General features: G+C 35.6%; 1 protein-coding gene and 1 long non-coding RNA gene across 2 annotated transcripts; both read right to left on the bottom strand.

Moving 5' to 3' along the window:
- Positions 1 to 23967: 23967 nt before the first annotated feature.
- Positions 23968 to 27353, bottom strand: LOC150103124 (uncharacterized). The gene is made up of 2 exons (XR_016548832.1): positions 27233 to 27353; positions 23968 to 24142 (listed from the first exon to the last, which is right to left on the bottom strand). It is a non-coding gene; the product is annotated as an uncharacterized LOC150103124 (long non-coding RNA).
- LOC150103123 (uncharacterized) lies at positions 27346 to 43271 on the bottom strand. Its single transcript, XM_090398099.1, has 6 exons — positions 43195 to 43271; positions 34542 to 34658; positions 31835 to 32050; positions 31228 to 31259; positions 27500 to 27604; positions 27346 to 27408 (listed from the first exon to the last, which is right to left on the bottom strand). Exons 1-6 carry the CDS (start codon positions 43247 to 43249, stop codon positions 27346 to 27348), a joined length of 588 nt encoding a protein of 195 aa, XP_090254225.1. The 5' UTR covers positions 43250 to 43271.
- Between the last annotated feature and the right edge of the window lie 28818 nt (positions 43272 to 72089).

Below are 72089 nucleotides of genomic sequence, written 5' to 3'. Positions count from 1 at the left end.
GTCGCCTTCGAAGTAACCCTTTGTGTCTTTAGACACTGGTTTAGACGGTGTTCCCAATTTTGGAAACTGGCCTGGAACTCTTTTTCAGAATACTCTTGAGCTCCTTTATCACATTATGCTGGATACAGCAATGTCAGAAAAACTTCGTCATTTTAGAGCAGTCTTTAATTTTGGAAACAGCCAGAAATCACAGGTAGATAAGTCAGGTGAATAAGCAGGATGACCTATATCGGTAACCGATTTTTTGGCCAGAAACACGATGAGCGCAGCATTATCATGATGGATGGTCCACTTGTAAGGCCACAATTCAGGTCTTTTTCTCCGAACAGAATCTCGTAATCCTTTCAGCACCTCTAAATAGCATTGTCGTTTGTCCCTGTTCAATGAATTCATAGTGAACTATCCCCTTGTGATCAAGAAACACACCAGCATGGTCTTGAACTGCGAATGTGACTTACTCAAGGTTTTCAACTTCACACTTTAGCGTTTTGTTTCAGGATCGTACTGGAAGAACCATGCTTGGTCACCCGTAATTACTCTCGGAAACGTGGGCTTCTTTGCAGAAAGATCAGTCAACTTCCAGCCGCCGGTGGTTCTGTTCGTCCGTCAAGATCCGAGGCACAAACGTCGCAGAAATCGTTCGAATACCCAAGTCTTCAGTTAAAATTACCCTGACAGTTTCTCGATTCATTTGCAATTCATCAGCCATTAATCGCACACTTAATCGTCTGTAAGACTGTACCAAAATCTCACACTCTGTTCACATTTGCCTCCGTCATTTTTGTTTTGGGCTGCCCACTTCTGAGGTCTTCGTTCCCATCTTCTCTCCCACCTTTGAATCTCTTATGCCACTCAAAGACATCTGACTTTATCAGAACATCCACGCCATATGCTACTTTCAACAGCTGCAACGTTTCAATAGCAGTTTTGCAGATTTTCACACAAAATTTGATGTTAACACGCTGCTCCAAATTTCGATCACGCATTTTTACGCCAAAGTTTACACGCAGATCTCTATTGTTTTTGCAATAGCCAACTAGCAAATGGCTATATCGGCTTGAGGTTTACACATACATTAGTGAAAATATATAAAAAGGAGATCACTCAAGTGACTCCAACCAAATCACCACGTGTGCGACAATGGGGGTTCTACGGTCGATTTTCTTGAGTTTATGGGAGGAAAAATCCGAGTTTCCGGGAGAAAAAACCTGCTTGCCCGTACCGAGAACGAGTCCATGCCTAAGCGTTACTCCAGTCGGCGACTAGACTCGAGCATAACCCTATCACAGTATTCTGTAAACCGTCTTTTAAGCCTTAAGTGTTGGAATAAACTAAGAAATGATTAAAATAATGTTGAATTCTTCGAATATTTCTTCTGTCAATGAGACATCATCAGAGTATAATATGGGGCTTGTAATACACATGCATAAACACACAAATGCAACACGAAATTACCCTGAAACACGCGGATGAAAAGGTCCTTACTTGTGGGGTGCCCTCTATGAGTATCAGTTGACAGCCTAGGATGTAAACTAGAATCTTAAAGTATTAGTGTTTTCCATATTTTGGAAAGTTTAATGCGAACATATTAATTCATATTAGGCTGATTTTTTAACGCAGCAGCAAGTTCTAAAAACAATCTTTCACTTCTAAATGTACTGCAATGGAGCATGGCAGTCTTTTTCCAATTGGTTACATGAGCCATATCCAAAGCATGATCCGCAAGGCCCAATTAAACAAAGCAATGCAAAGGATGTATTTCTTTAAGATTCTGCGATTTCTTTCTGACGTGCTTCGGTCATACGGGATGATGAAATCATTACTGAAATCTTTCTGAAAAGAAAGTAGTGGATTGGGGGGAAGAATTGATTATTTTTAATTTAATTTAATTTAATTTATTTATTTTTATACTGGATGAACTGTAGTCATTATGTCGAAAGGTATGGTGTAAATGATTGAGTTATTCTGCAATAGAAGTCTCATTGGAACAAAGGATCTATCATTTTTTAGTTTATGTTTTGGTTCACAGAATAATACTGAATACAGCCTGCGTCTGATATACATCTAATTGACTGGCCTTTGGCTGCGTTTGAGTTTGAGACCCCTGCTGTAAGCCTTTTTGTAGTTATATATGAGGAATTTGATGACATTAATTAAGTTAAAGTTTAGAAATTTAAGTTTAAGAATATTACTAGTCTCTTTCTCGCAAATTCATAAGAATATCAAAATGTGTAAAAAATTTAAGCCGAAATGAGCTGATTTTATTTCATGTATTTCTATAAAGGTTCAAGCATATAAATTTTAGACAAGAATTAAAATCCACAGGTCATAAAGCATGTCCGACCGTAAACTTTAGCTTTTACTGAAGTTACTAACAGTTTCTGAAGGTTTACTACCATCAAAGTAGTAGATACATACATATACTAGTCTATGACCATCAATCTGCTACCAACAAAGTATTACATGAGGATATTAGATATACCACCATCAATATTTGCGAAAACTGCATTAGGTGGAAAGGTGTGTATAGGCTATATCCAAAACTACCGAGGAGGTTATTGTTTTGTGATTTATGTATTTTTGGTAGATATTTCGAGAGGTATTGAACTTATCACAACCAATTATTTTGAACAGAATCTACATCTCACTTTGAGAAGGCTCTATTTGTACAGAAATATTTGATGTTAAAGATCCACCGTTATTTTAAAGCATAACATATGTAGCAATTTAAGAGGGTTTGAAATTTTGACCAGAGAGCTTATGAGAATGCAATCCTCTGTATCAGAGTTGCCTAAACTTGCATTACTTAAAAGACACGAGCGCTACCCAAGCTTCCGTATAGATTTAATCGGGAAACGAAAAACTGGCACTGTCTGCTTTTTTTTTTTTTTTTTTAAAAACTTTTTATTTTTTATGTCTATAGAACTGTTGGGGAAGATTCATCGGTTTGAATAGAATTTTGCATAATTATTTCAGCAATGGCAATACTAGAGTACGTTTAAATCCAAAATTTTGATCACCACGGCGCACTTACATTCTTTTTATTATGCAGTTTTCGGCTTTAAATATGAAAACCTATTTTATCATCATTAATTTGGGCGTTTCTCCGTTCGAATATGGGAAAAAAAAATCATGTGCTAAGCTTGCATCCAAACATTTGACTTGGTGTTCTTTAATCTATGTGAAAAACTTTCCTAGATCAATGTTCTTTCATGTAATGAAAACAGGGTGTAGCGCGATAAATCGTCTATGATGAATCGTTCATGAATGAATTTCCATTCATTCAGGATTCATAATTGTAGTGGTGCTTAAACAATCATCGCTGGTACGAACTCTTCTATCACGTTCGAAGTCGTAAGTTTTGTCCTACATGTCATACTAATTCAAACTGAAAATACTGCTTACTGAGGTTTCTCCTTGCACCCGTATCTTCCTGGACTGCAATTCACAAATTTGAGTAACTTTTATGTTCTTTCTAGTGTAGTGTTCCACGACTTTTGACAAAACTGTATATGGCGTTATCTGTTTCCTGCAGAGTTATAGAAAGTTTAATAATAAAAAAAAAAAAAAAAAAAACATACTAAGAGGCCTAGTAACATTAGAGTTAGTTTTGATTATCGACTACGGAAATTATTTGTATGTTTTTATTTTCCGAGTTATAAAAAATGAACTATAAAACTCGCATTATTATCCAGGATAAAGAACACGACAGTTTTCTGCCATACCGTTTCGCTTACATAGAATGCACGGTCGCTAATCTCTTGATGATGACGAGTGAGGAGACATCTCCCAAAGGTTTTTCCAAAAACATTATTATTGGAGATTTCTGCCTAACTCCCTTTAGGAAAGAGAAATGTGTAGAAGGTTCATTTAAAAAAGCACTAAATATTTTTATATAAATATTCAGACAAGAATATTTTTATAAAAATATTTACATATGTTTTTATATGAATATCTGTACTCGGCTGTTGTGAAAAGTCTTAGCAGAATATCTGAAATTCGAGAAATGAAATAAGCAAAACAATTTTTCTTGAACCATATAATTTGACAACTAAGCATTTGTTTTAAAAAAATAGGAATAATAAAATAAAGATTTGCGCAGCTCTGCACAGTTATAGAGATTGTTTTTTAAAAAAATAGTTTTAAAAAAATAGGAAATGTTTGTTTAAAAAAAAATAGGATAATATAGTAAAGATTTGGCAGCTCTGAATAATCTGCTAGATATGGCATTAATTGAAAGAATCAGCTATTTCCGCTGTGATTGTTAAAAGATTATTATGCAAATTGTTACACATTTCAATTGTTGCATGCTACTGAAGCTCAAATTACCAATTTCCATCTGGTCGGTAACATTATAATTAAATAAATCAATATGTAGGTTAGCTATGTAAGTGATTTTGCAGATTATAGGAAGCTTGAAGCTAAACAAGTAATGTTTAAGGTAAGTATGTACTGGAGCCTATTTTGGTGATCAAAAAAAAAAAAAAAAAAAAAAAAAAAAAAAAAACAGATGAACATTTAATATATTCCGTAATCACATTAAAATAACCATTAACCTGAACACAAAAGCAATAAGCAAAGTCTTCGAGACCATCTCTATTTTTCTTTCAAATATATAATTTTAAACAGGTTATTATTCCATCAATGTGAATATTGATTTGACTTATTTTGGATATTCGAATCCGTTATTTTGCAATACATTTTTTATATATTTTAATATAAGTCATTTGTAACAATAAACTCAACGATTTATACTTTCATTATTAAGAACAACTCTCCTTCTGATTTTCATGGAATCAAGACAGCAATAATATCAAAACTAATCTTGTTCTCTCTCTACACACCGCCCACTGTTCAAAAGAATCCTACCCACGAAAAGTGGCAGACCTGTAGTACTTTTAGCATAGTGGGGGGTGTGCCTATCTACGGATTAAAAGCACCTGTCCCAAGCAATTTCGTACTTAATTTTTTAATTAATTTAAATGGGCAGTATCGTTTAACTCCATGGCTCCCGATAGTGATTAGTAACACACCTTAAGGAACCCTAAGGCTCAGTGAGATGTCTGAGTTGTGACTTGATTGTAAAAAGAAAAATAATCTTGTATAGTTCTGCGCTGAGCCAATTCGTGAAGGAGAACAGAGATGGAAATAGAGGAAGCAGTGTGGTGACTCGACCGAAATGACATGAGACAAATATGCGCATGTGCTCAATAATATTGGTCATATTGTATGCTCTGTGCATTATGTGCGTTTAGTTCTGTGGTGCAGTCTACCTATTTTGTGGTCGTCAGTTTTATGTCTTGTGAATTCTATCTTAGACGTGGGAGGGGTGCCCTAACAGTGCAAAGAAAGCTGTGAAAGCTACGAACCTGTCCGGATGTGGTTTTCCAATTCAACCTAAACACTTAAGCATTCCTCATTAATGTTTAGGTGTTCCACATCAGAAACACTGGTTTAATAATTTACCTGTTAATCATTATTAATCCCCTGCATGAGAAGTTGCATATCAGGGCGCGCGCGCACGCATAGAAGAAATTAAAAAACAAATGGAGGAAGACAAGTTAGTTTGATAGGTTTGAAGCAGGAGGGAATAAATATTCATGACGAGCAGCTAAACGTAAACGTTTTCATTTGCTTAGAGAAAAGTGGAGGAAACGCTTCGAGCCTCGGGACAACAACGCTTATGAGAATGCCTATGGAAGAGATACATTATCTGAACCGAAAAATCCGGACCCTTGGATGACTAAGGGTCCGGCTTTCATATTGAGAGATGAAATCTCGAAATAAGAAAGCCGTTAATATGGTGTTGGTCCGCCCTTTGCTGTTATAAGAGGCTTCAATCTAATGGACAGTCTTCCTGACTGTCCCTAGATTTCAGTAACCTTACTGCTGTAATTCCCTTCCATTCTTCTAAAAGAGTATTAGTGAGGTCGGTCACTGATGTCCGGCGATTCGGCCTGGCTAGCAGTCGGAGTTCCAAAGTATCCCCCCACAGGTGTTCGATGGTAAACCCAGAATCAGCAATCGGGCTGCCAAATGGTGAAACGTGATTCATCACTCTAGAGAATACGTTTCCACTGCTTCAGGGTCCAATGGCAGCGAGCTTTATATAGTTCGCCCACCGATTTGAGGTCCCTTGAAACTACTGCGCATGTCAGAAAAAGGAGAATCCATTCCGATAATAGGGTAATCAGTCTGTCTTCTGGGAGGTAATAATAAACAAACTGAGTTTGTTTATTATTACAGGTCGGAAAATTTAGCTTTTCTTTTACGAACATTGTTGTTTTTAAAGTGTAACTATTTTGCTTGTATAACAGTTGGAAAAATGTACGTAGAGTGTTAATACGTGCAAATACTACGTTCTACATAAAACAATGTCACTTCGCTCCATGATAAGTTTCCTTTTATTCTGGGACTTTTTAAAACAAAATCCGATTTCATTAAGTATTTTCCTTAAAGTTTCTCTTTTCCAAGGAAAATTAATTTTTTCTTTAAGCACAGGAATCAATTTCGGAACAGTTGGCACTCTTTTCTCGACCACGTAAAATTCGTGAATAGCTCTTCTTATAACGTCTACATCAAAATCATTCAAAGCTACGGTTTCGATGGTTTTACTCTGGCGCTTTTTTTTTTTTTTTTTTTTAGGAGATTTAAATTTTGGCTTACCTTCACCTTTTGATTCCCTACGAATTCTTTTAACAGTAGACCCCGATACGCCCGCAATTGCACTTGCACGTTTTATGACTTGAGAAAGGGGAACAAGAAGACGGCCTTATGACGATTCTTTTTCGCAGAATGTCAGCACATTATTCAATATTCTTTTGCAAGAGCTACTGAAACGTGTAACAATAGAACTTGTTGACTGTACTGGATCCATCATACAAATTAATAATAAAAAAATAATGCAAAAAGAGAACAACAAAAATCAAGCTAGTACTAGTACAGCGACAGACAAGAAAGCACGTGATTTCGCATGTTGGCGACCAATTCGTACATCCTTCATTTCTTTCACCCCTTCAGCATGAATCGACTATTCTTGGCACAAATCCAACAAGGGATCTAGAAATGGTGGGCGAACTATACCACTCCTTCGAAGTTACTGATGATAGGCTGGTGTGGAACTGCGTGGCCATGGAAATGCATGTTGTTCAGCTCCCTATGCAAAGTTATGGTACTGGTTGCTTGCAAGAGCATTTCGTAACTCAGTATTGCGTGTTTCGCCCGAAGATAAATTATTTTTTCGCGTAACGAGCTTCAGCTCAGTGGTCGCGCTCTATAATTTTAAACGGCCTACACAGCTCGAGGGTTCTCTTAGACGTCTTCACTTCACAATAACATCATCCTTAGTTGATCAGGGAAGCTGCAGCAGGGTAAAAATTTCCCGAACTGAGTTATTGCAAAGGTGGCTGTTAATATATAGAATATCTCTTACAGAGCTACTGTAATAAGTGTTTGAGACACAGAGAGGGAGATTGGAGATTGTCTATAACCTGGTTGCCCACTTCTGAATAGCAGGAAACATTTGCTGAATGAGAATAATATTCCATTTGGATCGATCATCAAGTTAATTTTCAAGCATACGTAAGCTGAAAGAGTTGGGATGACTTACATAAAATATTTTGCTATGATTATTATTTCAAATCTTGCAGTTCAGTAATATTAACAAATGTACAACTCAGCCAAACGAATCTTGCACAAGCACGTACACATGACTGCTAATTAATTTTCGAAACACTGCCTTTGATTTATCATGCAGAAGAAATATTAGGTTGCCATGATGGTGAAAGGTGGAGGCTGGCACCTGCTGCTTTTACTGATGTTCAAAATAAAAAGTTAGGGCTAAAAGTGCTTTACCTTATTTCTTTTGGAGAATGAACGGGCGATGAAAAGGGGTTAATTCATTTATTTAAATTATAACTCTGTATTAGTTTCTTTCATTCAGCAATGAAAATCTAAGCTAAAAATTTCTAAATTCAATATACAGTGTATAAATACTGAATCTTTATTACTCACAGTCTCCCTGCAACCCATTGTTCAAAATAATGTTTAGCAACCAGTATCTTAACTACAAAGGACGTAGTTGCAAAGGAAGTATTAGACTGTATGTGCTAAAATGGTTGAACGAGAGGGAGAGGGGGGGGTTACTTCGGTTGTCCTACTGTACTCTGTGATCTACTTCAAAATCTGAGTCGCCGATGAATTTTCGATATCTCAAAATTTCAATGCAATGATGTGTGTGGTCCTATAGAAATGAAATTTACATCCATAACGCTGAATCACCAGAAGAAAGACGTCAAATTCGAGCAAACAAATGAGTAGCATTGTATTACGACTGTGCTATAAAGAACTCCTTCCACAACTGACAACACAAGATCGAAATTCCCAATAATCTTTCTTTGAAGTGAGATCTATCACTTCTAAAAGAATTCTTCCCCTTTTGTTGTTTCTAGCCATTTTATGAATTTATAAACGTTTTGTTGGGACTCTAACAAAAATATTAGTGAATTATTAGTAGTAAAATAAAATCACTAGGAATGAATGTTATTATATAGGTTGTATTTACGTGTTCCAGAACAAGTGCAACGTTCATGTTAATTTACCCAAGAGTTTCTTTTAAATAAAATAATATTTTCTAATACCAAAGGGAGTGGGTGGAATTTTTTTCGTACTAATTTTTTGAAGATTGGATTGTCCTCCTGGTCATTAATTTCATGGGTATCAGCGATTCATAGACTTATGGGGTGACGAGAATGCAGCAGCCATCCACTGGTATCTCGTGTTCCTAACACTAACCATTGTTATTATTATTATTATTATTATTATTATTAGAATAGGACGCGTTCCATGGTCGATTTTTCACAGTTATAGGATTAAAAGTCCAAATTTCCTCAGGATAAAACTGAACTTGGCCTCAATAGCACTGGTCGCAAGGCAAATACCATTTTAAATTTTGGAACACAGACAAAGTCTGAGATACAGTAACTTATTAGATCTATTAACATTTATTATATTTTATAGCAGTCAAGTTATTGTTAAGAATAAAAAAATAAACGATTTTTTAAATAAATTATCTAACAAATGGTTGGAACTGTTAAAGAGTTAATAAGAATAACTTCATCGAATATTTACAGAGTGAGAGTAATGGTGTTTCTTTTATTTTATTTAAGGCCTTTCAATGCTTCTTATTTTATATGTTGATCTTCGTTGTAACTACTTCTACATTAAAACCAAGACAAAACAGCTTTTTTGAAAGACAGAAGCATTCAGTATCGGACGTCGACATTGCAAAAAATTGGATATCCCTCCTTGTTGATCGTGTTATGAAAACAATCAAGCAGAATCCGTTATCATTGATGCGTAAATTCGAAAAAAAATCCACCGAATTCCACGAGATCGTTGAAAAGAGCAATGAGAAAGGATTAGGTTTGGGAAAAGTATCATCGTCATCTTTGAAGAATGGCAATGTCGAATCGAAACCGAAGGAATTTTATGAGATCATCGAACAAAACAGCGAGAATGGAAAACCTTCATCAGTTCTGAAGAATGGTAAAAATCACACAATTCCCACTGCTAATAAAAGCGATACTTTGCCAGTCCGAAGTACTTCCCATCCCTTGTCGATAATTCCTTCCGAAGAGATAAAAACCAAAACATCGGAACAAAAAATGCAAAAAGATGATGGCAGTGAAGAAAAGAAATCTGTTAAGGGAGTTATTTCCCTCCAATCTTCTGCGAATGTCAAAAGGAAAACTTGGTGAGCTATTTATTTTATTTTATTTATTTATTTGAAAACTGGATTGCAAAGAAAAATCGAAAGAAATATAGTTTAATAATTTATCAAAATTGTTTATAAAAATTTTATCAGTATTGTAATTTTAGTTGAAAAACAAATCGCTTTTTAATTAAAATAAGAAATTTGCATTTTATAATAATAACAATAAAAAAAAACTAAAAGAGCGTATGAAAAAGAAACGAATTCTAAAGAAAGAAAGCAAACTAAAATAAAAGTTATCAGAAAAAATTCTATACAACCGAAACTCTTCACTGTTGGTTGCTTTCATTTATTTATTTATTGATGTGTCCAAGCAAATATTTCATTTTCATTCAAAAAGATTTTCTCGGAAAATGCAACATTATGTAAGGCTTAATCTCATACAGAAACAAAATGTTTTAGATATTCTTTTGCCAAATGATTTATTTTCCGTGAATTTTTGATTAGATGGATTTACTGAATCTGTTGCCAGATTTATGAGATGAAAAGATTATACTTTGTGAATAAAGTGGCACATTTAAGAGATATAGGTTGCTATGAAAGCATGAAGTGTTTTCAATTGTACTTTGTATTCTGATACAATTCAGTCTTTCTAACCGGACGTTCATCTCTTACTTGAAGAGTTCTTATTTGGAATTCCGTTTAAGAAACAAAGAAATGCTTATAGTTTTGCAACCAAGACCAAGTTGGTTGAAAGCGTTTGATGCAAAATGCACTGCCACGGCGAAGATGAAGGAGGCAAAATGTTTTCTTCAGAAAGCTCCCCCCTCCCTTACTATCCGTTCGGGTAAGCAAATTAGTCAAAGAGATGCCACACACACACACACACACAACGGAGAAAACCAACTAACACTCACCTGCTTACAATTTTTTTAAAAATATTATTGCGTTAAAATTAATGGAATGGACCATATCCGAAAAAAGATTCATATAAATATATGAATATAATAAACGTTGATAAGTTGTAGGTAGTCAATTCAAAGACAGTAGATATCAGTAATGCCCTTCAATCGAAAAGACTTGGATTCGAATCTTATCTAGGATGTGATGAACTTTATCAGGGCTTGTCTACTGAAGGTGAGTTAGCCGGTCTCATAACAGAGAGACAGGGTTTTTCCATCCAGGAAACTCGGGTTCTTCATCCCACGAAAGAGACAAACCGGGCACAAGAATACACTCAAATTAACAGATATAGCAGATAGGAATAATAATCGCCATATTATTGGTAGTTATCATGTATAATATAAGAAACCAAGTTACTTGGCCATAACAGACCAAATCTTGAGCCTAGCACAAAAGGGAAGATGGGAGATGAGGGGACGGGAAATAAGTTGTAGTAAAGTAAAACAGACAGAAAAGAGTCCTAGAATTGGTTCATTATATCGAATCTAAAGTGTCGAGAAAATACTGGAATGATAAATTTGTATTGATTAATGATAATAGCCAAGCAAGTTATTTTAAGTATTCATTTTCATTCTTATAGTGAATGTCATACAATCAAGAGACGACAAAGAAGTATAACGGATTCTGATGTAACAACTGAAGTCAGTGCAATACAAGGAGGAGGAGGAGGAGGAGAAGAAGAAGAAGAAGAAGAAGGGAAAAAAATAAATGACGATGATCTGCTGAACAAATTGGTGCCAAAACTAGTCACTGCTATTGTGAAAGAGTTGGAAGTGAATCGCACCAAAAAAAATACCGAAGAAGCGTCAGCTTTAAAAGAAAAGCCGATGAAAAAAGGAAATCAAAATGAGACCACTTTCCGTAAGATAATCAGTATTGAAAACGAGGAAGAAACGTCATTAGCCATCAAAGGCAGCTCCAGTCCGCCAAAGACAGCCCATACTCAGAATATAATGGATAGCGAACCAGAGATAGAATCTGCAACAACAACACAATTTAGCTCTTCGAACATCCAGGAAGAAGTGTAAGCTGGCTTTACCTTTAGTATATTTCAAATTATTAGCTAAAATGAAAACTAGAAGTCTTAAGTACTGTACGTTGGTTTTAATACAGAAATATTTGATTATTGTTATTTTTTTTTTATAGTATCACTCCTTTAGTCACTCCAGGAAACGAGTGTGATTTTTACGAAAAATCAACCCACACATGCTTCTTCGATAGGGAGGTTGGAGACTCCCTTACACTCACTCTAAAAGTAAATGGCCAAAATGAACTGAATAATCATCAGATTGTTGTATGGGAGAGACGCTTCCAAGTTTGGGGACAAAAGGAGCCAATTATAAGTGAAATTCGCAAGGGTAAGAGTCTATTTCCAACTCGAAACAGTAGTGATAGTAACCTGTTAAAGTTCAAAATGTAAAGAATGTCAAGCAGTGAAACAAAAACGTCGTTTTATTTCGAAAATGGTTAATATTATTTAACACCTCCAAAGACTAATAGTGGGAGGACGTACTATCCACTACACAATTACCGTCTTACCTACTTAATTCTCCAACTACAATCAACACAACGCCATTTGCCGTCCAACCATGGGTGCGCCGACAATTTGTGTAATGCGTGCAACGCACACAGGCGCCAGGATAGGAAAGGAGCCAAAGATTTCAGGCGAGGAAGAAATACTTAAAAAAATATTATTCATTAATTATATCAAAATAAATTACATTTTTGTTTAAATTTTAATTATATTTTATAGATTTGTCTTAAACAAATTATTCATAATCACTTATTTGTTATTATTCCTTAAGATCTTATTTTATTCTGATCCTAGTTCTAACAAGTAGTTTAACGTAAACAAGTAAAAACTTGAACCAGCGTGAGTTTACTGTTTACAGGATGACGCGCATTTGAATTTGTTTAATCTTGTTCTAACTCACATTTGCTCTAAACATATATAAGAAAATCTGCTGCAGTTTTTAACTTTATTCTATATTCTGCTGTTATCAGCAGAATATAGGCAACATCTTGCAATGTACCTGAATCGTCATGAGAAAAATTTAAATCATTTGAACAATTACAAAAAATGGACAGAATTAATTACATCCTTAAAAAATAAAACTTGTATTGATCATTTGCAACAAACAGTTTTAGATAATGAAAGGAAACGTTGGTATGAAGTTATAAAAAGAATAATTTTTGTGGTACGGTTTTTAGGCAAACATAATCTAGCTCTTCGTGGTAAAAGTAATAAACTTTACGATCGCAACAATGGCAATTTTTTAAAATGCATTGAGATGTTAGTAAAGTTTGATTCTTTTATATCGGAACATACGCGACGTGTAGCTAATGATCCTGACTTTAAAAATATGCCCTCCTATTTAGGAGATAAAATTCAAAATGAAATACTCACTTTGGTATCAAATATTAAAAATAACGTTTTTATAAAGTGTTGTTTTATTGGGGAGAGAGGTATAGGTGCGCCAACTAAAGTTTTGCACACAGGCGCCGGACACTACTTTTGTTGAAGTTCATAAATTCCCTTCCAGAAATAACAAATTCATTAACTGCAAGATCTGAATATTAGAATTAAATTAGTACTAAGACATTGCTTTCAGAAAAAAAATCTAAAATGAGTTTATACATAATATATGAGTAAAAAATCTAGAATTTTACATAGATCGAGAACCTGCACATTTATGTCTATAAGATAACTAGTATCACTGAACTTGAATCTTTGCCATTTAATTTATTTTAATTTTTTTTTTTTTGACTGAACTTTACTGCAAAGTTAACGTTTTAGCTGTTGTCATATCCCATAATTAACAACATCTTCTTTGTAGACAGACAACCTTGGAATGTCGTTTTGGGAAGTAAAGGAATGGAGCTTAGATTGAGCCCATTGAGTCACACTGACATGGAATATAACTGTTTTAAAGCATCCGTCTTAGAACAAAACAAGTCAAAGGAAACTCTTGGTGAACTTGTCTTTAAAATTCGTGCTATTCCTATAGGTAAGTGAAAGTTAGAAAAAATATCCTGTGTTAAAATGATAAAGAAAATATTATTACGAATAAAATTCAATATTATGATTGAGAAAGCTGATACGAAAATAGTCTACGAGTTGGAACATTTCATTTAAAAAATTTGTTTTAGAAATGAACAAAATTCGAACTCCTAGCTTCAGTTGATTCGATCCTAATTCTACCTAGTTTTCTTCACCAGACTTAGGCCGCCTTTATCCAGGAGAAGAGATAACCCTCAACATAGAGAATTACATCATGCTTCCCGTCCGGTCAGTTATATTTGATTGGAAAATCGAAAAAAAGCATGTCGAATTCGATCTACCAAGCAACATGAAAATAAGCTCTTCTGGACGAACAGTAAAAATAAAAGAATTACGTAAAGACCAAAGTGGAATCTTGTCGTGCTCAATGTACACCAAGAAGAACATATTTATTGCTAGGAGAATGTTTACTCTTCGCGAACTAGGCAAGTAGAGTTTGGTAATAGAGCAAACTCGGATTATTATGTTTTATTATTAGTAGTAAAAGCAGGTATTGGTGTAAGTAGTTAGTTGCATATTTGTATTTGAACAGTGCTGCTCAACAGCTTAAGTAATAACGTTAGTCACTGGACCACAAGATTCAGACATTGTGGGCTTTCATTTGAAACCAATGATTAGATTGTGTGATGTGTGTGTGTGTGTGTGTGTGTGTGTGTGTGTGTGTGTGTGTGTGTGTGTGTGTGTGTGTGTGTGTGTGTGTGTGTGTGTGTGTGTGTGTGTGTGTGTGTGTGTGTGTGTGTGAGTGAGGAGAGAGAGAGAGAGAGAGAGAGAGAGAGAGGGGGGGGGGGCTCTTGCGATTGCTGCCCAATCTGGAACTCGCTATGTCTATGGGAACGATGGCCCGTTACTCCAATAGCGTCCTCACTTCCTGAAAGCGTCTCCTGCGTATTTCTAAAAGCTCAAACTACAAACTTGGAGATCTCTTTACTCTTGTGTTACAACAAGAATCTTCATAATGTATTACTTTGGCTCAGTTTACTGCAAATTATATTCAGCCAAGAGATTGCTTTATCTACTCCGAAAATATACATAAACAAAAATGCATATTCAAGTGTTTTGTAATACGTATTTCGTAATTTCTAAATTCTGGAATACATTCAAGTTTTTAAAATGATTGAGTTCAAATATTCTACAATTCGTTCATATTTAGGCATAAGATGAGCTCTATTTCGAGAGAAACAATCCCGTTTTCAAAGTATTTTCCTGTTGTTGCGACTTATTTGTAATTTAATTCTGGAAAACAGGACCAAATCACAAGTAACGAAATATCTAGTAAAAGGTGTCAATCACTTGGATTGACAGGTACATTTCACAAGTGGGGCTATAAAACTATTTTTATACATTCTATAAACTCTTCCTTTATAAAAAAAAATCCATAAACTCTTCGTTTATAAAAAAATATACGAAAAGTTTAGGTAACGAGTAATACTTATAGTGATTAAATTATATTAATATTCTCTCATTTTTGAGGTTCTTTAAAGGTAAATTTAATGAATTTATTAAATATTAACTTTTATCTATTCTTGTTCTGTGACACACTGATTGCGTTTTTTTATTTGGATATCCCTTCATTTGGAAAGATTATAGTTCATCCTTCATGAACCAGATGAACTTAAGGATCTTTAAACGGCAAGGTAGTTAGAACCTTATGGACTTGTCAAGGTTCTTGACAAGAACCTTGTACAAACCGGATGGAGAACTCGTGTAATTAAGAGATACAACATAATATACTCCTAGCTTCAGTTTTTCGACTCTAATTCTAACTAGTACCGATACGTCTTGAATAGAATAATAGAGAATGATTCAATCCAACCGTGATGGATGATACCAAGATCCAAAATGAATTGCTGTTCGACAAAAGAAGGGAAAAGATATGAAAAAAGTATATGGACAGCAGGGAAATAAAAAAAAGGTTGCTGGTCTCATCAGAAGGTTACTATTGGTGTTCTCGTAAATTAGCTGCACTACTGGATGAAATACAGTAGGTGAAATCGCTGGTGTTCAATGGAGACCGTGTGTATAATTAGTTGGAAGTGATCCATTTTAATATCAAACCTTTGTTTTCATAATTCTGGATTGAAAGTATACTATATTACTAGGAACAGAGGATGCGAGAACAATAAAGAACGCTATTTGACTTTAAGTGGACTTCGTAGAATTATGACGGAAGTAATTTTAGTTTTTTTTCGGTTTACATGCATTCTCTGGTCAGTTTTCAGTTTTGCGGGAAGAAAAATCTGGCTATCACATCTAAGTTGAAAATGACTTATAAAGGTTCCGAGCGATTCTAAAAAGATCTGGAACTCCTATCTTTTCAGCTGAAGACACTATAGGCACTGCTTAGGCACCTCAATTAATAATGTTCTTTGGTTCGAAAGATCCGGGTTTGAATTCTGTCTAGCACGGTAAGAAGCTTTATGAAAGCTTTTTAAGTGAAGGTGCTTAGCAGTTTTACTTATCTATCATTGAAAAGCATATGCATAATAACCAGAAGAGAACGGTTCTAAACTGCACCACAAATCAATTTTAACTCGTCTTCATCTCCTCATTGGTGGAAGTTTTGCATCTTTTAAATCATATGGTTAATTTCTTGCTGAAATGTTTTGCATTCATGACATTATTTCATACACTTTAATGTAGTATGTTGAGATTACAGTATATTCGAAGTTTATTGAATTATATTGTTTAAATCAATATACTATTTCATATCTGAGGGATTTAACTTGTTTGTACTTCCTTCAGATTCAGGCAGAAAGAAGCGACAGATAAAAAGCTATATGGTGCCAGTAGATCCTGAGCTGAATGATTCTGAAAAGGAGAATTCTTTTTCTGCGTTACTATACGATAAGAGAGATTCTTCATTTCCTCATTTCGGAAGACAATCAAGATTACACAGAAATTTTCATCGAAAAATAGGCAATAAATACGACTTGGAAGATGACAACTCATTTGATAAAGGTGATGACGATTTGCTCCAAACTCCGTGGGAAACAGAACCTGAATTGGACATGGATGAAACCATAGAAGAAGACTCCGATGGCTCATCAGACGAAGATCTTGAGCTCAAATTGGATAAGAATTTATTTTACACAGATGGAAGAAAACAAAAGGGAAGACGGCATTTCCCTCACGATGAACTGGATGATGTTACAGATGCTCCGGATCGGGAAACAAAAAAGAAAGAAGAAGAAGAAACAAAAGTAACAAAACCACCACCATCTTCTCCTCCTCCTCCTCCTCCTGAGGAGTATCATGTTCCTGAGGAAGGTACACCAGAAATAGAAAATGCTGACAAAATTGAATCCGAAATCATTAGTAGCTGCGTCGGCAACGAAGACTGTAGTATACATGCTTCTTGTATCACTGAAAATAATTTGAAATACTGTTATTGTAATCCTAGTTATAATGGTAACGGCATTTTCTGCTGGGAGAATTCGAATCTGTTTTTTACTCCATAGGTTTGCCTATCACTGTTATTTTAATACATCTAGTAGTAACATCTTTAAAATATAAACAATTCTTTAACGGGTTGTGATCAATGTTTGTGTAATTTCTTTTCATTTAATCTAAACTAATTTAAAGCTTAGTTTAAAATTTTGGTATTTTGGTATGAACACGCATCCTTGAGTTCAGTTCAAGTACACTCTCTTATGTTAACGAGACTAATAAACGGAAGTTTCCCAATAGCCATCTTCAGCTTCAAAATGTAGCCTTTCTCAGATTTCTAATTTTAACATTACCAAGATGATATATCCAGCCACCGCATGTCTGAACAATACATAAAAGTACAAGACAATCGTCTCTGTATTCCAACTGTTGTATTACAGCGTGGTTAGTATATTTATATGCATCAATTGTTCATTTTCTAGCCCGCTTTTCAGTGTTTGGCGACGTTAAAAATATCAGACAAAATTTTAAAGTTTATTTGAAATTCGCTTGTTAGTCAAGTAGAGTTGTACTGAATTATGTTTAAACATGATGGCATTATGAGAACATAGTTTGACAAGGATTTGTCTTATACATCATATTTTCATTATGGAGTATTTTTTTTTTCAAAGTAATTTACAGACTAGAATGAATTCGAATATGTTTGTTTGGTTGTTTACAAGTAGCTAAGAGACAACCAAACATATATATTCTCAGGACGATTTATTTATTTTTCAGGTTACAATAATTTTCCTAGAGGAGAAGTCGCAGTTGAGATTAGCTGACTCAGTCTTCACTTTAAAAAAATCTAAGAGTTTCTTGCTAATTTTAAAAAAAAATCATAACTGGGTCTTTTCAACTAATTGCGAAACTAGCAGAAAAACGTACAGAATTGTGAAACTTTTAAAGTTTTATCTTAGAATTACTAATAGATCTTTATATCAGAACTTCAACATAACCAGAGAAATTTCAAAAGATGGTTGGCATCTTCGTTTTGTCATATAAAACATTTCTGCATCATTAATAGAGAGGTCTCCGCCATTTTTCTCCCGATTAAACTGCACTCAATATGGCTGTCATAAGACTAATAGGCACAAAGAGATAGAACTGTGAGAAATATTGCTGGTGCTGGCGCGCACATACACACATACAGTAATAGACTTTACATACAATATACTTTTTAATAAGATTAAAGGAAATCAAAAATACTTGCCAAACAAAAATCATCTAACAAATAAATTACTTTATTCATTTGCTTAGTCACCGTGAAGGCATCGCTTGTTCAATTATAATTAACCTGTTCTATCATCAAGTATGCCGAACATTCCTCGATTTAGGAACAGAACTTATGCTATGCAGCGAACCTTTTAACTGAACGTTTCAACTTAGACACTGAAACGAATCGACCGTAGTGTGAAGCAAAATGTACTAAAAATGAATTAAGTACTAAGAAAGCAGAAGACTATTGGCATTATTCCTAACAATTAGTAAATAATTGTTATTGCTGCTGTGGTAATAAGAGAACGTCAGAGAGGAATTAACGTTCTAAAAAATTAAAACAATACTATTAGCAAAGGTGCTGTTTCTAAATTGCAACATTCTTTCTGTTTCAGTGCCTGAATCACATTTTGGAACATATATCTTCTTTGGAGATATCACTTATTTTTTTAAGAGAAACTGGATAAATATCAGCTCAAAATCGATTGAATAATGTGTCCTGTAGCGGTATCTCCACATGAAGGTACCACTTCATCCAATTCCCTTTTAGTTTAGTCCTATTGAACTGAATTTCTGGGATAAGGGGGACATAATTTTCAAATTCGTCAAATTTGACAAGCCGTATTCCACTGAGCACCTGTGTCGAATAAGAAGGCAGATCAATGCTGTTCAACGTGTAACCCAAGTTACAGTAAGTAATTCAGACTCTAATAAGAGTCAGTGACTAGCTACATTACGGAAAGTGCAACTTCCCAAATCAGCAATAAAACGGCTTAGAAGGCTGAAGCGCAGGCCCTCGGAAGAGCCTTCTTCCTGCTCTAATATGAATTAATTGATAGACATTTTAAAGGAGAATGAGCTGTAAACATTATTAAGAAATAACGAATAGTAAATGTAAAAACATATAGATTTAATTAGTTGTTCCTATATATTTCTTTCCTTACAAGGACATCGTCAGGGTGAGAATGAAGGAAATCCATAAAACAACATTTCAAGTTGACATGCTTTTCGTGATATGAGTTAACTACTCGCGTCTTGGTCACAGCAAGTGAAAGCACTATTAAAATTCAAGAGAAATAGTAACTGTATTAATTTAGCCGACGGCAAGAATAGAGTTTATTACTAAACTTACAGTGTTGGTTTAGTGTTGCATTAGCATCATCAAAGCAACTATATTGGACAAAGTAAACAATGAACTTATCAATTTTAGCATCATATAAAAATTGACTTTTACTAGTAGATGAAATTTACATATCCATTGATAATTAATTAATTATGGGCTTGGTGGTACTGAATTCTAATCTCAATAGAATAGCCTGTCTGTCCAAAATAACAAAGCCGACAGGAAAACAAGGTAGTTTGATAAACACCAGGCAAGGAACGAAGAAATAAAGAGTTCCTCATCTCATCTTCCATCACAGAAGATAGATGTAAATCAAGACTCACATCGCGCTCAGCTAATCTGTTGTATTGGAAGAACTGCACAACATAAAATCAACTACAGTTAATAATGAATACGATAAAGTCTCCATCCAGAGAATGCTTAATAAATATCATCTCATCCAGACTTCAAGATGTTAAGCGAGTCGCATAGCGTACCTTAAAGGAATATTAGCATACCGATAGAAGTCTGAATGGGATGATAATAATCAAGAATTCTTCACAAATTTAATCCAAACACACACACACACACACACACACACACACACACACACACACACACACACACACACACACACACACACACACACACACACACACACACACACACACCACCACCACCACCACCACCACCACCTTCAAACCATTTCGGAGCTGTCCTCTTTTCTATCATCCACCAAGGATAAATTAACTCTCATCCCTCAGTCCAAGAAGATTAAGATGATATTAAGTTCTTGAAATCTGATGTTGACATTGCTCTCCTATGCCATTAACACTAAGCCAGAGTTTTTTCGGAATTTAAGCTATTCTGATTGCATGTCTATCTCAAAGTAATCAATTCATGTGTATGTGTGTGTGTGTGAGAAAGAGAGAGAGAGAGAGAGAGAGAGAGAGAGAGAGAGAGAGAGAGAGAGAGAGAGTAGTTTATTGTTTAACCTTTGTGTCTAATTTCTAATTGCAGTAACTAACTATTGCTTCCCTTGAACTCTAGTAGCAGAAGACACGAGTAATGAAAGCATGCTACATGATATTTTGAATACACTGAGGTTAGCTTTGCATTAGGAACAACCCCCCCCCCCCACGATGTACACATAACGAAATACCACGTGGTATCTTAATATAAATGGGCACACACCTATCTTTTTCATGTAATCACTAAATTGCCATTAATGGGGGAAACGGGCGATGTAAGCCAATTCGACTGGGGGAAGATAGTTGTGGCCAGGAGGGCAAGTGCCAGTATTTCGGACACAGCTGCACTCGTTGGTTGCTCCCATACTACTGTATCAAGGGTGTAACCAAGACTGGATTAACAATGAACAGATATCCAGCAGAAGGGCTCGCATTGGTCAGTCACACACACATGGTTGATTCCAGAGGTGAGTGTCAGGTGTCAGGTGTCATGACTGGTATCTCAGCAACGACTTGCAATAGCTCATCCACCAGTACAATAGCGAGGCAATTCCACCCATTTCCACATGCACCATAACTTGCTTGGCCTGAGATTCCATAGCCGGAGACCAACAAGGGTACCCATGATGACATCCAGGCATAGCAAACAATGCCTCGCGTGGGCCAAGGAACTTCGGCAATGGACCCTCTACAGATGGAAGAAGGTCGTCTGGAGTGATGAGTCCCGTTTCCTGCTGATGACCTAGTTCGCGTAAACACCATGAAGCCCTATCCCCCTGTTGCACAGCAGTTGGGGTTCAAAAGGCCGGTGGAGGTGGTATTATGGTCTGAGGTCTCCTTTCTCCTGGAACGCCCTAGGTCCGTTGGTTATCATTCCACAAACACTGAATGGTGATCGCTACAGGAACGATCACCCCATCTATATTTGCAGGCGGTCTACCCCGACCACAGCGATATCTTTCAACAGGGCAACACACCTTGTCATCGGGCTTATACAACTACTGAATGGTTGGAGGAACACGACAACGAATTCGCCATATTGCCTTGTCCCGGGGTGTGAGAACTACTGATCCTCCTCCACGGAATGAGCGTGAACTGAGTTGCTGCAGCGGACATGGGTCAAGTTAGGCATAGAGGATGTTCGACACCTTGTGAAATATGTTCCTAGGCGCCTGCGAGCCGTATTTGCACAGAGAGGTGGACGAACGCGTTATTAGGTGGGTGTCCTAATGCAAAGCTAACTCAGTGTATGTTAATTGAATACCGTTTTCCGGTTCTCCTTTATTCTCTCCCTGACAATATACTTGCAACAATAAAAAATATGCGAGCAATAAATTAAATCTATATGTTTTATGTGTACTAACTGTTATTCACTTCTTAAAAATGAATTAATAACATTTATTAATTCTCTGGAAGAAAAAAGAACAGGCCCAGATTCCTTCACAACGGTCTCCCATAGGGCTTTGTGTTATCCCCCTTTACTTTTTAACATCTACGTGTTCGACTTACCACATACCAGCTCAAGCACGTATATGTACGCTGATGACCTAGCGATCCTACATCAATCTACCTCCTTTGCAAACCTGGAAGCAACCTTGAACACAGACCTGAACATCCTGGAAGAGTACTTCAAGCAGTGGTACTTGAAGCCAAATCCAACAAAAACTGTGTCCACAGTATTTCACCTGAACAATGCAGAGGCGAATCGACACTCAACCTTTCTTTCTGTGGAAAAATGGTAGAACACGACCTCATCCGAAATATACCTTGGAGTAAGCCTGGACAGAAGCCTAACCTATAAAAGGCACATCACCAATCTGTCCAACAAAATTAAAACGAGAAAGAATATAATTTCAAGGCTTGGGAGAACCTGGGGGTTGTGGTGAAGAATTCTTAAGGTCGTTTGCACTAGCCCTCGCATTCTCTGCAGCAGGATATTGTGCCTCTGTCTGAGAAAGAAGTGCACACACTAACATTATAGACACCCAGCTAAACCTACTATGCGCACAATTAGTGGGACAGTGAGAAGCACCCCCCTCTCTCTCTCTCTCTCTCTCTCTCTCTCTCTCTCTCCTGGCTGCCTATCCTATCTAACATTGCTCTACCAAACATCCGGAGAAGACAGGCCTTGATTAAAGAATTTAATAAAGAAATGAGCAACCCACTTCTGCCCCTGCAGCAGACTCTCATAAATCCATCAGGTCTTCACCTAAAATCTAGAAAGCCTCTCTGTTCCATGAACGAAAGCTGCCCTGCCACCAACACCTCACATGTGGAGAGAATTCTGGTCCAACAATCTCCCAACAAACAGTTCCCTGGTAGAAGATACCTGTGCTCTGCAGCCTGGTTTTGCTCTTTCTAGAAAGATTTGGTCATCAATCAACAGGATCAGAACTGACCAGGGCAGATGTGACTACCTACTACATAAATGAGGGCTGTTAGACCACCCTTATAGTGATTGTTCCCCTTGACTCAGACGATTACTCATATTGTGTACGACCACCTACAGGACATCCACAAGGAGACAGATGAGGCCTTGAATTGGCTTTCCAGACATTGACCCGTAGTTGTTGTAATTACTTTCTTTTTTTTTTAAAAAAAGGAAGACTTGGAAAGCAGTTTGTCTTTTATATAATGAACTTTTACATGTTAAGTTTTTAATCATTTGTTTCTGGATATTGTGATTGTAGATTTCACTTGCCAGTTTCACAAAGTCATATGCGTAAATAAATAAAATAAATAACATTTATTAATTTAATAGAGCAAAACAAATTACCATATATGTGAAATGAATTGTTGAAAAGACAGACCCTTCGTGACTGAAATGAGGTCAATAAATTATCAAATGGGTTTGTTATAAATTAGATGTTGCTGTCCTATTAATAAATATAGAAATCTAAATCACTGCAGTCACGCAATGGTGCTCATGAATACATAAACGAGAAAATCTTTCGACATTGAAAGAAAGGCGTTTATATTGGAGAAGTTTTTGATGGGATTAATCAACAAACACAATGAGTGTGTTCATCCTCTTACATGACTTTCTATTGATATTTTTACGGAAATGTGCTTCCAAAAAAAAAGTTCAAAATGTGAATTTTCAAAATTTGTTATCCATGATGTAAATTTATCCTTTTTTATGTTTTGTGAAAAAAATATACCATTACAAAACTATGAAAGTTTCCATACATTACAAACCATTACAAGTTCTGTGCTCCTAGTTAGACAGATTAAGATTCCGAATATCTTAATTCTCCGCTGGGCCAAAGCCTATGATAAAGTGCAAAGTAATAAATGATTTCTTTCTGTTGATATTAACATACATTTATCTCTTGTCATGGTCAAGGTATCACTAAACTCATTATTACTATTAATATTCTAAGAGTAGTCATCAATGAGTCAGAAGATAGAGGCATGTCTTGGAACACAAAAATATTATCTTTAATTTGCTGATCTTTAATATCGTAATTCTTATCGTGGTTTTTTAAACCAAAATACCGAGATTTTAGCATAGTATAAAGTGGAGTAAACTTTTGATTTATTTGATCGGAGGTAGATCACAGGTTGATCAATGCACTTTGTGGAGTATCTACTTTGCTCCTTTTTAGATCTTGCCCCTGAAGATGAACCTGGTGTAATTGGACTTTCATCTCCAATAAATCATCATCTGCATTACTGAAGAGCATTTCCTTAAAATAAAATAAAAGTACATTAATTCTCTAATAATAAAAGAAGTAAGCAACAGGTCTTAAACGATCAGTTATGAATGCATGTCCAGATTGAAATCTCCACCTGCCAGCCTTAGTTAGCCAAGCAAACATCACATTCTCTCTCTCTCTCTCTCTCTCTCTAACGAACAGGAGGAGCAAAACATCTTGAGCATGGATGTTTGTTTTTAAATGGTAGGTAAACGAAGCGAAGCAGTTTGAAAAGTTTCATGTTTGGTGTTTAACCCTGGGTTTTTGGATTATCTCACCCATAGTCTATTCCCATACATAGGTGATGTACGTCAAGGAGATCCTTAGTCTCCTCTTTCCTCCATTTTAACATCGATGAGTTTCTTCACTCTCTTCGAAGCCCTGCTGGTAACTCACGACACAACTATTCACAGTTTAAAGCGATCGACTCTTTTCAACTTGGAGGCCTAAATATCAATATAACAAAGTTGAAAACACTTTTTCTTGACTACTCTGGAAGAAACAAGAAACTGGAGGTTGAAAACTGAGTTAATTTATACAAAATGTAAATAATTTTATTCCTCTCTCGGAAACTGGGGTTTTTTACCTCTCGCAACCCGACCAGTGGAACATAGGAAGTTTTCAAACAAAGAATACTTATAGGCCTATCCACCTTATCCTGGAGTAATGGTTCCGAAATCCAAGTACCTGTTAGAGCCACTAATGATGATTATGATGATGATGATGATGATGATGTGTTATGTCTCTACTATTTTCTAACTTTAATGGACGATCACCAATCTTCAAATTAATATAAGGAAATTGTTCACTTTCTAAACTTTCATATTACTAATTTTTCAATCTTGTTATTGTATAATCTTTATCTACCAAAATAAATTCACATGTACTTGCATAAAATGTGACTATGCCATCGATAATTTTTTTTATGAAATGCAGAGTCAACGAATGGATTTGCTAAGTTTGTAATCATTTTATTTTCCATATCATGATATCATTCAATTTAAATCCATTTCCCGGTAGACGCTTAATGGATATCAAGTCATTTGTATACTTCAGATTTTCATGACTTCAAACTGCTTGTTAAATGTGTTCATCACATCTTTCTTTCTCACAAGTAAAATGAAACAACATCTGTTTTATTAGTTGGTGTTTCTCTTAACTGTCAAAAGAATTCAATACACATTATGGTATATATACAGCACGGTTAGATACATCAAAATGTATTATTGGATTTAGCTGCCCATAATACGTACGATGTACCAAACCACAATTAAATCAGCTAAGAAATCCTATATTCTCGGTAATCTAACTCATTATAACTAATTTTTAGGCTAACATTATAATCTTGTGGCTATCATTTGTCATTATTTATCCGTGACTACTTTCTTATTAAATGTAAATGATCAAACACTATGTTATTTAGGTTTTGTTCAGTCTCTTTTTCTGTCTTCATTGTCAAATATGTTCGTAATTTTGTCTGTAATCTATTTACAAAGATCCATCTTGAATATTATTCATACTAAATCTTGAAGAATACCAATTTATTTCAGTATCTTCTGAAGGATTTAGAGAGATGCTATTGTGAACTTGTTCGATACAACTTTATATGTAATAGCCATAAAGAAATATCACTAGTTATGTCTTTATAATTTAGGTTAGTTCTTTCTAAACTTTCTATTCATATCATTATTGTTGTTTTTTCAGAAGACAAATCTAACATCGATATTTTAAATTAGTTTTCTAAAATCATTAAAGAATATAACTGTCTTAATGGAATTCATTAGGACAGATACTTGGTGTAATTTTATTATTATTTTTTAAATATCAGTCTCAGTGAATCCATCATTATATGATGTATTTCGTCTCGATCTATTTTTAAAGGTGTATCATTCTCTCTTTAATTCCCAGTGTTCATTTAATCCGTCAAACATTAAAAATACTTTGTCTGCTTATACTAATTTATCATATAGTATTGTTCTCCAGATGCTAAAAAGATGTTTTTCAACATTTAACAGTTGGATGTTAACCAACCACTAATAGTACGAGGATGTTTCAAAAAAAATAAAAATAAAAATAATATGCAACAGCATGCAAGCGATTCAAAAAAAGAATCCACACTATATTTCAGACAATAATATATTACGTTGGAGTTAGAGTCCACGAGAGGGCGATACTTTGGCTTTCTTCACCGTTTAAAATTATTGATAGTCTGGGCCAGCTATCTCTAACTGGCTATAGTGGAGACTAACTGCCTCTTCTAAAGTTCGATAGGGCTAAACAGCTTCACCTACTGTCTATGGGGAATAAAAGGCATTAGCGTATTTTTCATTTTATTATTACTGTATTTTTTTAGGTAATATTGCGACTGGGGAGAGATACATAAATGTGTAGATAGATAAATATATGTATAAATATAGATAAACGTGTAAATAGCACCGGCAGAAATTCATTGCCAAATTGGTAAAAGTGGCTACAAAAAAATTCATGTATAAGAACAAATTTTACTGTGTAATACTTTTGTGGTGGGAGCTTTGAACAATCCCCACGTGGTCCTTATTTTGTACTCAGTGATCTCCATTTATTTGGACCACTGAAGGAACACCTAGTTTGCAAGCAATATGCAGCATAGTATAATTTTCCTGTTGAAGATACTGGGCAGAAACCTTTAATCTATCATACAGATTATTAGCGCCGTTTTCAATAGGCTTACATCAATTAAAATAACAAATGTTTCATTAAATTTCATATATTGGCTGAAGCATCTGCGTAACAACTTAAAATGTGAAATTCAGGATTTTAATCCCGCCACACAACTAAGAAGCCCCTTGCTAAGATATTTTATGCCTCGCTTTTTTATATTCCTTAATCTTTCTTGTTGACGCCACTATACAAATTATAACCATGCAGTTTAGGACATCATGAAGATGAATGCTTGTGCATTTTCTCTGATTGAGCATATTGTTAATCCTATACCGGTCAACAGCTTGAGAATTACGCTGACAGATACAATTCATGATTGGCTTTGTTAAGTGAATTCATAAAAAATAAATATAGTTACAAATAAATGAAGTCCTACCGTACCATTGGCAATGTCCTCTCTTGGCTACTACTATCTGAGTTGTTCCATTTAGTGTATGCGCTGTCGCTAGCAATATTTAAGGAGTCACCTTCAGCATAGAACTCTTCATTCAACATCAGTGCCGTCTCCAACTCCATATTCCTTCTCTCCAGCTGGTCCATGTAACTACTTTGTATGTCTAGTTGTAGAGAGAGCCTCTCATGGAGTTCAGCGAGGTCTCGTTTCACAGAGAGGATTCTCTTATTTCTTACAACTAGTTCTTTACTAACCTTGTTCAACAAACAATAGAGTTTTTTTATTAAGGAGTCCTGATGTTCTAAACAAAGATGGCTTCTGCACAATACACTCAGACATTCTGATAACAGGGTGACATCCTGAAAAAAAAATCTTTGATTAGAATAATTTAAGATAAAATTTAAACACTTGAAAATCTTACAGGTTAAAAAAACAACTTTTTTTTTTAAAAAAAAAAGAGAGCCTTGAAATATGCAAAGGTTTTCTACGTAAGTTTCTTTACTTGGGAAAGCCGATTAAGCGAGGTCCTGCTCGTTTTGATATTAACCAGAGCTGGCTAATGCAAGAAGATAACGTATTCTCTGTTAGGTAATTCGTATTTTGAATGCAAATTAATTTGTTTTCAGTGATAACTCTTAATACCATCCTTAATTGATGTGCCTGTTCTCGGACAGTGGAATAGACTGATTGCTGGAGGTGACGATACAGTTGTAACCTGGTAAAATGTAATTATTATCAATTACCCTTTCATTCAAATCGTATACCAGAGAAAGGGAAGCTAATGCGAAGCTATATAGTGTTTTTGATTGAGTTCGCTTCAAAGCGAATCCTTTAGAATGCTGGTTGCAAATTATTTTTAGAAACACAAAGAAAAACAGTTACCATAGGAAGATTCGAGTGTTTTTAAGATTTGTCACTGACCGAAATTTATGTAGTTATATCAAATGTCCAGTGTGTTTAAAGAAAGCTACAGTAAACACTCGAAATGTTTAATTCGAAATATTTTTCTGTTCAAAATCATCATTATCTATGTTGCATCAAGGTTTTACAGCGAATGTGACGATGTTGACCATCAGGGATTGTTCAGATTGTAAATGAAATCCATTATCTCTTTTTATTTTCTTTCCATGATGGGTTCAAATATGATGGCATTATCTTTCCTTCCGACAATCTATAGATAAGATATTATGATATAAAATACAATTAATTGATCTGACACCGTTTATTCAATAAGTTCCATTTGCAACTATTAAATTCTGGTTCTTATGGTTGTATGTCACCTTCATGTGACATACAACGGTTGTATGGTTGTATGTCACCTTCATGTCATTCGCACTGCGAATGACATGTGTCATTCGCACTGCGAATGACACATGTAGTCATTTCCTGGTATGCTTACCAGAACTAAAAGTAAGGATAAGGATTAGATTTATTTTTCTTTTAGTATCGTTCTTATTTGCGGAATAGCATTTTGTCTTCCTTCTTGATATGTTGAGTTCCTAAGCAGTCATTTGTTAAAATATTTTGGAGCCTATCAAACAGAACTGCCTTTCCAGTAATCGAGTCACATGTCTAATAGCATGGCCTTGGGACAAACCTACACGTTCTTCCTTATCAACAACTATTTCAGCAGAAACTGTCACTTCAGGCGGATCAAAGCTGTCCATTTCTTCTTATCTTCCCAAATTCTTTCTTCATGAACACTGTTCCAGTTTAGGTTTCTTTTGTCTAAATCTTCTCCTATCTGGTCTTTTCACTTTTGTGTGGTCTTCCTCTTGGTTTCGTCTCTTAAAATTTTCGTTTCATAGATTCTTCTTGGTATTCTTCTAAATTCATTCTCATTATATGTACAAACCACTTCAAGTGAGAGATTACAAGCATCTCTTCAACACTTTCTAGTCTCAAACGATTCCTAACGTCAACAATTCTTATTATAACTTCGCTAGTTTTTGCTAACATTGTCCTTAAAACTTTCACTTCCATTGCTTGTATTAGTTTCCATATCTCCGATGCATAAGACAAAATGGATAAAAAAAACAAATTCTGTTAATCAAAAGCTAGCACTTCAGCAGAATCTCACGGAAGTTTTGACCGCTCTTCAAACTTGCCCATTGAGTACAACACCATTAGACCACCAGTAAACATACCTATTCTTTGAACAAAGGGCAACGAAATATGCGAAAAACTGCTGTCATAAAAATTTTGAAACTTCGGCAAAAAGTAGAAACAAAACTTTGGTTAATAAGTGAATCAACTGAATCCCGACCAGGACGTTAAAAACCTTTATCAGGGCTTTTCAACTGCAGGTGAGTTAACCGGTCTCATAAAATGGATTCTTCTTTCCGGAAATTTGGGTGTTTCATCCCGAATTTCTGGTTAGCAAACTCGGAATGAAAGAATAGACGCAATTGACAGCCATAATATACTATGTAAACAGGATTAACTGCCCACCGCCCTATCAGAGCATTAATGTTTCAAAAGGTTTCAAAATAAGAAGCCAAGTTACTTGGTTTCTTATTATTTTTTGGCAGTGATAAACTATTGGCCCTAACACGCAAAGGAAACATGGAATTGGGATAACTATGACTTGCCACAGACACATTCGCAGTTTCCATCAGTTAGACAAAATTTATTTTTCTTGTTCACCGGACAAAAACTCCTACTCATGATACTCAGTTGTGATGTCATCGTCATGTTTAAATCGATACTGCAGCTGTACTATTTAGAACTTTTGAATTATAAAGGCTTATAATGCAGACGTTATTACAATGAACAACAATGTTACATGACATAAATGGAATAAATATTACAGCCTGTCTTAGCCTGAATAAATCTAAACATCGAAACATAAGCGCACGACACGATGGCAAAATTATTATGCTGTAACGGTATAACACTTTCGTTAGGAAAATATTTATTATTTGTAGAATTTGTAGAATCTCCTAGCTATTGTCAATACAGCTGAAAAGAGATAAACAATAAGAACAACACTAAATATTGCAAGCGCGTGGATATCTACATCTACAAACTAAGAATTCAGAGAAGTAAATGTAAATAATTACGATATTAAGAAACACAGGAATGAAGAGTTTACTTAAGAATTCTTCCCCAAACTGAGAAAGTTTAAGGCCATCGTTTTTGTTGAGGTTCGGACTGTGAATGTGAGCTTCACGACTTTTTTTATATATTCTTTCATGAAGAAAATAACTTTTATATAGGACTTTAGTTTTGTCGCAATGAATTCTATGTCTAGTGAATAAGACGTGGCTGGCTAAACTAGACTTATCACACTCTTGAAGTAAAATATACTGTTGATGTTCTTCTAGACGAATCTGAACAGAACGACCAGTTTTCGCATAATAACAAAGTCCACATGAACAAGGGAACCTACAAACTTCAAGATAACAGAGAGGAGGCTATTTGTCCTTCGCAGAGGATATTAACCTAATAATGGACATTAATATCTAATCTTAATGTCCATCATCTAATAATATACATTAAAAAATAATTTAAAAAAATCTAGTCCGGAGACATAATTGTCATACTGCGATAAGGCGCAGTCTTTGTAGTGAAAACAAGAGTGGGGCAACGAAGGCTCTTATGGATCGTATAATAATTCTGAAGATCCTGAAAGGTCATCAAATATTGTTTGGGGAAGCTCGTGATTTTGCTATTGATTCAGTCGTAGGCCACTATTTGTTCAATTACACAGATCATAATGAACATATAAGCATGAGATTTTTTATTTGTCTGGAAGACTTGGAAAAATAATTCTCTTATTACATAACACATTTCAGATATCCTCCTTCTCTTTTAAAAATATCACATAATTTAAGGACGAATCCTAAATAGTCTGTCAGGACGTGTGTCTCTCCCAAATATAAAAACAACCTTTGCTTAACAATTTCAGTGATATTAATTAGTTAAGTGGTGAATCATCTGATTTTTTAATGCTATCTACTTTTAATATTCTCATACTTACAGACGTTTTATCTGGTGTCGACGAAGTGGAACCTGCCAACAAAAATAAGAAATGTTGAAATATATTTATATCGTCATTTTCATTTCAAGTTTCTAAAGATCTAAATTAACATATTATTCGCTAGAGTAAATCGCATCTAATACCAGTGACTAACTAATATGGCTTAAGCTAGTAAAATAGGCCTAGGAAATTATACTCTGCCTTTGGTTAACTCAGTAGCTGCTAGTGTTATATCGAAACTGACAAGGAAAGTAGTAATTTAACATTTTACTCGGCTAATTTTAAAGAATATTATTGCAAATAAAATGAAAAATACTGATCTAATGACAATTACGAAACTAATAAAATAAAAAAAGTATATTATTATTATTATTTTGCTTGGAGATCATTATCGGACTGTATGTCCTGGAAGAACAAATTAAACTGGAAATTCGTTTTTAAAAAAAAAAAAAAAAAAAAAAGATAAGAGGTAGAATTGGTATTATATTAGCGCTATAATAAGGTGAGCTAATCTTATTTTTAAAAATAATAAAGAAAGAAGGATTCTGCCAGAATTCAAATTTTACATTATATTAATGTACATAAGAACAAACAAACATACACTCACCTGTATAAATTGAATCGTAGATCAGACAAAACAGCTTCGATACGCAGATAAGACAAACAGCTACCGCTACTAACAGCGCAAGTAAACGAAAGGGCAAGGTAAAGAAGACACGGAAGATATTCGGCAACAAACTTGGTAAATCACTGCTATGATTGACAAGTTTTCGAATCAAAGTTTTATACGGACTTCGCTGGTCTCGATCTTCTAAAGTTGTATCTGCAATGCAAAACAGAAAACGAACGGATATAAAAGAAGTGTTAATGAATGTAAATTTATAGACACTTAAGTTAAGGAGCCTTCGTAGTTAAGTTGGTATAGGTTGGAAAGACCCCCCCCCCCACCGAGTTCGAATTCCATTTATGATGTGAGGTACCTTTATCGGGTCTTTTCAATCAAATGGTGAGTTAGACGGTTTCATATGGAAGTAAATAGTTTTGCTCCCCTCAAAACAGACAAACGGCTTTGTGAAGACAGAGATCTACAGATATACACCCTCTGTCTAAAAAAAGAAATCGAACTTTTGATAGAAAATAAAGCACAGGCCAATTATAATTATTCAAATCATTTATTTCAATCAATATACTCTCCCTCAGCTTCGATAGAGCGTTTGGCAGGGTTAATTAATTCGTTAAGTGAGTTTTTCATATCGGACGAGTGATCCAACACACAATTGGTTTTTGCCAAAAAACTGTCAAAAACTTCGAACTGTCTCACAATGTTCGAACGATGAGATCGTGCAAAAGTGACCAGCTGCGATATTCATGCCGTACGCGACGAATTCTCGCTATCAATCGCTTCAAAACTTCGAGATAAACCTCACCATTGACCGTTTGGCCAGGCGGAACGAATTCTTTGTGAATAATGCCCTTGGAATCGTAGAAACAAATCTGCATTGTCTTTGCTTTTGATTTCTCCAAGCGACTTTTTTCCGGATGCCCCTCTTCTGGCGGTCTTCGCTCAGCACTCTGGCGCTTCGTTTCGGGCTCATACTCAAAACACCACGTTTCGTCAATGACGATCGTTTCAAGGAGGTTTGAGCCCTTACGAGCGGTTTTAATGAGGTCCTTGCAGTGTTCAATTCGATACATTTTTTGGTCGTCGGTCAACTTGTGGGGAACAAATCGCGAAGTCAATTTACGAAGGCCCAAACTCTCGGTCAAAATGTTGTGCGCAGTTGATTTTGGAATCCCCAATTCATCTTCAATCAATCTCACGGATGATTTCGGGTTGTCTTTGATGAAATCACGCACTTTTGGGATTTTAACTTCGCTCAGTCCAGTTTTTGGACGGCCGGGCTTTTCGTCATCCTCAAGCGTCTCACGACCACTTTGAAATCGATTAAACCACTCGTAAACTTGAGTACGGGATAAGCATTCATCATCGTATGGTTTTATGAAGCATTTGATGCGTTTCGGTAAAACTTTTACCAATTTTAACAAAAAAGTCAATCGGAGCTCTCTGTGAAACTCATTTTCCGACACTCTTGACACTATAACTCGGCTTCTGATGAAACAAATATCATAAACAGTTGACACGACACTAATGAAGGTTGCCGCTTTCGACAACAGAAAAGATACAACAGGTGGCGCCACTAGTTTCTTCTGTTTTCAAAAAGTTCGGTTTCTTTTTGGACAGAAGGTGTAAATACCTGTTCTTAGGGGATGTAGCGGAGGAGTGGTTGTGCCGGCTGCGTTAATTCGACGTAACTCCGAATCAGGGGGAACCTACCTGTGCTAGGCAAAGGTGAGTTAAAAAAGAAGTCTGGGAAGAGCTTAGGACCGATTGTTTCATAATAATATAAGCAGCCTTTTTACTCACTGCATTATTCAGTAAACTGTTCCAAGACAAAAGACTAATTTTAGCTATCATTACCCTTAATTAATATTTGTCTAAGCATTCCTTTGTTTGCCAAAGTTGGGTTGTACTGCCAAGAAGGGTTGTAATGAAGTAAGCATAAACTAGATTACAGAGTGAGGATTCTACTGATTTGAAAAAAAGATTTCAAACGTTTTGAATTGAAATTGATTTCAAAGCTTAACTAATAAAACGCTCTGCAACTTTTATTAAGTATTTATTGAAGGATAAATTATCCTATTATCCTATTTGGTTAAGCTAACCAAATGGGCAAACTAATGCTTCCATTAAAAAAAAAAAAAAAAAAAAAAAAACGAAGTTATTAACAAATTGTTGGTCATCCTATAAAACTTCATAACAAACGTGAATTATAAATAATAATATAATAAATAAAAAACAATAAATTAATTAATATATAAGAGAAATAAAGACAACAATATAAAACTATATTAATAGAAGTATAATATCAAAGAAATATATTTAAATTTAGAGAAATTTGGAGACAAATAATGTAATTACAATAAATTTTAATAATTATATGTATAAAGTTGCTTAAATGTGAAATATTTAAGAACAAAAATGATAATGTTGTTACTGACATCGTCAGCACAATTTTCTTCAACCGAACAAACTAATGATGTGACAGTCCGATAATTTCTTCTAACAGTATCGCATCGTCCCAAGTCTCAAATATAGAGCATAGTGCTGACGATGTCAGTATGGGATGGCTTTTGTGGATGCTTTTAGCGGAGTTTTATTTTTTATTTTTTTAATAGGCATTGATATGATCGAAGGTCATTATCGCATTACATAGTCGAGATTTAGTATAAATGCAGTAAAGAAAAGGACTAACCTGGTGGTTCCAATGTTATAAGACTGTTGGAGATCCAGCTTTGTCTCTGGATGTCAAGGATCCAGTTTGCTGAGTTGATGTTGCTCAGCAGTATCGTGAACATCAAGGCCACTGTAGCTAAAAGAGAAGGAATAAATCACAAACTGGTATCATTTCCCCTTAACAATAAGATGTTTTAATATATAAGCTAAAATTAATACTATTTGGAATTTTTTTTTGTTGTTTGAACCGAATTCATATTGAAACCGGAATGCAGTCAAATCGATATCAGGGAATTAAAGTAGAAATAAAAAATTACCACAAGCGTTTTAAATGTTTCAAAGATAGTGGCATTCCAATATTGTGAAGTTTGTGTGTTATTTGCTGAGTACAAACATTACGGTTTTTTTTCCCGATTTTTTTCATTCTGACAAGAGGGAGAATGCCAGTTTTAGTGAAGTAAGATAACCTATATTTAGGTCTTTTAAAAATAGATAATTTCGGGTAAATAGATAGAATAGAAAATAACGTTTGAACATCCTCGATCGAATTATGTATCATGTTGCTGAGAATTATTTTACTTAGAAAATCAGATATTTCAAAGAAAGTGAAATACACCAGATGGAAAATTGGATAATTTTGTTACGCCCATCCTCAGCGTTTTCTATATAATTCCGCATTTAATACATAAAACATTCAAAAAATTCTCTACGTGTTCATGTTACTTAACTTGGTACTTAAAATTGCAACTTGGTTCACGAGAAAGAAGATGAAATAGTGCTTCATTAATATAGTAGTAAGTACCATTGTTTCTACTGAAAATACAGATTCAATTGAAAGTAAAAACAAATCTCTGCTGGAAGGTTCAAGAGGAGTTACCTTTCATGACACCTATTCTTATAAAACCTATTCACGCATTTAAGAAACTCATTCTAGTCAACCTCTGCAGCTTTGTGGTAGAAAGATGTATTAATTCCCAGCATATTATGGACAATGCTTCTTCATTAGACTATCATTAACAAGAAAAGTCATAACAATGCTGGTGTATCTATTGTTTATATAATAATGCTCGCTTCGATTCAAAATATGAATTGAATGTTATTTACAGCAAAGCAATTTTACAAAGTGAAGATCTAAATGTCATAGCTAAGTCAGTATAGAAGAAAGCCCATTGGTTGGAAAGACTTGGGTTCGAATCTCTATGACGTGAAGAACTTTTACAGGGCTTTTCAACTAAAGGTGAGTTAGCCGGTCTTATATGGAGTCGCATCTGTTGAGGCTGTTGCGGTCACAGATGGAAATATTTTCGAGCGGATTGTGTTGTGAAAGTTCAATTCAAATGGATTCTACGCAAAGAAGCCAATGGTTTGTATCCCATTAACCACAAACCACTGCAGAGCTCGTCGAAACTGACGTATGAACATGTTACTTGTAACAATCCTAACAAATGGATCGGTTCTGTTCTCTATGGAGTCCCGTTTTAGCCTGTAAATTATAGACGTTTGATATGGAGAAAACGAGGAATGCGTAGCATTCCCTCTAACTTCAGAGAAAGGGAGGCAGTATTCTCGTGTGGGGAGGAATAGTGATCAACTGCCGCATTCCTCTTCGTGTTTTTGAGAGACACCGTAGCTGTGCAGACGTACAGAGAGAAGATCCTTGAACCTTATGCGCGCCTTTGTAGGGGTATTTGTAGGGGTTGGCCCAGAATTTCTTTTTACGTATGCCAATGCCACTGCCAAGCGAGCGCTTGTCTTGCTGAAAGAGACAATGCTCATGTCCATAGAAACGCCCCGTAGAAAAGTAGAAGTATTGCATTATCCAAAGTGTTCACATATCGCTCGGAGTTCGATGTTCGTGGGACTACAAACAGAGGTCCGAGGCGAAAAGACGAAAAGCAGAACCATACCATCACCTCCAAATTTCATAGTTGGGGGTTACGGACTCTGGAAAGAGTGCGTAACTCCAACTATGAAATTCGGAGTTCACCGGGCATTCACCAAACCAACACCCGCCCATCTGTTCGTTAGAGGATGTGGTGTGAATCGTCGCTTCATAACACAGCTTTCCAAGCTTCCAGGTCCCACTGTACACGCTCTTTGCAGCACTGAAGACGACGCTGCAGTTAACTCCCTGTGCTTCCATCTCAGTATGGTATCACTGATTGCAAGATTAACACACACACACACACGCACGCACGCACGCACGCACGCACGCACGCACACACACACACACACTATGAGCTTTCGAACATTTTTAAGTGAGTGGATATTTGTTTGGTTCAAGTAAGTAAAGTAGACGGATGTAAAAGAAAACATCCTTGTGTTTCTTTAAAACCGTAAGCATCGAATTTTTTAAACAGTGAATCAAAACAAACAAGTATCGCACTGTGTAATATATAAGAAGTAAAAATATTCATGTAATAATCTCGTTGAAAGTTGACCAGGAGTTATTCTGATTTGTGATATAGCTATTCTTCTTTATATCTCAAAATGGCGTGAATAATAAAATAAACTGTGTGTGTCTGTCAAAAATATTAGTTCTCTTGCGTTACGTTATAAATTTTATGGATGAGCCCATATCTGATTGTAATTGCATAACTGCAGTGCCATTATTAATAAAAGCAGAAAAACGTATCTCAAGAGCTAATTAAAACATTTATCGCGAAGTGGGTACCAGCACAGCAACAATCTATGTCTTCTTAAGTGCATAAAACAATGAGAAAGTGCATTTCATAAATATTCTAATCAGTGCAATGCAGTAGATCAAATTGTCAGATGTGATCTGCAACAACAGAAACTGTCAGCTCAGGCAGAACAAAGAAGGGGAAATTAATGTTCCCCTTCTTTGTTCTGCCTCCCGGTTATTTGTAAATTCTAGTCATCTCTTTACTTTTCCTCTTTATTTATTTAGTTGTGCATAGCCTTTCCTCAAACAATTTAAACAATTTAATTACTTTATCTAGTCTTTATGAACTTCTGAAACGATTTATTTTAAAAAACTGTTTTTACAACTCTTTGCTTCCACATCATATTTCCTCTGTTCTGCCTCCGCTTGTCCTACACAACTCTGCTGCTTTCCCTACCATTATATCTCGAAATTTATCATTTATATTATTAGTAATTATTTTATAGACCTTGAACCTGATCTAGGATTCAAATTATCACTTTACCTCAGTTTGTTTCAACATCCTTCTCTTGTGTCTTCCCCCGTGAAAATTCAAAAAAAAAATAAAATAAAATAAAAATAATAATAAATAAATAAAAGAAAATTTTAACTCAGGAATGTTGTGTGTGTGTGTATGTGTGTGTCCGAAAGGTGTTTTATTACCAATAATATCAGTTTCATTGCAGGCGGATGGTAAACGACATTTTAAGAGTGCCTTTCAATCTTACAATTTCTTACTCTCACTCTTTCGTTTTTGAAATCCAAACGATTTGGTATAGAAGTTAGAGGTTTTTCTCTTATCAATCAAATTGTTGGCCAAACTACCAAATAATTAAATATTTGATAAATGTCGCAGGGATACGAAATTTTACTTCAAAGTTTGTTTTGCAGTGAAAGCAAAAAAAAAAAAAAGAAATCAGGAAGGAAAGTACTTTTTTAGATTTATTTCGAAATGAATTTAGCAGAAGATATTAAAAGCTTGCAATGCATTCAATTTTATTTTATAATTTTCTCTAACAAAAGAATCTGTTCACTTCATAATATATTAACTCGTTTGTTTGTGTGTGTGTGTGTGTGTGTGTGTGTGTGTGTGTGTGTGTGTGTGTGTTTATAAATTCTACGTGGCTCCGGCCACAATAAAATAACTTTATTACTTTTAACGATTACCAAACTCGAATGCCCATCGTCGTATATGCATTTGAAATCCTAAATTAAACTTTTACTGCCCTTTATTGAGAATTACTACGAAGAACAGGTCTACAGTTCGGTGAAAAGTTTTCTACAAAACCTTTACATATCAATCTTGTCTGAACCAAAAATGTTCAACAAATCCTCACATAGCAAAGGCTCGTCAAGATATATTGTTCTCATCTACCCATGAAGTTAAAAGTAGACACGACTGTATCATAAATTTCTCTACTATATTACGAAATACAGCACAGGTTAAAAAAGAAAGGAAAGCAAACAATTTTAAAAATTGTTTGCTTTCCTTTCTTAAAATTTTATTATTTTCTTTTTTTTAATATCAATAATGCACGTCGTTTTTAATGGATTGAGGGTAGTTTTTATATAATTTATAAATTTTGGCAGCCATTCAGTTTTTGTCTTGCAGATCTGAAAGGACAAATGATCTTAAATATAATGGAAATACAGTGCATTTGGAATGGTGTCAATTAATTTTTCTTTGATATTTTCTTCGACTAGAACAGTCAGACATCGAAAGAGAGAGAGAGAGAGAGAGAGAGAGAGAGAGAGAGAGAGAGAGGAGTAGCAATAAAGATAAGAAAAGTGGGGAATATCCGATTTGGAATATCAGGTTTTATGAACGTATATTTCATGCTTTCTATGTAGCTTCAATATTGGAAACGTAAAGAAATAGAAAGTAATTAACGAGCATTAATATTGCGGCCTCTTCTCAGAAGTATTGCATCATTTTCCCTAATTCTTTTGCTTTTTTTTTAATAAAATAGTTTCAATAAGTCTCAAATAATTAGTTTCAATAAATAAATTTCATGAATAAAAATTTTTAAAAAAGTCTATAATTTTATTTATGTATTTGTTTTATTTATTATTTATTATTATAAAATTCTATAATTTTATTGGTTTATTTATTTATTTATTTTATAATAACAGCAATATTTTAACAATAAGGGATTAGTTCTTCCTAAAAACGATAGATGGCGCCAAAAGGAAAATCGAGTTTAATTTGACTACGTAGTTTATATTTGATTATTTTTTTAATGTTTATGGATAACATTATCACTCTACACGCACACTGAACAGAAATTAGAAGTGCAATAAGGTCATTAAACTTTTTTGTGCAGTCCAAGCAAAATATCTTCAAAAATAACTGCTTTTTGGGCTTTTTTTGTTTTTACACTACAAGCTATTTTACATAAGTGCGAATCCACTGGATGTGACAGGAGAAAAATTACAAAATAGTGAAGTATCTAATTTGCATGCCAAAACACCTCCCAACTGAATAATCGAATTGAAATGAACATTTAATCTTCGGACACATCTGGTGTTTTGATTTCACTAAACCTCCATGAAGTACGATTTTTTTAAGGGTCACTAATAATTATAGAATATCGTGCCTTTCTCAATCGGCAAAATAAAAATAAAACGAACTCGTTTTCAAACTATTTTTCATTGGAATTTTGAAGGAACTGATTTTAAATTATATTCAGATGTTTACACCAGACTTTTAAAAATCAATTTATAATCAGTCACGGAAAAATATTATGACAAATTTTTCCGAATTTGAAAAAAGAATATATTAAGAATTATACCTAATACTGCATCGCCCTAGTTAAATATGGAAAAGCTCATTGAGGATCGATTAATGAAGTCTCCTAGAAACAGGAAAGCGAACGATTTGTTTACCCATTTAGCCTCTTGGATGATCATTCTGTCAGTGCTAACAGCATTCTGGCGATCGGTATCTGCACTTGTATATTCAAATACCATCGGGAATTTCTCACATCTATTTATAGCGCATGTGTGAGAGACAAACACGTGTCAAAAGAGTCGTGTGATCGACTGGTATTTACGCAAATATTTGATAACTTGGTTTCCCTTGAGGACGTTCAATCAAAAATTTGAGTTTTGTTTCTATGTGTTCATATTTTTCAAGGTGCTTTTTTTTTTCCTTTTTTTTTTTAACCAAAAGGAAAGTTCTCTTTAATACGATATCAAATGGTATAGAGATATTCAAAATATTTTCATAAATTGAAAATTATTTTTATTATGATGAATGTTAGTTCTTAAATAGTTTGGTTTAGTGAAAATAAAATTATTTAAACATATTTGCTGTTTACATAAATTGTAGTAAATAAATTATAACATTTACTAATTTTTTCTTATGTAATTAAGTTATTAATCTTTTTTATAGTTTTAAGAGGTTTAGAGGATAGCAGCGAAATTATAAATGCCATTGTAAGAGAGGGATGGAAAGAGTAAGATAAAGAATGCAGTTAATAACAGAGGGATCATTTAACAGTCTAGTTGCTCTCTGATGAACAGGATCTTGAGTAAAGCAATTTAGTTTCAAAACTGAAAATTGAGTTGTCTTTACAAACAAAAATGTTGAGCTTCAACATTTTTGTTTGTAAAGATTTTTTTAATGTTTTAAGAAACAGAAGGTGGCCAGGTTATTTGTCTCCAATTAGTAAATGATAAGGAAATGAGGCATTTAAGACGATGACTAATTTATCATCATCATCATCATCATCATCAAATTCCTGCCATGTACCCTCAAGGGGTGTACAGGATATGACAGTACTACATGAAAAAATTACATCATTACTAACTTCCTATCTACAATTTTCCTCCAATGACTAATTTATAGCTTCTGGATATTGTTTATTCGTTATGTTATTTTACTATGCACGAATTTGCAGTACTCTCCATCAGAAGTCAGCAAAAGATTATTTATATATAAAAGGAGAAAAGCCTTGGGAATGCGACATTGAAGGATGAGAATAAAATGTGATGTCTTTCGTCACGCACTGTTTGCTGCCAGAGAAAAAGATGGTATTGTAAAATGTATTAGACAGACAATAAAAGACATTAGGATGAAGCTTGTTCAGAAGGACTTTGTGCTGTACCTCAAGCACCGTGGAAAAAGCGTCAGTCTGCATTTCTCCGAAAGTTTTCATAGCACCTGCCCAATGGTTTGAAGCACAGGTGACGGAATCTTGCGCAGAAAAGTAAAAAAAAAAAAAAAAAACAGTAAAAGAAAGCATCCTGGTTAGAATGCCAAAGTTGACCAGCAGTGACTTTCAACTAAATCCTTTTTAAAATAATAGAAAAAAAGTAACTGGTGATCAACTTTGACATTCTCATCAGGATGCTTTCTTTTCCTGTTTTTTTTTTTTTTTTACTTTTCTGCGCAAGATTCCGTCACCTGTGCCTCAAACCATTGGACAGGACAGAATCATAAGTTTAGAAAACGATAGTAAATATCAAAAGAAAACTTGAGCATCCATGTTGCTGAAGCTCTCTCAGCGATGATGCACTAGAACACGGTCTATATCCAGAAGAAAGAGAGAGAGAGAGAGAGAGAGAGAGGGAGAAGTTAGTAAATGTATTCACCGCCGGCGTGTTTAAAGGTCTGAAATGGATTGGACAGAAGACCGTCTTAGCTAACTGTTAGCCCACCCACGGTGCTAAAGACGATACCGTTACAGCTCATTTCATAGGTGCGATTCAGTCAGTGGCTTGTTTAGAGAAGCCAAGGAGGAGAACTGGATTTGTTAGTTGATTCCTTTCCAGCTACATGTACGTGGAGGAAAGCTGAGGATATTCTTAAGTCATTTCTGGTATACTTTATTTTGTCCTGATATTTATTTTAAGGGATGAATGTTTAAGGAAGTATGCTAGTGAGAATAATTCTCAAATGTGTTCAGAGTGAATGTTTAGATTACAAGATCAAAAGTAATACTCCGACGAAGCAGAGGAAATTTCGTATATCATCCCATTTGTTAATAGCAGAATGCTGTGCGAAGGAGAGGAAATCATACCAAGTTGAGACCTAAACTCTGCATTAAAAATAAGATGAGTCAAAAAGATTTAATATCAAAGAAAAGATTGAGGGTTGCGGGAAAGTTCTCCTAGTTTTAAAAGTACCCCAGCTAAAATTATTGAGCCAGCTACTGGAGCTTCAACATGAGCTTTTGGCAATCATAAATGAACAAAATAAATAGGATTACTTGACTGTTCTTTGAAATACTTAAGATTTTCTGCATTCATGTCTGGCGATTTCATAACTTATATACTGAAGAGCCGCTTCTCATTTTATCCTGGGGGGGCGGGGTGAAAAAAAAAAAGGTCGAGAGGATCATGAACTAAAGAGAGCTCGTGTGCCGCTCACGTGTATGCGTATGTGGGAAGAGTATACAAAGCTCCTTAGAAGCGTGCTCTGCGTTCCTTCCCACATGTCGCTAATGTTATTCGTAAACAATTCCTGTTCTTTCTACCATGCTACCATTAGGTTCAAGTTAAAATATCCTTCGAAGACGTCACATTCTATAGTAGGAAGGGTAGGATATTTAAGGAAAAGATAAGGGACTACTTTACAATTAAGTAAACATGACTTAATTATTGGATGTCTCCAGCAAACAAGGCGGTAGTATCACATCTAATGATGAAAATCACCATCTTCATTTAAATGTAATTTGAACTTCCTTCAGCTAGGAAAGGGAAAGCGACAATGCCCCTTTCACCCTTCTTAAAAAACTGACAACAAGCGGGGACTGGCTATGGTTAGAAAATAACGCTGCTGTCAAGAGTGCTTTTCTTACTAATTCTTGTTGTACTTGATGTTCTTCTTTCCGTTGTGTCTCTATTAGGTTATCTGTAATGCCACAGCACATTCAGAGATTAACATCATTACTCGGAACTTATATCTCGGTATGGCAATTACGAAGGGACGATTAGTTTAAAAATATTTTCTAATAATATGAAATGTTAATTCTTTCAAAATAATGCTAATTAGTAGGCTTACCCATGTTTATTCTTCCTCTTTTTTTTTCTTTCTTTGAAAACAAAAAATGCGTCATTCAGATATCATTAAGGGTATTTGATTTTGCTTCATGTTTTTTATTAAGAATTCCTCACTTCTAGAACCATACAATACTGACCTGAAACAATATAAGTGGTTTATATGGCATAAGCGAATAAAACTTCACGTGAAAGCGATACTGTGAATTCTACCACCAAATACGATATATATATATATATATATATATATATATATATATATATATATATATATATATATATATATATATATATATATATATATATATATAAGATTTTAATAAGAATAATATGACTAGTTTTCGGCTTATAACAGCCTTCCTCAGGTATTCTTAAAGGACAAGAATAGTAATAAACATTGAAGTATCAAAACAAACTGGAAATTACAGGTAAAAATTGCTACACATAATTGATACATAAAAAAACGTTGTATTTTTTCAAGTTGTTCTAGCAGGCGTGCCATTGTTTATTGCAAGTGTGCGTGCAGGCTCACGTGAACTCCAATCTTCTTCTTCTTCTGCAGCTTCTCCCACTTAAGTGGGGTCACTGTTTGTTATGAGTCTCCTCCACACCTTCCTGTCTTGGGCTGTCACCACATCCAAGTTCTTCATCTTCAAGTCCTCTTCTACCAGCTCCTTCCATCTCTTCTTTGGCCGCCCACGCTTCCGCCTTCCTTGCACATCCATCTGCATGACCCTTCTTCACACATATTCGTCCTCCCTCCTCATCACATGACCAAACCATCTCAACCTTGCCTCCTGTATTTTCGCTCCTAAGTTCGTAACTTTCACTGTTCCCCTGACATAGTCATTTCTCAGATGATCCTTTCTGGTCACACCGCACATCCACCTAAGCATTCTCATCTCTGCTACTTCCATCCTGCTAATGTTATTTTTCCTCAGGGCCACAGTTTCTATAGCATATGTCATAGCTGGCCTCACTACTGTCCTATAAATTTTGCCTTTCAGATTGATCGGCACCCTCTTATCACATAACACTCCAGCCATCTCCCTCCAGTTCCTCCAACCTGCTTGTATCCTGCATCCCACTTCCTTCTCACCTCCTCCATCTTCTTCCACTGTCGAACCTAAGTATCTAAAGTCTCTCACGTGAACGCCAATATTATATATATATATATTAATATTATAAATATTAATATATATATATAATATATATAATATATAATATAATATATATAATATATATATATATATATATATATATATATATATATATATATATATATATATATATATATATATATATATATATATATATATATATATATATATATATATATATATATTAAAATGCCCATAATATTTATGAGCATTTCTCAGTTTTCATTCGTTGTAAAATTTCACTATGCATGCACAAAATTCTAATAAACATAAACTAACAAACCACTTCGATGGATGTTCTAAATACACTAACATCCGAATATTCATGATAATAAAAAATATAATTTGATTAATGTTACGTCAATAGTACATGAAAATTGCAAGATGTCGACCCGACTTTGTTTATAATTAGCGAATATTTCATAACTATTGAAGAGAAGAATCTTCACTCAAGATCTCCAACAACTATTTTTATAACTAAAATTGGCTTAAGAGTTTGAGTTTAGTTTAACTTCCTTACATTTAAGTTACTAAAAGTATAGTTATGAATAGTTAGATTTCTTTCCCAAATACGATACATATAATAATAATCTAATGCATGTGTGTGTGTGTGTGTTGAACATCTAAAAACATTTCATTTCGTTTTCGAAATCTACATCCATTATTCAGATCGGCATAAATACCTATAACCTATAACGTTACTGACTGGATGGGTGAAGCAAAAATGCTTTTCTTGTTCCACTTTATCTGTGTAAGTGATACAATGGATGAGATATTATTGAGCTTTCTGCTCGCCCTCTTGGGGCCTGAAGTTAGCTATGTTCGGTTTGTAGTAGAATTGATTTTGGTCTTTTATATTTGCAGTGTACTGCTTCACTGTATTGTTAGCTTGGTTGATCAGTGGATTTGAGTGCAGGGTTGCCTTGAAAAAGAATTTTTCAGCTAAATCACGGAGATGAGAAGGGATGTAAGGGATGTTTACTTCTCAACGGATCTGGGAGTTTCATATGTACCATGGAGCATCCAGAATCATTCTTAGGCACTTATTCTGGATTCTTTGTAGTTTCTGTATGTTAGTTTTTGAGGTATGACTCCATGCTGGAGAAGCGTAGGTGATCATTGGGCGAATTACAGTTTTGTAGAGAGTTAGCTTGTTTTGTAAATCTAATTTGCTTTTGCGGTTGATCGGGGGTACAGTTGTGCAATTATTTTGGATGTCTTCACTCCTGTTAATTTGATGTGGTTGCTAAATAGGAGTTTCTTGTCTAGTTTCACTCCGAGATATGTAACTTCTGTCTGCCATAGGATCTTGACCCCGTGGAGTTGAATGTCATCCTTGCTGGTGACTTTTCTTCTGGAGAATAGTACAGCCGAGCTTTTTTAGGGGGGGGGGGGTACCTGGATCCTTCAATCTGTTAGCCAAGTTTCTAGCGAACTGATACTGCCTTGCAGCCTTCTAATTGCTATTTGAGGGCCGAGAGATTTGATAGTATCGCAGTGTCATCCGCCATATAATGCCGTGATGATATTTCTCGGGTTTGGGGGGGGGATATCGGCTGCGTAGATCGAGAACAGTAGAGGTGCTAAGAGTGAGCCCTGTGGCACGCCTGCACGGATCTTGCGTCTGGTTGACACTGTTCCGTCTAGTTTGATTTGTATGTGTCTATCACTTAGGTATGCTTTAATTAGTTTAACCATTTTTATTGGAAACTTGAACTTTATCAGTTTGTAGAGAAGGCCCTGATGCCATACCTTATCAAAGGCCTTGGCTATGTCGATGAAGACCGAAGCTGTGTGGAGGTTCCAGTTAAAGCCTCCTGCTATGTATTCCACCAATCGGTATATCTGTTGTACTGTGGAGTGTTAATTGCAGAATCAGAATTGCTCGTCTGGGATAATTCCGAGCTTGTCAGCGATTGCTTTTAGTCTGGTGAGGATAACCTTTTCGGTGATTCTTCCAAGACTGATAGGAGGCTAATGGGTCTGTAGCTTTCTGGAAGTTGGGGGTTCTTGTCTGGCTTTTTTATAGGTATGATATCTGCTGTTTTCCAAGTTGTCGGGAAGTGCTGAAATCTGATGATTGCATTTGTAATGTTGACAATGTGTATTATTGCTTTTCTTGGTAGCGACTTTAATATTCTGTTAGTGATGCCATCTGGGCCTTTTTGTTGTTCAGTTGTGCTATGATTTTAGTTATTTCCCCTGGGGTAGTGGGAGAGATGGATTCTGAGTTTTCAGTGGGATGACTTACTGCTTTCCTGACCTGGCGATGAATTTTGTAGATGAAGTTAATGTTTAGATTTTTGTTCGACGGGCTGCACTGCTCCTCCAGGTTGTCTATAAGGGCTTCTGCCTTTTCCTTGTCTGTGTGTGCTGTTCCTTGTTTCGTTTGTATAGGAGGTAAGGGTTGACTTTTGGTGCGTAGGTAAGTTATAAGTTTTAAATAACAGTAATGTGCTGCCACCTAGTAGCGACTAATTAAACGTCGATTTTTGTAAAACTTCTCTGCTTGTCTTATTCATTCCCGAAGTTTCTCTTTCTCTCAGGTTAAAGTCAAACCAGCATACTATTCGTTTGAAAAAACTTCAGTTCGAATCCTGTCTAGGACGTGACGAAATTTTATGACTGTTCAACGAATAGTAAGTTAACCGGTCTTGTATAGAAATTGCAGGATTTTCTTCTCGATAAACCCTCACAGTGGACAGAAATTAAAATGTTTACAAAATACATAGAATTTCATGTGGTTCGCTGACCTATGAAATAAAACCAGTGTTATTTATTTATTTCTCTAAGAATCGAAACAAGAAGTGGTTGAGTAAATATTAGCAATCTCCATTTCTTTTATAGACTTCATAACTTTTAATCCGTTTCTCTTTCCTCTTGGGATCAATTAAACTTGCTTCACTCTGCAATTTCTAAAAATCGTGCATAGAAAAGCAAATATACATGCTACGATGAGGAAACCAAACTCAAAGAACGCCGACAATTTGTTTGAAAGAGAAAGAAAAATTGAGAAAGTAATGTTTATTGCAAGTACAGGCTCTCTAAAGAAATATGAGGGAAACACTGAAAATACGTTTGGAAACTAATTAAATCGTGGTAGACGTAAAAGCCAATTTGGGGATTCTAAGCTGCAACAACAACTACCACTTCATTATTTATTATGTTGCATGAAAGGAATAACTAATAGATAAATAAAAGAGTAGGCACTGTAAAGCTTTACCAAACCTCCTCCTCGAAATGGAAGAACTAAATTGAGACAGATTACAAATGCAATGCCATGTCGCTTTATTTTGGAGAGAAGGGAACCCTTGGGAGGGGGGAAAGTGATATTTTGTAACAGGGAAAATGAAGAGTAAATCTAGATTGACGTCGTCATTAATAATTCAAATAATTTATTGGAAAAACTTTGATTTTATATATATATATATATATATAAATCATTAAACCCATTCAATCATTTGAGCTGATTTCACCTGATACTAAAATGATGAAGGTAAGACCTATTGGTTCCCATTATTAAATACCCACATGCAGGTCCTTTTTAGTCTTGTCTTTGACTCTGTGATTATTTTCCAATATTAGGAGTTCAGTGATCACTATAGCAACCGTATCCATTCACTGTATCTGTAATACTGAAAACACTTGCCTTCTGACGTATTACATGCGTCATACGAAGATCTTTGCCGTTGCCTTGGCTACACATTTTCTGGATGACTGCGTGTTTCTTCATCCAGTATCTTTAAGAACTACTTATTCTCATTGGTTATGAAACTTCCATAATGATTTAAGGTCTTATTATCTCTTTATTCATTTGGAAATGCAATCCTGTTCAGGAATAGAATTTGATTTAAGATAAAGTGCATTCGTTTTAATTTTAATCTAGTGCTTTGGGTAAACAACTGATAAAAAGTATTTCCCATAGTCTCAAATATTTTCCCTTCTACTTATAATGGCTTCTTAAATAACGTGGTCAGAATTGCGACTGCGTTTTATATTCTTGCAAGTTTTAGCAATGTTTATTTGACTTTAGCTTAAGACTTTGACTTGTGTTTTCCCACATTATGAATAATGTGGCAAATAATCTAAAGAAAATAATGTAGGAAAACATAAATCAAACAATTGTGATATTCGAAATGTATTCAAACAATTAATAATTAAACAAATTTAGTAATAGTTTATTCACCAATATAATAATGGTCTGTTACAACATATTATTACAGGGATTCAAATAAAGCTAATGGAAGCGTACTCTGATGAAAATTACGCGAGGCTTCCCTAGCGTTGTAATATCTCCATGGTAAAGATAATTGGAAGCCTCGGTCGTAACTCGCTGGAAATAGAGTACTCCACAGTGGCAGTCTCAATTCCTCATGCACTGATTCTTTATGTTGGACGAGATGAAAAACATCGGTTTGAGAATTTACAAAAAAAAAAGTATTAGTAATGCTGCATCTCTGTGCGAGTCCAATTAAAAAGCACTGCAGGAAACGTCCCATCGTGTCATCGATCACACGCTTTTCCAACCAAAAGATACATTTGATTTTTGCAATATCCTTTCGACTGAACTATGGACTGGCCACTGAGGCATTGCAGTAATAAAATTGAGATATAAGATCAAACTTCATATCAAATGTCTAGTTTTTCCCCCTTCTGTCTTTCCGTAATAAATATACCTCATTTTGAAATTTTCCTCAGAAATTCGCGGATTTTTTAATCCGTATCCAATTAAAACAAAACAAAACACTTTGTGCAATTTTCACGATCTCAGACCTCTTGATGAGTACCTGTTTTATTTATTTATTTTATTTCAACCTACAAAGTTTTGCTATTTTATTTTATTTTTATTTGTTGTTTTCGTTGTTGTTGTTGTTATAAAGAATGTATGAACCAGCTTTCCAAGGTTCCGAGTGAGTAATAGTGAAATAAGAGGATATAAATATGGAAAGGGCAGAAAGGTTTGCTCCAGAGAAAAGTATTAAGAAAAGTAGGAAGATAGTATTTTCAAGTCTGTTAAATTTTTTCGGATATTTTGCTGACGAAAGTAGCAAAAAAAAAAACGGTCAAGGAAGCACCAAATCTGAAATATTTAGTATACGAGATTTTCGCTTGTTCATCGATGCGAAAGACGAAGAAAAGTATGATTACTGAAGTGGATATGTCTTTTGGCGATGCTGCAGGAGAAAGAGGAACTTGTGGCACATGCTCTTAGACAAAATTGCTCTCTTCGTGGGGAGTGGTATCACTGTATGTATCAATACAGAATGACTTTATAGCATTACTGAATGCAGCCTGTTATTACACGAGATAGCAATATGTTCAGTTAAACGTTACTATTTACTTTCTTTAGTGTGAATTACAGCCACAAAAGATTATAAATCTAACGCACAAGTTAGTACGATGGTTGAATTAGATAATTCAATGCATGATTTCACACGGGGGGGAAGGAATTCATCTATCAACTAAAGACATTCACAAAACTCCGTCCACGTCTGTTGAACGAAGACGATATCCAGTCCACCAACGTGCTATAAACAAACAAACAAACAAAAAAAGACAATAATAAAAAGATAAAGTGAAGTAACACTTTATCTGTGTAAGATTCTCTATTTTTTTTTAAGGTATAACAGGGAATTGGTTAAGGAAATCAAAGGAATGAGAAGAAGAAGAACGTTTAGGTTTAGCGGTTGAATCGAGAGAGAGAGAGAGAGCAGAAGAGATAGCGAGCAACTAGACTGAAGAATATTCATTGAAGATAGGTCGCTATAATTATATTTGTTGCATCAAATTATAATTTCAAGTTAGAATTTTCATAGTAAATCCTCGATTTTGGGTAGAGGTGCATTTGTGCATTGGCACTTTCGCAGGTATTTTTCTGGTTTATTTATCTTTTTTTTTTGTGTGGGTTATTGTTTTTGATGTTTACTTTTCAGATAATAGGAAAGGACAGTGTCAAGAAATACGCTTTTATCTACCTCACAGTACCGTCCCATGTTGCAAAAATCCTTTCATGTATTGCTCATGAGCCAAAACATAACCGCGTACCTAAAGTGCGTTGGGCCTCCTTTGGCAGAGATTACTGCTTGCGCCTGTCTTTGCATTAACTCTACTACACCAAGAAAGGCGTCCCGAGATATTACCAACTGTCTAGTTGGTCTATTCTGTCTAGAATAACGTCCCTGATGTCAGCGACCGAATGAAACACTAGCGTCAACCCCGCAGATGCTGCGTTCGACATGATCCCATAAATGTTCGACGGAATTCAAATCAGGAGAATTAGCGCCCAGGGAAGCACATGGAATTCTTGGATATGCTCTTCAAACCATGCTTACAAATGCGAGCCTCGTGACACGGGTCGCTGTCTTGTTCAAAGAGTCCAGATCCATCGGACTAATTGTCACCATGAGGGGTAAATACCTGATCTGTAACAATCCCCAAAAAGATTTAGCGGTCAAAAGGTGTGTTCAGTAGGGAGTGAGTCTACCCAGTGACCCTGGTCCGAGAACAATCCTCATTCAGGATACCACCACTGGTCGTCTTCCGGTCGCTCATGCAGTCTAGTTAGCCGGAAAGAGGCTGGGTGATTCCCAACTTAGTACTAAGCTCGTTGGAACACGTGAAGCTGCTGCTCAACATCCCTTCACAGTACACCTTGAAACCCACAGAACAAGTTTCTTTTCCTCCTCCTTCATCCCTGCAACTGCTGTACTGTGGAACAGTCTTCCCTCCTGTTGTGTTTCTCAAGGAATACAATATACAGTCGTTTAAATCAAATGTAAAGAAGTTCTTCTTTTCACGGGCGAATTCTCCATGCTTGCTGCGCAAGCTCATTAATTGAGAAAGAAGTAATATTTATTTGTTAATAAATGCATGCATTTATAATCATTCCATTTAGGCTTTTATTTTTGTAGACAGAAGACGTCTTAAGGCAATAATTGAGCTTTGCGTTGTGTATCGAAGGCCGATGCTTGCTCGTCTAGCCAAAGCTACCTTGGCTTGCTTGGTTGTAGGAGCTTCCAGGTCCTCGCAGCAGCACGGTGATTTCATGCGCGCGCATAGCCATTTCACGTCGTCTCACTCTGTTGCTTAAACACAGGCCATACGCAGTCAACGTAACTCTAGCCAGTGAGTTTCAGCCAGCCTTTACAAGTGCGTGTGTTGCTTGGGAAAATTAAGTTACAACCAACTTTTTATGACGATGTTATTGACCAGTTCGTAAAGAAGAACCGTAGAGTAGAATTTGTATTCAAGTAGCTAAATTGAAAAAGATAGAATATCATTTGTAAAATAAATGTTGTATTTGTAAGATTAAATGTACATAAATTTCTAAATATATAGTTTTAAATGGTCAGTAATTCATTATTCCGCTAATCAGACTTCAATCACACCTCCCATTCCCTGAATGATAACAAGAGCAAGCGTGAATTTCAAGACATTCGTTCCTGTTTCCTTTCCCAACCCACTGCTCCTACACAATACTAATGTACTATAGGTTGATCAACCAACCACTCGTATGGGCTCAACATAAAAAAAGTTTTTAATAAAAAAAATGCACAGAAAATTTAATTTATGAACTGCATTCGCAACAGTATGTCGCGAAATGTAGCGCCAGGTGTTGTGAGGGAAACTTTTTTTGACGCGAACTCAGCCAATTTGGGGAGACGAACTCTCTCTCTTTTTTTTTGGTTTAGATTTTAAGGTTTACTTTTTTTCTTTCTTTCTTTTCTTTCTTTCTTTCTTTTTTTTTTTAATCCGATGGCAACTGATTTTCAAAATTCTGTTAAAACTATAATAATAAATCTTCCTTCACGTAACAAATATCTTCTTTATATAAAAGAAACATCCTGGATAAATACTAATTCAAATATATAATATTAATGTAAAATGAAGCCACATATTCCAGTCGAACACGTCCAAAATATTAAAACATGGACTTAGGCAAAATCATTGAAGCATCTTTCACTCCTTACATGCATCCAAATACGATACTTTGTTCAGATAAAGGTAGAAGCTTTTAAACTTAATAGAGCTTACCTTACTACCTCCGAAAACACGGATTACTTACTTCTTTTTTTTGTTTTTTTTTATATTAAGAACGCTTCCTAGCTACCATTTGAAATTCCATCGAACACCTAATATCCTATGTCTCAACCGTCGTTTGTAATTCAACTCACAAAATCGCTTTCAAAAAATAGATATTTTCTCAGATCAATACTACATCATCTTAAAGCATCCGATTAGACGTGTTGACTATAATGCCAAAAGAGTGGGGTATTCATGATCCTTTTTCTTTATTGATTCTATAATGCACATACTTTCCCCTTTTTAGTCACTTTTTCCGCCCAGACTGTTTCTTTGTTTACTTTTGAATTTCAAGAATTTTTTAAATATAATTTGACAATAAAATAAAACTAAACTTGCGATAAGAAAAAAGTGTTGTAATGTAACTACAAACTAGGATGCCAAACTATAATTATTTAAATACATTAATTATATTAAAGACTAATTACTTCATAATTAAATGTTGGCAAAGTTCTTGTCAAGATAATAAATAATAATGCACAGCCTTTTCAGACGGGCGGATGCGAAAGTGTAGTACATAGAGAGATAAGGACTTTTAACTAATGAGCGGTTATCGTAGGTGTTTCTGCTGTTTCACTAATTTACTTACGAGTATGTTCTGCAAACTGCTGAATAGCGCAAGCGTGTTTTAAACTTTCGTACGCGCCCACTTCTAAAAAAGAATTTATGTATGATGACGCTGTAGATTTGTTGAATGAACGTTCGCTGACTTAACTTAAAAATCTGTTTATCGTGCATGAAGATATTCCCTAGTGTATAAAGCCTGAAGCGCAATACCAAGAAACAAATGAACGTCAAGTTATTTTAATCTGCGGTCTCGAATAATTCTTTTGCCTAACTTACACTTACCTTGTTTTCTATAATGTCAATAAATATTATAAGTGTTAGGCTTAACTACTTTAGCGATAGATAACATAACGAACACAGTTAAAAGTGAACTTTCTTGCATATCTAGATACGCATGTCCTGCCCTCTGCTGGGAATTTTATTTATTTCGTTGTTTGTTAATAAGTTAATTGACTTTTCGTCTGCTTCTCTTGTGCACTATAACGTCCAGCGGTCCGTTTCTAAGACAAACTGGGCTTTTTGAAAATGAATAAATAAATAAACATTATTTTTCCAGTTTACTGAAAACAATATTTGTTATTAAAAACATTTTACTCCAATTAGAAATAAGAACCAATTACTGTGAATTTTCAGTTAAATTTCTGAATTTAATGAATTCAGAAATTTAACTGAATCAATTAATAAATTAATAAAAATGGAAGAAAATTATGTTACTAGATCAAGGAACGGTTAAATAATAGTTAAGCATTTCTTTATTTCCTACCCTTCCCAAACTGCAGAATAAGTCTAGATTACATTTGCTCGTCAGTTAGAAACAATTTGAGTTCGAATCTCGTAGATGTAAGGAAACCTTATAAAGATTTTAACTGAAAGTAAGTTTTTACCGATTTCATGTCCACGCAGTTAGCCCAGTGGCTATGCGCTTCGCAACCATATGTCTGGGGAAGGAGTGTTCTAGGTTCGATTCCCGTCGACGATGTGAGGAGCTTAAGGGTCTGCCACAGCCAAGTTGGCCGGTTTTCGGCGTGGACAGCAGCGTTTTTCTCCCAGTTTATCTGAGGTTTTTCATCCCGCAAGCAGGCAAACCGGCTCCGTGAACACACACGGATACAGTCAGGAATACTTAAGACAATCCCTCCAGCCATAGGTCTGAATTGTCAGCTATGCCGGTCCCGAGCCAGGATAAAAAAAATAGGGGGGATTGAAGTGGTGACGTACCTCCCCGTAAAAAGGGGCTCACGGCCGTTGAATCACCATACGAAATGAATGAACCGATTTCATAAGAAGACGATAGAGTTTATTATTATCATCATCATCATCAATTTAATTATAATAATTAACCGACACAATACGCTGCCTAGTAGATGTAGTTGTTTTGGCAGTTATTCCAACTAAATGGAGCCAATCCCTCCTAAGCCAATTTTAGTGCAAGATCATTCGAAATTATACGCTAGAAGTGATAATAAACTGCCTTCATTACATAAGCAGAAGCACCTTTAGCTTAAATTGTTGGGAATGATACCACCTTTGCAAAAATGCTATTACTCGCCTTATTTTGTGATTCTAGCAGATTCTTGGCTATACTGTTTTTTAACTTTCCTTATATAGATTCAAGCCATACGTTACTAGCTGATTTTAAAATGCAGATAATCTTGAGCGGAAGTATGAGTAGAAAATCAAATTTACAGTTTCCGTAATATGCTTTTCCTGACATCAACCACTGTAAAACATGTCCTTATTTTTGACTCCTTATATTTCCACTTTATTTAAAAAGAATTCAAGTCTATTTCACTAAGGAAAAGCCATGGATATGTTATTGATACATTTATACATAATTTTAATGACATACTTCAAAATAATTCTGAGTGTGCAGCGACTTGAATGAAAAAAAATAATAAATTTTTATATCAATTTATATCAATTAATGTCTTGTCAAAACCAACTCTACTATACGGAATCGAAACATGGACCAGAAAAAGGAAGATGAAAAATGAATTCAAACATCAGAAATGAAGTTTCTCAGAAAAAGAGCTGGATATACCAAGCGGGACCACAAAACAAATGAAGAAATCTTACAATCCCTGAAAATAAAACCAATTACTACATAAGACAGTATAAACAAAAATGGCTAGAACGTTTAAATCGAATGGACAACAGCAGACTATCAAAAATATTATACAGATAAAAAATAAGTGGAAGAAGAAGAATCGGAAGACCAAGAAAGAGATGGCATGAGATCGGAACAGGCCTAAATTCCATGTTAGGAAGAAGATATCAATTAACATCTTTAATAAAATTACGCATCTTTTAACCTAATTTAAAACTCAATATTTATAATGAAGTTTTAAATTTATATAGAGTTTACAGATTATGTAACTTTAAGCATTTAGTGTGATATGCAGTAAACAGAAATCATGCAATAAATGCTTTCTTTTCATGATTAAATCAAAGTTGTAAGCATTTTTTTTTTCATCCCCGTCATCGTTGGTGTGAAAGTCTAAAAAAATCAATCTAGTAGTGAATTTGATATATAAATTAAAGGAATCTTTTAATGCCTTTTATTTCCCAAGGGAACAAGCGGACTGTTTTATTCCTTACTTTTTGAAGACTGTTCGGCAGCCTTTCCCCGCCTTTCTACCTTCATTGATAGCTGAGCTCGAGGTTGTCAATGAGTCAAGGCTTTCTGGGAAGAGATTGTTTAACTAGTGAATCGGCTGAATAAAAGCACATAAAAAGTTCCTCTAGCTCTTCGTGGGTTGGGAATATAGCACTATGGAAATAATCCATAGTGCTATATTCCCAATGGAAATCCATGCATATAAGTTGCCCAACCATCAACCATTGTCTTAATCCATTATAACAAGAATTCGCAACAATAGAAAAATGTGTTGTTATAACATTTTTTTGTTGTATATCCGATTAAATATTTGGAACGATGCTGGCATGATTGGCGGAGTGGTTAACGTATCTACTCTCCAGACAAAAAAAAAAAAAGGATACGGTTCAAATCCCGCCTTGGACATTTATGTTTGTGATTGTTCTTGACACACTCATCCATACAAATATACACTCTCGCAAGATGAGCTGAATCACAATGGACGACTCAAACTCTACCGCAATAGGAAAGGCCTTCACCAGGAGTGGGATTCCGGGCTGATTATTACCTGAAAAGATATTTACGCGATTCTGAAAAACTTTAAAACGTGTTTGGTACCAATGGAAAATTATTTCCAATCCTACATTAAATTTCACTTCTTTAATTTTAACGATGCCTACTAAACCACTTATAAAAATAATTTCAGGACATATGCAGTATAAAATGTTTTATGTTGATTAGCTCTTAATGCATGAATCTCCTACTTGCTTAAAAACGCTCCAAAAAAAATGCTATCTGTTTTGCACACAGAAATGCATTGTTGAAAATTATATCTATTAAACGCTTGACTGCTAGCCATATAAGTTTATATAATTAAATCGTCCAAGGTGTTTCACGAACTTCATATTCCTTACTTTTCGTTCTTATTAAGCTAGCTTATTTATATGAAATTAAACTGTAAAGACTTATATAAACATAACATAATTATTATAAAAATAAACGATAAAAATTTCCTTTTAATGGAAATGTAGTACAAAAACCTCAGTTAGAATGCAGATTTGGGCAAGCCTTCATTTTCCAATCATTTTGAAGGGAGGAACTGTGACTAGGCAAAGATATAACATTATTATTATTATTATTATTATTATTATTATTATTATTGCATGACATCCCCAATGACTCCTCTCGGAAAGGCACTCTACACTATCCAAATTCATCTTGTACTTTATTCTACTTAATTCACCATCTACATACTGCATAATCTACCATCCACACTACGCCATCTACCGCCCACTAATAGTATTATGCTTATTTATGTTTTCTACTTATCTAAGACAGCGCTTCTCAAACTGTGGGCCGCGACTCCCTTGGGAGCAGTTAGTTTTTTGAGGGGGGCCGTGAAATGATGAAAAAAAAATTAAAATCTTTTAAGACTAATAGGACAGATATTCTCTATCTATATAAAAATATAAGATAATGTGCTATGTCCAATGTTGTATGAAAGATGCTAAAAACGTAATTTTTGCATTTGATTTTTGCAATATTCGCTGTGTATGTTTTCTATTGAATATAAATACAATAAATATTATAATAATATATGTCTATATTACGATTTTTTTTTCGATGGGGGACCGTGAAATATTTTAATTTTTCCGAAGGGGCCCTTACGTCCATAAGTTTGGGAAGCACTGATCTAAGAGTTGAAGGAATATCGTCTGCCTTTATATTACCTCACTGCATAAACAGCTACCTATAAATAGCCAATATCAACGTTTCCTTTTAAATAGGATCAGGTAAATTGAGACTTTATAAGAGGAAAGTATTTCATTTTATTTTTAGATATGCCAAATATTTTAATCAAGCTACTGAAATTTAAATCCTATAAAATGGCTGTGGAGTAAGTTCACTTCCTGTATTCTCATTCACTGAGTTTTCTCGTATGAAATATTCCCTAAAGAACCTTTCAAGTCTCAACACAAAATTTCCATTACAGACTCAGCATTCTCTGTCATCTACATACACACCTTTTCTGAGACCTTTACTGACGTGCATTTTCAACGAAGCATCAAACGCGTCACTCATCACCATCACAGTTTTTCTTTATGAATGTTCTATGGTAACGGTATCCAAAATGTCAGATATTCGCTGCGAGCGTCATTTTTGATATCCGTAAGGGATTTTCGAGTTGTCATTTTCGACCGCGCTGTCTACTGTTTTGAGGTTTGGGTGTCGTATAATAGATTTCATTTCTTTACCTTATTTCATATAAACCTTCCCGTGTAGCACTGCATAAGCATAAAAACAGGCACAAAATGGTAAAGGCGGAAAAACCGTTAGTAAAGTATTTGAGTACGAGCTACATTTATGGCATTGTTGATGAGATTAAAAAAATACTGTGCACCAAAGAGGCGCAAGTGTTTAAGGGAGATAACAGTAAAAAAAAAAAAGTCGTTTTTATATTAATTTCAATTATAGAAGATTGTGTATTGCCCACTCTTTGTGAATCTTTTATGATGTGTTTTTTGATCCTCTTGTGAGAGCTCCTAACAGCTTTTCATTGTTTCTATTTTAAGGACCGCAGAAGAAGGGAACGTTGACCACTTATAATAACGCTAAGTAACAAATGCCTCTTAAAATCCCTCGTAACTCTTGAAGAGATATGGGATCCTTTCAAACGGCCAATTCTTGCTAGCCAACTAATTACAGAAGTACTCAATTTTTTCTTCGACCAAATAAAACTTGCCTGGAATTGGTTTTCGGATTATTCTACCGGTTTCGAAGTGTCTTTATCGTAAACTGGACAAGTGGAAGGGAGAGACAACAGTTTTTTTAGGTTCCATCCTATGACAGGTTGTTTTTTAGGAGCTAGGAAATTGAAGACGATAATTAAATCAAAATATGAAGTTACATTTCGTTACAAAAATTGATGATGACAGAGTTTTTCTTCCATTCCAAATTATTAAACACATATCGAGTTCAATGACCTGCAGCTTGGTAAATGAAAAACAAAGAAATAAAGCCAGTAGAATTTTTAAAAGTTTTATTTTTCCACGTTGTTAATGATTAAAAAACGCTTATTAAGATTCTATGGTTTAAGATGTTTTACGCTTGAATTTTCTTTAAAATAGCAATAATTAGAAAGTAAATAAAGTAAAAAAAACTATAAATTGCAATTTATACAATGAAATTAGGTAAACAAGGTAAAAGGTTAAAATTACTGCACCGTTATTTATTAGTAAAGGATATTCGTGTGCATTAAAATACATTAGTTTCAGCAGTCATAGAAACACAACAAATGCAAAAAAACTTCTGCAAATGTTAGAAAAATATTTTATTATATAGATGAACGTTTGTTCATTTAATGTTTCTTTTATAATGCAAATACTTAAAAAAACACGTGTGCAATTATTCCAGAGAGAAACTCTAAACCCTTCTCCATTTCGAGGAAAAACGGCGATGACTTAGGCCAGCTGCAAAATAGTACACGTCCAGAACCTGTCAGTAACGAGTAAGAAGGCTTATTAGTCAGTAGTTACACACCGCGGCTGTCACATACTCGACCAGATCTTACCTAGAGGATTGGGGGTGCTGGAGGCACTGTCGAAGCTACGTTAAGGCAAGGAGACTGATCGCTCTCTGAATGGATGTCATGTCCAAGAATCTACCTGCTATCACTGCATGTACTTCTCGCTCCATCCTTTCATTAATCCTTAATCAAAAACGAAACGTAAAACCAGCGATTGTGACATCAAGATTGAAATAATTCGCCTTCAAAAAATCCCAAAAGAAAAGCCAAACTAAGCACAATAGCACTAGAATTTCTGGGGAAAAAAATCAAATCACTTTCACACACAGACACTTCCGAGGCATAAACGTCAACATAAATGAAGTACATCCAAACTAGATCTCTTACTCTTTTAACAGAAATTCAAATTGCAGCTATATCAATCTCAGTCCACCTTCAATAACGTCCAAATCACACACTTCATAATTCTTTTCGCCACATAGGCGGCACATGTAACATTGTGAGATCCTGCATTACTTACCAGAGAATTCTTAATTTAGAACCTTCCAGCTTTTGACCGCCTATGACTCAAGGATTCTTTGTCCCATTCATCTGTTGTATTTACCGCTTTCCAAATTCTGAAAACCGTCCTGAACTCCATTTCCTACCCATAAAGCTCGACCTTCTGTAATCTAGCTATCCAAATAACGAAGTTATCTTCCAAAGCGACCTTAATGTCCAAAACTCCAAGTGTCTCTGTTTTTCTAACACCACTGTGTCCAAGTTGACAAGGTGCGAGAGAAATTTTTTTGATATAAAGAATGACAACTGCAAATATCTATATCTAACAGCCCGAGTTCCTGATAATCCTCTGCACTCTCCGAATACCTTTGTTCTTTTTAACCATTTCTCCTTCCAGCTACACTGTAGAGGTTATTGCTCCTCTCAGTAACTTAGGTCACAATCATATGCACGTTTCCGCTCACATAAAATGTCCTCCCTCCAAACACCCTCGTATCCTTTGGTATTACTAAGCTATTAAGTGATATGACTTCTGGAAGTTTTAGTCTTCCTTTCCATGGCCAGACTATTGCTTCAGTTCTTCTTATCCAAACAACCTGAAAGTCCTCCCTGCATCACTCATTTCATTACTCCTGCATAGACGACCAAGACAAATTCCTCATTCTGCCGAAAATTCAGCTTAGTCTTAGCCTGCCTATGTTAAGGCATGCAAATAAATCAAAATAACTATCAGCAAATCCATATATGACTTTATAAAAGCCAATAGCTGAAAACTCTCCTCCTGTCTAAATAGAAACCCTACCTTCTGTTTTCTTGCAAAAACTATCGGGAGCTTCTGCTCACCTGCGCTTTCAACTCCCCCTCCCATCTCTCCCTCTCATCTATATAGCACCACTATTTCAGCACGAGAAGATAAAGTCTCCTCGCATTAGTCTTTTCATTAAACTTCTCTATAGATTGACTAAGACAAATTTCCACCTACCATACTAGAAACGGAGCGCCATATGCCATCTGTGGATTTGTTTTTTTCAAATAAAAAAAAAACATCAGAAGAATACTAAACAACTAGGCCATTAAACACTCTTGTGGTCCTGATGGCATTTCTATAACTATCCTCAAACATTGTTCTCAGGGCTAACACCTGTCATATATCGTTTATGAAATCTTCTCTATTCAGCTGCTGCTTATCCCAACGCATGGAAGCAAGCATATATCCAACTTATTCCAAAAAAGGTAGATAAAACTCAGCTGTCAAACTACCGACCAATCGCCATCATCTTAATGCTCTCCAAAATTGGGGAGAAAGTCATCAATAATCAACTTCTTCCCTACCTAGGGCCGTACCAGTTAATCACTGACAACCAGTATGGCTTCCGCCAAACTAAATCAATAGCTTGATAATGTAAACTAAGTTAGCCATTGATCTGATATTTCTCCATTCAGTAGAAGCCAGCTTCTTCTCCGATCGTTCACTGCATGTCATGGTCCACGGATTTCTCTCTCTCTCTCTCTCTCTCTTCTAGTTTCACCAGCCGGAGTGGGTGGTGAAACTAGAAGAGAAAAATCTGGAGTAAGCAATGTACTCTCAATCGCTACCAGCTCTATCAACCGCTTTGCTGACGAGAATATACTCCATTCATCTACTCATTCGACAAACCATGCATTGCCCAGACATCATAAGCTTGAAGGTGTAAGCAATACGTTATCCATTCAGTCCTTCAATGAGGTGAGTATAACCTGCTAGACTTAATTCAAACAAAACGCACCCTTTCTCTTTTTATCTCAATCAGCTCATTTTTTTTATCCTGAAATAATATGCAGATCACCAGATAGGGTCAGCTCTTCCTTCTGGGACTTTCATTTACCAAAAGCCTTTCCTGGCATAAACACATCACATCAACAGCTTCGTCAGCTTCTAAAGACTAGGAATTCGGCATTCTTTCCCAGCTCAAGATGCTGACTCGAAACTAATTCCAATTTCGCACATCCTTAAAATACTGTTCACATGATTGCGATGTTGCAATTAAAATTGCCTTTAAAATTTTCATGCTTTCCAGAAGAGAGCAGTTCGGCTCATATGTGAGTCTGTTTCATCTCTTTGTTTGTTTGCTAGAGGTACTTTCATTGTCATTGTTTCACTGAACTAGCAACTTTCGTTCCTTCACTTTATGTTGGGCCTGTTAAAACTAGAACAGCAGCTGCCAAACATTTCCTTTCAGTTCAACTGCAAACAAATTTGCCTCTGTTATTATTCTCTTTCTCTCTCTCTCTCTCCCCCCCCCCTCTGGAACAGCCATCCTCAAGAACTGTTCCTGAACAACTATAGCCTCCAACTCTTCGAGAAAAAAATGTTAATAAAGTTCTTTTTCTCCAACAGTCATCTTTATCTAGCTCAATAGTATGGCACTATTATGCTACTGGTTCTTCTTCTTCCTCTCGTGTAAGGGATCAAGGGATCAATATATAAACATTCAGTAAGTTTATTACAGATTTGTTGAATGTTTCATTCGTTCAATGAAACATTTTTTTTATTATTGTCTGCAATACTTGCCTTACTTGTTATGAATAATGTCTAATAGCACCAAATATTTTACATTATTTTGATCCTTAGTATATCTAGATGGATGAGTTGGTCTGTTTAGATAGCATATATCAGCCGGAAGAAATCTGAAAGAATGAAAACGGAAATGTTTTCAGGCTATGATGATAATTTTCAGATTTTCAGGATCTGTCAACTTATTTCAACAAACTCATTAAATCATTAATTTTTGCAAATCAATGGACAAAAGTTCAGTTTATTTCAGTTCCTAGTGAATACGGAAATTAAGGATAATATTGTATTCCTGTAATTGTTCTTACACTCTGTCCTAAAATATTGATTTACCATTAAGCAAATGTCCAAAGAAGTTTCATTCAGTGAAATGACTGGTTGTGACATCAGTGGGTCCATAAAAAAAATGTATTGTCCATAATGAATGAATATTGATTACAAGTAGCTTCTTGTCAGTTCAGATAATCAGAAAAACCTAACCGTTTTAACAAATTCACCGTGCGCTGCTGATAGCTGCCACTTTCATGGATTCATTTTTATCACACTCAACACGTCTATCTATCCGAACAAGTGTGAAATATGATTCATCATTTCACAATCAAATTTTCTTGTCTGCTCATCACGATCGATGGTTTTTGAAACCGGTCAAATTTCGCACTTTTTGTATGATCAATGTTTCTTCTTTCTCTCTCTCTCTCTCTCTCAGTGTGTGTGTGTGTGTGTGTGTGTGTGTGTGTGTGTGTGTGTGTGTGAATACCAGATTCCAAGATTCCAATCCTACGGGGATGCTTCAAAGACCTGCTAACCTAGTCCGAGTTAACCAATATTAATCAGAAACAGAAATTAAAGCAAGACTATCCCACCTAATCACTTCTACAAAACATCGTATAACTTGGATTTACTTCGAGAGATCCAATTAAGACCTAAACATGAAACGGCTCTGGTGCAAAGGAGGAAACAATTCCTATTCTATCATGGAGTTAAACGAGATCCACTTGTAAGTACGAAAATTAAAATGCCATTTAGGAAATCTATGTGCTAGTTACGTCATGCCAGCGCTTTTACTTTTTCATGACTATGCAGTTTTTACTTCTCGGAATAAACATCACGACCATCAAATGCGACTATAAATCGTTGCTATGGTTTCCGTCTGGGTTTGAATATTTCAATGCTTTGAAACCTGATTCCATCATCTATGTTCGCACATGAATAGCTAACGCTCTCATGTTAGAGGCTTTTCTCTCTCTCTCTCTCTCTCTCTCTTCTGTTACTTTCTGTTGCAGTAAGATAAGAGATTATGTGCATATAGAAGCAATAACCAGCTTTGTAATACAGAACGTATGAATGGAGCGAACAGAAAATATACTTAGCTCTGTTCCCTTTTATGTCATTATAAATGAAATATAATTCTCGAGTGATTTCTCAGAAGTTATGTTGTACTTGAAGCACACTGTTATTCCAAATGGACAGTAAAAATTAATATTGCTCAGATAAATGCAAAAGGAAGGTTCTATTAAATTTATACCTTATAATTACTGAGTAACATTTAATTCTCGTGGAAAGGCTTACACGTTGGTTATGCATTTTATACTAAGTAATTTAAGGAAATTACAACGTCACTAGGATATATATTAAAATAAATTTTAATATACTTCAATATTTCGGCAACGTCACGATGCCATTTTCAAGAAACTTAAGAACAAGTCACGTGCACCCAGGCACAACAAACAGTAAATGAGGAAGAAGCAGGAAGCTATTATTTCTCCTAAAGTCCTGATGGTGTCCCTTAGTGGGCAATGTTGGTATTCTTGGGCGATTGGGCTGAAGGTCTTCTGATGTAGGTTTCCCAAATTTGAAGCAGTCTCATGCAGCCAAATTTGTTGAGGTTCGGATTGTTTCTTAGAGCTGAAGCTGATTCCATGAAAAGCCTTTCATACTTGCATTTACTACGGTGTACCATCGTGGCTTTCTTCCACCGTATTCTATGGCAGGTATCCAGTGCATGGTCTGCAAGACCAGAGTGGATGTACTGGTGAAACCGGATGTAGTCCTTGTGTTCTGAAATTCTGATACTGGCTGTCCTGCCTGTTTGGCCAAAGTAGGACAGCTTACAGCTGCAAGGGACTTGGTATACACCAGGTAGGTCTAGGGGGGGGGGGAGGTTGGTCTTTAGTAGAGCGGATAAGGGATGCCAATTTTTTATATGGTCTATAACAAGAAGTGCAGTCATGTTTTTTTAGGATTTTTGTAATTTTTCCGAGGTGCCTCGGATATAGGGTATGGTAATGGATTTAGAGTAATCCTTGTTGTGAGGGGGGGGGGGGGAGTTGTGGTTTACTGGTTTCAATATTTTTTTTTGGGGGGGGTAGCCATTGGCTGAGAAAGTGTTGAGAATGTGGTTTACTTCTGTGGTTAGGGCATTGTCATTTGAACAGATAAGTTTAGCCCTATTGTGTAGTGTCTTAATGACTCCATATTGTTGCGAGGAGGGGTGGTGGGATTGTTGGTGAATGTATCTGCCTGTAAGGGTGGGTTTTCTATAGACTGAGAAAACCAAGGTTCCATCAGGCTGGCGGGTGACTAGTGTGTCTATGAAAGGCAGGCAGTTGTTTTTTTCTTCATCCAGGATGAATTTGATTCTGGGGTGTTGGTTGTTTATATGTGTTAGGAAGGAGAGGAGTGTATCGGAGCCATGTGGCCAAATAGCGAACACATCATCAACATAGCGAAGCCAAATGGTTGGTTTTCGTGTGGCAGAGTTGAAGGCTTTCTCTTCAAAAGTCTCCATATAAAAGTTGGCCAAGAGTGGGGAGAGTGGATAACTCATGGCTGTCCCCTCTATTTGTTTGTAGCATTTTCCTTGACATTCAAACAAAATAGCCTGAGTTCATTGTGAACTGAAAAAGGGCTGTGATATCGGGGAGAAATATAGCTTGGATTAGACACAAATGTCCCACTCAAAGAATCTAAGGATTCTTTGAGTGGGACATTTGTGAATAAGGAGGAGACATCAAAGCTGATCATTATGTCAGTGTGTTTGAGTGTAAGGTTTTCTATGCTGGCTTTGAAGTGGGCTGAGTTTTTTTATGTGTGAAGGTGTGTTGCCAGTATAGTGTGAGAGAGCTTTGGACAAATGTTTAGCTAGTTTGTATGTGGGGGAATCAATGCCATTCACTATAGGACGTAATGACACATTTTCCTTATGTATTTTTGGGAGTCCATAAATACCGGGGGGGGGGGGTATGGAGTTAAATGGTTTTAATTTGTTAGTGATTTCCACAGGCCAAGAAGTGACCTTCTTAAGGAGCCTGTGGAGTTTTCTAATTTGTGAGTTGGGGGGATTGTACTCGATAGGAAGGTAAGTAGCCCGATCTAACAATAAAGCTTTCAGCTTACCTGTGTAATCCTTTTGGTTAAGCAATACTGTGGCGTTCCCTTTATTAGCTTTGGTGATTATTATTTTCTTGTTTTTCTTTAATTCCAGTAGAGATTTAATTTCCTTGCTGGGCATGTTGGCTTTTGGTGGTTTAGCTTTGGTCAGAACACAAGCTACATCCAGTCTAATATCGTTGGCGACGTGTATTGGAAGGTGTCGTATCCCGCGTTCAATTCTTATCATAATATCTTCAGCGGGTAGTCTTCTGGGCGCAATGGCGAAGTTGTGGCCACGTGCGAGGGCGTCGAGTGCTTCAGGTTTTACACTAATCGACGAAAGGTTGACTACCGTTTCGGTAGGAAGTTGTGGTTTCGCGATCGAGTTCTTTTTTAAATTTTCAAATTTTTTGATGTGTCGATCTCGTAAATTCTTTTTTAAATTCTTTCTCCGCTGCAGTGCACGAGATGTCGTATAATATTGAAGTATATTAAAATTTATTTTAATGTATATCCTAGTGATGACGTTGTAATTTCCTTAAATTACTTAGTAAAAAAATGCATAACCAACGTCTAAGCCTTTCCACGAGAATTACGATAGTCCACGGAGATGATATTGCACGTAAAGCACGCCATTACGGTAAAATGAAGTTAAAGCTATCAAGACAACTGAATCGTCTCGCCTTCCTAAAACGCTGCCGGAATAACCAGGTAATTCCTAACTGTGTGAAATTCAAGCACCGTTTCTCTTCGCAAAAGGCGCTTCGTATTTATAACCGTGCCAGCCAAGCCTTACTCAGAGAACAAAATGCCGCGACTCGCCGTTTCCTGAATGATGCTAACGTATAACGAATGATACAGGCACTCGAAGATGACCTTTCAAGCACTTTAAGCCACGAAATTTGGTCTATTTTATACGACATCTCGTGCACTGCAGCGGAGAAAGAATTTAAAAAAGTACGAGATCGACACATCAAAAAATTTAAAAATTTAAAAAAGAACTCGATCGCGAAACCACAACTTCCTACCGAAACGGTAGTCAACCTTTCGTCGATTAGTGTAAAACCTGAAGCACTCAACGCCGTCGCACGTGGCCACAACTTCGGCATTGCGCCTGCTGAAGATATTATGATAAGAATTGAACGCGGGATACGACACCTTCCAATACACGTCGCCAACGATATTAGACTGGATGTAGCTTGTGTTCTGACCAAAGCTAAACTACCAAAAGCCAACATGCCCAGCAAGGAAATTAAATCTCTACTGGAATTAAAGAAAAACAAGAAAATAATAATCATCAAAGCTGATAAAGGGAACGCCACAGTATTGCTTAACCAAAAGGATTACACAGGTAAGCTGAAAGCTCTATTGTTAGATCGGGCTACTTACCTCCCTATCGAGTACAATCCCACCAACTCACAAATTAGAAAACTCCACAGGCTCCTTAAGAAGGTCACTTCTTGGCCTGTGGAAATCACTAACAAATTAAAACCATTTAACTCCATACCCCCCCCCCCCCACCCTGTATTTATGGACTCCCAAAAATACATAAGGAAAATGTGTCATTACGTCCTATAGTGAATGGCATTGATTCCCCCACATACAAACTAGCTAAACATTTGGCCAAAGCTCTCTCACACTATACTGGCAACACACCTTCACACATAAAAAACTCAGCCCACTTAAAAGCCAGCATAGAAAACCTTACACTCCAAACATTGACATAATGGTCAGCTTTGATGTCTCCTCCTTATTCACAAATGTCCCACTCAAAGAATCCTTAGAGCTAATCCAAGCTAAATTTCCTCCGATATCACAGCCCTTTTTCAGTTCACAATGAACTCGGGCTATTTTGTTTGGCACGGAAAATGCCACAAACAAATAGAGGGGACAGCCATGGGTTCTCCACTCTCCCCACCCTTGGCCAACTTTTATATGGAGACTTTTGAAGAGAAAGCCTTAAACTCTGCCCCACGAAAACCAACCATTTGGCTTCGCTATTTTGATGATATGTTCGCTATTTGGCCACATGGCTCCGATACACTCCTCTCCTTCCTAATACATATAAACAACCAACACCCTAGAATCAAATTCACCCTGGAAGAAGAAAAAACCACTGCCTTCCTTTCTTAGACACACTAGTCACCCGCAGCTTAATGGAGTCATTAAGACACTACACAATAGGGCTAAACTTATCTGTTCAAATGACAATGCCCTAACCACAGAACTAAACCACATTCTCAACACTTTCTCAGCGATTGGCTACCCCCCCCCCAAAAAAAAATCCAAAAAATATTGAAACCAGTAAACCACAACCACCTCCCCCTCCCCTCACAACAAGGATTACTCTAAATCCATCACCATACCCTATATCCGAGGCACCTCGGAAAAAATTACAAAAATCCTAAAAAAACATGACTTAACTTTAAAAAATTTGCATCCTTATCCGCTCTACTAAAGACCAACCTCCCCCCCCCCCTAGATCTACCTGGTGTATACCAAGTCCCTTGCAGCTGTAAGCTGTCCTACTTTGGCCAAACAGTCAGGACAGCTTATATCAGAATTTCAGAACACAAGGACTACATCCGGTTTCACCAGTACATCCACTCTGGTCTTGCGGACCATGCACTGGATACCTGCCATAGAATACGGTGGAAGAAAGCCACGATGGTACACCGTAGTAAATGCAAGTATGAAAGGCTTTTCATGGAATCAGCTTCAGCTCTAAGAAACAATCCGAACCTCAACAAATTTGGCTGCATGAGACTGCTTCAAATTTGGGAAACTACATCAGACGACCTTCAGCCCAATCGGCCAAGAATACCAACATTTCCTGCTTGGGGGCACCATCAGGACTTTAGGAGAAATAATAGCTTCCTGCTTCTTTCTCATTTACTGTTTGTTGTGCCTGCGTGCACGTGTCTTGTTCTTAAGTTTCTTGAAAATGGCAACGTGACGTTTCCGAAATATTGAAGTATATTAAAATTTATTTTAATATATAATTTTGTAATTTGTAATTTTGTAAAAAATGAGTAACATTTAGTTTCTTTATTATGACGATGTGGTGTAAAAAGTTTAATTCAGATTAATTCTGTGGTTTTAAAAGATTTGAATACATGGAAGAGTGAAGATGATGAATTGTCTTTAGTTTGTTGTACGGTAGATTATGTGGAGTACAGTGACCTCCCGTATTGAGTCCTTGGACTCCGTGGCTGTGTCACGTTAAATAATAATGATAATAATACATATATCACTTTATATCTCTGTGGAGAAAACAGCTACAAATTTCGTTCACATTCTGTTGTGGATGGTCGTGATCGAACTGTCGCCTAGTCTGCCGCTGGGGTGGGGGGGTATATTTTTGGCTGTAGACGCGTATGTCATGGGGCCGGTTTGCCTGGATGAAAAACGCCAGATAAATTGAGGAAAAAAACCCTACTGCTGCGCCCACTCCTTCCCCAGGCATATGGTTGCGAAGCGCAAAGCCACTAGGCTAACCGCGCGGACAACAGAATAATCAATAATAGTCAATAATCGATAAAATATTGCTGATTGGAGTCAGTAGTCAGCAATATATGCTGACTAGAATTTTGATTGGAATGTCTTCCATTGACACTCCCACGTTTGCACTAGTGCAAATATATTCACTTGTGTAAGAACTGGAAACCTTTGTTAGGTCAAGACCAATAAACAAAACAAACCAAAACACAGAGAAACAAATTTTTAAAATGTATTATGAAAAATATAACATCAGAAGACTGATTATAATTTTAAAAATCGGTAGCATATTCAAATATATTTAATTGAATGTGTATTTTGAAAATTATTTCAAATTTAAAAACGAAACTTTTCGTCAGCGAAGATTCCTTTCGTATCGAACTTAGAAATAATTTGACAAACGGTTATGTGTCAGAATGTCCAATATTAATAGAACTGACCGACACAAATACTAGCCTCGAATGTAATTGAACTAATATATTGTCATTTGAAATAGTTCTACATTTGGTCACTAGAGCAGCAAGGTTTTAGATTATTTAACTCCGCCCACCCACGGTATTATACTAATGTATTATCGGTTCACAACCTCGTATGGGAGGATTTATATTAAAAAATAAATTTTTTAATATGATTCCTATATTTTAATATGATTTAAAAATAAATTTATTTTTTTAGCAGTAAACACATTTCGTATGGCGTCAAGTCGAGATTCTACATTTGTTTCCTTCTGTTCCAGCGGCCTCTTAAACCTAACTTGAGTTTTTGCATAGTTGTTGACAAGAATGTGGAGAATGTGTGTGTGGAGAGGTCTTCAAGATTATTCCAGTTAACTAATACTTAATTGATAATTATTGGAAATGTACATGATCACTTGAATTTTATAACAGTCTATATCTAATACCTAGGTTGAGAATACGTTAACTACACAGGATTTGAAGCGATAATATTATATTAATAATGGTTTTTAAATCCAATTATTTCCGAATGGCTTCGCTTAAGCGTTATTCGTCTTATTTCTGTAATAGCCACCCTCACAGCCAATAATTTCGACTTTGTATCCAAGTCGATATTATTAAAATCAAAATAATTTTTCTAAAATATAGTATATAATAATTATCGTAATTAATTTTTTATATTCTTTTCTATTTGTTGAATCAATATATTCCAAAATTGCAATTTTATTTAGACACCTTTTAAAAATTAAGACCACATTTTATAAATAAATTCTGTGACGTTTTATCAGTGTATTGTGGGAAGAGCCTTTTTAGGACTTCCAGGGTAACGAATGCCAAATGCTGTAGCCAATGAAGTTTTAACTGAGGCTCGGCTATTGCCGTTATCCAGCCATGACTAGAGCTTTTTAGCTCAATATCCCATCCACACAGATTTTCTTCATTTAGATGACGGGATAAAGAGTCAAGGACTCAGTCCATCTCCCAGTTCTTTTAAGAACTATCAGTGTATTGTGTTTACTGTGCGGAATGTAATTTCCTCATATGTTGTTACGGCAAAACTTATCCGTATATCCTGAGCCGAAGTGCTCTTGAAAAAGGATTATTAGTGAATCGCATTAAGGCTCCCATCGAACACAAGGCTTTGATTAAAACACACTTAGCCACTTAATTAAAATGAGCCAAGCTATTAGTTTTGTTCAAGTAGCATCTTGAAGTCAAATAGCCTTGGATGAACAAGGTTTCGTATTCGATGAATAATTAGATATCTTTTTTTCTAATTATTTAAATAATTACATAATATAAATAATATTATGTTATACGTAATATATATTATGTTATAATATATATTACGTAATGTTATAAATAATATTATTATATACGAGATACATAATTACATTTTGAATTATTATATAGTTTGAAATAAGTATTAAATATTATAATTGTTCTTTTCTTCCAAAAATGGGGATTCTGTCAACTTCATCTTCTGGATCCTAGATCGAAATGTGAATCCAAGGAAAAAGAGAGAGAGAGAGAGAGAGAGGATGGTTTTTCGATAAATTTAAAATAAAAAAAAAGTAACATTCTGATTTGATATCAAAGGTGTCGATTTTTTTTCCTCCGTATAAATAAGCGCACAGAAGGAGAGAACAAAAGAGAATCTTGCGCGCTCTCCCGCTCTTATACACGGAAATAACCTAAATTACAAAGAGCGTCATTAAAAGGGAAACATTCCCATCTGGTGCAGTATAAACCAACGTGTAGCACGTTTTTTAAGTGTAGTTGGATATATGTTGTACAAACCCAGAGTGTTAAATTTGCAATCATGATAAAAGATAACGATATATCACGGTTTTCAAAAAGCGGGTATGCTCTTTGGGATCGAGTATTCAGAATGTCGATCTCGGATATAGCACGCTTTGTTAGTTGTTCACAGTCTAGCAGTTAACGAGTATAAAGAATGATGTCAGGTAAGTGAAAACCATCCGCATTTAAAAAACTATAGAATGGGCACGTAAGTGCGTGATCGTGGTGAAGCCGTAGGTCATTACGGAAAGCGTGAATGACTACCATAGTGTCGGTGGCACGTCGATTGAACAATAAGAGTGATGGTGGAAGAAGAAGAAGGTTGGCGCTACGAGTTGTGGTTCCTGTTCTGCCACGCAGATGGACAGCTACGCTTATGAAGAAAACAACATGAGTTGAGAACTTTCCTTCTTCAATGATTTCCACGGTCCAGACCAGTGGAGATGTGGTATCGCGATATGAATTATGTTTTTTTTTTTTTTTTCTGGTAGGAATTAGGATCGGTGTTGCATATTGACCATCATATGACTGGTGTTGCCTATGTTCGTAGAAAATCACGTGCTGTCAGCTTACACTTATTTCCTAATGGAGTCTTTCAGAATAATAATATGTCCAGCCACCAGGTCCATACCGTACGAAATTGGTTTGAGAAACACAGAGAAGGCCATGACACATCTTGAATGTCCAAAGAACTCACCAGATCTCGACTCAATCGAACACTTTTCAGATCTTTTGACGAGTGCTGTTAGCTGTATAAATACCGTCTCCCTCATTCATAGACTGTGAGA

The sequence above is a fragment of the Typopeltis vanoorti genome, chromosome 9 (assembly GCF_054136105.1).
Source record: "Typopeltis vanoorti isolate ZY-2024b chromosome 9, IOZ_Tvanoo_1.0, whole genome shotgun sequence".
Classification (NCBI taxonomy): domain Eukaryota; kingdom Metazoa; phylum Arthropoda; class Arachnida; order Uropygi; family Thelyphonidae; genus Typopeltis; species Typopeltis vanoorti.
Note: the sequence above shows the minus strand (reverse complement) of the source record. Positions and strands in the feature narration are given on the sequence as shown.

Bases quoted from the DNA above. Each gene is read 5' to 3' on its own strand.
- LOC150103123 (XM_090398099.1), bottom strand. From the start codon at position 43,249: ATGACGCATTTTTTGTTTTCAAAGAAAGAAAAAAAAAGAGGAAGAATA. The intron at 31,260-31,834 runs GTGAGTGTATGT...TTTTGTTGGCAG, and splicing joins CTACGATTCAATTTATACAG to GTTCCACTTCGTCGACACCA. The intron at 27,605-31,227 runs GTAAGTATGAGA...TTTTTTTTTCAG, and splicing joins CGACACCAGATAAAACGTCT to GATGTCACCCTGTTATCAGA.